General features: G+C 46.6%; 1 protein-coding gene across 1 annotated transcript; it reads left to right on the top strand.

The window, feature by feature from the left end:
* Nucleotides 1-38,208: 38,208 nt before the first annotated feature.
* Pabpc1 (poly(A) binding protein cytoplasmic 1) lies at nucleotides 38,209-50,893 on the top strand. The gene is made up of 15 exons (XM_052160261.1): nucleotides 38,209-38,870; nucleotides 41,244-41,437; nucleotides 41,622-41,737; nucleotides 43,704-43,843; nucleotides 45,213-45,307; nucleotides 45,571-45,708; nucleotides 45,891-45,986; nucleotides 46,920-47,192; nucleotides 47,357-47,447; nucleotides 48,028-48,138; nucleotides 48,215-48,369; nucleotides 49,171-49,255; nucleotides 49,468-49,598; nucleotides 49,915-50,007; nucleotides 50,455-50,893. The coding sequence occupies exons 1-14, from the start codon at nucleotides 38,678-38,680 to the stop codon at nucleotides 50,005-50,007; spliced, it is 1,911 nt and encodes a 636-aa protein (XP_052016221.1). The 5' UTR covers nucleotides 38,209-38,677; the 3' UTR covers nucleotides 50,455-50,893.
* The last annotated feature ends 20,930 nt before the right edge of the window (nucleotides 50,894-71,823 follow it).

Here is a 71,823-nt window from a genome sequence, read left to right as displayed (position 1 = left end):
GAACTAAAAACTTGGTCACCCTAGCTCATTCTCAGAGAGAAGACAACTATGTGGGTGCATTCATTCACTTACTGCATTTCACATTGATCCACAGTTGAGAGTGAAATACCAACAACAGCTGGAGAGAACAGGGGCTGTTATCTTTGAAACAGCAACAGGGAGAAGGCAGAGAGCAGCTGACAATGTTAAGACCTGAATCTGGGGCCCAGCACTCACCTAAGAAGGCGCTGCACTTCAATCCCTAGCCAGAGGCCACACAGGAAACTCCCTGGTGCTCCTGTTACAGTGAGAGACCTTGACTCAAAAATAATGATGATAATGATAATGATAATGATAATGATAATGATAATGATAATGATGATAATAATACGGCGGAGAATAACTGAGGGAGACAGCCTCGGTCCTCCACACACATGATCAGGGTTCATAGAGTTTCTGCCTGTGACTGACAGGGATGATTAGTTCTGGCCTTGCAGCATTAAAACCCTTGAGTTTCACAAGGCCTGAAGCGTGTGAAGTGTGGAGCTGCAGGCTGTGTGGAGAGGTGTGTGACAGAGAGGCCCATCCAGGCCTCACATGTGCAGAGCAAGCACTATAGAGTCAGGGTTGGAAGGCTTTAGTGGGGTGCAGGGCTCTGACACCAAGGCACACGCGCAGTAAGGAACTCTGGGTAGAGATTACAGCCTTTCAGAAAGTTACTTACTGTCGCCAAGACTCACTTTTTTTATTTGTAAAAATGTAAAAATGATCTTGCACAGGATCATGCAAAATCAAATCTGAGCAGCGCTGGTCCAAAGACTAAGGAAGTTTAACTCAAAATAATGTTTGTTCCCTCTACACTGACTATCGGGTTATTTAAACTTAAAAAGTAAAATTTATTGTGTGCTTCAGTAGGGGGTACCACAGGTAGCAGAGATTAGAGGACAACCTGAGGGGGTCCATTTTTTTTCTTCTACCATGTGAGTCCTGGGAATCAAAATCAAGTCGGGGTTTGGCAGCACACGCCCTTACCTGCTGGGCCACCTTGCTGGCCTACTGTAGTACTGAAAGTGGGATTTGATGGAGCTCGCTAAAGAAGCATTTGAAAACTAGAAGAGAGTACCTTGACCAAGGCTCAGGTTCTGGAAAAACAGGGAATTCAGAAAAAGAGACGGAACCTGGAGACAGAACCGGTCCAGAGCTCAAGAGCACGGAGTCTAAATCCCAGCTGGGCCAAGCTCAGCAACGAGGTGCTTAAAAATGCTCTTCGGTGTGGAGAGCCGCGGAGGGGAGCGGGGAGCAGGGAGCGGGGAGCAGGGCGCAGGGTGGGCGGAGGATGAGCCTTTGGGAGTGTGGCAATAACTAGGTGGAAAGATGGTGACCCAAACCAGACATGGCGGCTCGCTCTAATCCCAGCTCTCTTGGAGACCAAGAGCACTGCTATGGCGTGGGAGGGACGCTACCAAAAAGGGGCCAGCACGGTGCAGGTGGCTATAGTAAAAGACGACGACCACCAGCCTCTCTCTCTCTCTCTCTCTCTCTCTCTCTCTCTCTCTCTCTCTCTCTCTCTCTCTCTCTCTCCTTCCTCCCTTCCTCCTTCCTTCTTTCTTTCCTTTTTTTCCCTGCCCCCACACAGGGTCTTACACAGACCAGACTGGCCTGGAACTTGAACTGGCAGAGATCCACCTGCCTCTGCTTCTTGGATACTGAGATTAGAGGCGTGGGCTATTGAGCCCTAATCCGTAGCCTTGTCAAAGTAGGAACAGACAGGATATCGAGACGGACTGGATGAAGGTGTGAAAGGCAAGCGTGGGGTTTTGGCAAAGCCATTGGCAGTGGGCAGCCGCGGTTCCTGTGTGGGAAAGCAGGAGGAGGTCGGCTCCAGGCGTAGGTCCAGGCTCAGTGTGCGGCCGCCATTGGAGGAGCCCGAGCAGAAACCCAGGTAAAACCGCAAGCAGTGGACACAGGAGCTTGGTTCAGCAGAGGCACCAGCCATCCGTTTACGAGTCACCACAAAGAGGTGACCCTATGGGCGGAGTCTGGGCGAGTGTACCCAGAGTGAGGACCGACAGAGAAGACGGACGGGACGAGCCCAGGGCCCCTGCGCTGCGTGGTGGGGCGGTAAGGAGGAGGCTGAGGGGCGGATACCGAGGAGGGAGGGGCCGGAGAGGCGGGGCTTCATGAGCACTGAAGAAGGACCCGGAGGCGTGGCAGCCTGCAGGATGGTGATTACAGGACAGGAACTGCTTTTTGTGGGGTTAAGGTGATGGAAGTTTTTTTTTTTTTTTTTTTTTTTTTTTTGGTTTTTTGTTTGTTTGTTTTGTTTTTTGTTTTTTGGATTTGTTTTTTTCGAGACAGGGTTTCTCTGTGTAGCCCTGGCTGTCCTGGAACTCACTCTGTAGACCAGGCTGGCCTTGAACTCAGAAATCCGCCTGCCTCTGCCTCCCAAGTGCTGGGATTACAGGAGTGCACCACCCCCCACCCCCCCCCACCCCCCCCCCACCCCCGGCAAAAGGATGGATCAATTCAACTTTTTGTTTGTTTGTTTGTTTGTTTGTTTGTTTTCGAGACAGGGTTTCTCTGTATAGCCCTGGAACTCACTCTGTAGACCAGGCTGGCCTCGAACTCAGAAGTGCTGGGAGGTGATGGAAGCTTTACCGAGGGCAGCCTAAATGCTGTAGGGTAGTCTGGGTTGTATCACATGCAGAAGGGCACTACTCAAAACCCTGAAATCCAAATAAAATCTGGCATTAGTGAACAGTCTGGCTGTTATGTCTTGCTCTTGACAAATGTGCCATAGTAACAGAAATTGTTAATATTGGCGGAAGTTGGGAGGGATCTCTGAATTGCCTCCGAAAAATTTCTATAAATCCAAAACCAAGAGGAGAGAGAGAGAGAGAGAGAGAGAGAGAGAGAGAGAGAGAGAGAGAGAGAGAGAGAGGGCTCAGTTCTTTCAGGATAAAGTCATTTGACTGTGGATGAGCTGGGTCTCTGCTGAAAGTCTACCATTAAAAGTTTCAGCTCTGGAAATAGCCGGGCAGTAGTGACACATGCCTTTAATCCCAGCACTCAGGAGGCAGAGGCACAGAATCTCTGTGAGTTCAAGGCCAGCCTGGTTACAGAGTCTAGGACAGCCACGGTTCGGGAACACGGAACACGGAGAAAACAAACAAACAGGCTCCATTCCTGATGAAGGCAGCAGGGAGCTCTCCTGCAGAGCAGACTTCCTCCATGACAAGGTGTGAGGTGAAATGAGCCCTTTCGTCAGCACTTCCCCCCACCCGCCAAAAAACCATTATTTTCAACTCTTGGCCGGGTGGGTTCCGTGAGAGGTTTGCCTTTGACGGCCTGACAGAGTTCTGGCCTCTGGGGCCCATGTGGCTTAAAGGGCGAGATGTCTCCTAAGTTGTTCTGTACCCTTCACGCTGTGCTGTGGCTCGCAGGGGTAAAGGTGTACACACAAAACAAATCAATTAAATTGTCAACTCTTCCTCCTTCTATGAAGTAAAATCAAAAACTACGGCACAGCTTCAAATCCTGCACTTTTATACAATTACAAATTGTCGATTTACATTGAAAAAAAACAAAAACAAAAACAAAAACCTTTCAGATCTCTGGCCATGATTCCTTTTCAGTGCTTGGCAGTGTCTGGCCTGTGTTTGATAGTTCCTGAGTCCTGATTAGTCATGTAGACTTTAATGTGGGTGAGTTTATCACTGCTTCCTGACAGCAGGGCGGTGAGCGGGCAGTCAGGGCTTGCACACATCGTGAGCTAGTCTAAGCCTGGAGCGGTAAGTGAGGGACTTTATACATGATTAGCTTTTGTTCTGTTTTTCTTCCAATTGGTCCTTTCCCTCTTCCTCCTCTTCCTGCTTCTCCTCCTCTTCTTCCTTTTTTTCTTCTTTTCCTCCTCCTCGTCCTCGTCCTCTGAAGGTCTTCTCAAAAATTAGCAACATTGGAGCAGAAGTGTGCTCTCTTTCCTGGTGGGTTACGGGCACGTTCAGGATGTCTCTGTTTACAGCCACCCCACCGTTGGCCCTGCTCCAGTGAGATCCTCTCAGAGAGCATATCAGAGCCCCCAGATGGCCTCGCCCGCCAAGGGGGCTGATAGCTGTCCTGCTCCCTCCAAAACCTCACGTGCTGTCTTATCTCACTGCCCCAGAGCCTTTAACTTGAGTTTTCTCGCGCTGTTACTTAGACTGAGAGTGCTGAATTCCTAGGACTGAAGGAGGAACCCCTGAAATCTTACACCTCTTTTAAGTGGAAGGCCACATATATTTATAAACACTATTATGAATGTCTTATGAATGAAATCGGTGAACATATGTTGAATTAATCATGTATTAAGTAAAAGTTCGGAATGTGTCAAAATAGTAAAACCTTGACTCATCAAGAATTCACTTAGTCCCCCTGCTCCCCCTCTCCTCTCCACCCCCCACCCACAGGTGAGCTGGTTGGTGTAAGTCTCTGATTCCCAGCCGCTTTAGAGACTGAGTTTGGAAGATTCCAGTTTCAAAGTCAAAGTCTCTGCATTTTAGTGAGACCTATCTTAGGATGAAAGTAAAGGAAGGATGGGGGCGTGGCTCAGGGAGGGCCTCTTAGCCCCTCCTGGGGGAGTCCCTGATTTCAATACTACTTTCAGGTGGTGGCTGGTGGTGTGCCTGTAATCCCAGCACTCTGGGAGGCAGAGGCAGGCAGATTTCTGAGTTCGAGGCCAGCCTGGTCTACAGAGTGAGTTCCAGGACAGCCAGGGCTACACAGAGAAACCCTGTCTTGGAAAAAAAAAAATCCAAAAACAAAACAAAACAAAAAACAAACAAACAAACAAAAACAACAAAAATAACAAATACCACTACTTTCTACCAGCGGGGAAGGGGAGGAGGACTGGGGGAAGGATCATTTTAAAGTAATTTTGTAACTTCTCAAGAAAAATACATACTAGTCATTTACTAAGTATTCAGTCTTAACTAAATTTTAAAAAGAATTGAATTTATTAATACATCTGAAACCCAACGTCTATAAAATACAGTTGTTTTTGTTAGAAAAAGATGCAACTGTAGCGACCTTTTCAAATTTCTACCTACCTCTCTGACGGCTGTGCACCCACACTCTCCTCTGCGTAGGAAGTCTGTCACTGCCTTTAAGGCAAACTTATAGGAAAATGAGAACCTGTTTAAGACCTCATTAAAAAGAAACATGGAACCTTTTATGTTGATTAGATGTCCTGTCTGAGATCCAGGCACAAGCAGGGTCATCTGAGTAACCCTGCTTCATTTGTGATTTCAAATGCTTCTATTTTACCTGGAATTGGTAACTTTTCCTGAAAAGATATTTACAAAGGTCTAGTCACCCCTTACAGGGCACCGATAACTAAAGAAGTGATTCCAGTCAGGTCTGGTTTGGTGAACCAACAAACTTAGATTAATTTACAGGACAGGAACATTGGTGACTCAATGGCAGATAAATTATCTAAAAGTCTCACCTCAGCCTGGGTGAGAATTCAAGAACACTACATCCCTGGACCCTCTGAACCAAGTAGCAGACAATTCCCTCTCAGAGCAACTGTTTTCAGCTTTACCAATCTTTGGGGAGGAGCCTTGGGAATCTGATGCCTTTCTGAGCTTCCTGGACCTTGTGAATTCCTCTCCCTCCAAAACAGAATGCTTCACATCAGAGGAAATGTCTTTTGGAAAATAGGTATTAACTCTAACATGAGAGAAGGCTGTTTTGGCCTTGGTGGTTAAGAGGCAAATGGACCTCTACTTCAGCCAGAAACTTCAGCTTTGTGAGAATGTGACAAGTCCCTGTACTCAGAAGAGCCCTATTCTGTCACTCTCTGCCTCATGGTGTTTTGATCAAAAGGTTTTGAGACTCTTGTGACATTAGGTTTGGCAAAGTATACATCCAGTCTTGCCTGTGATACTTTGTGGAATGAATGTTTGTGGAGGGCATTACCACAAAGAAACCATCCATGCAAAGAGCCTTTGGTAGATATCCTAGGAAGGATGTTGGGATTGCGTGAAGGTGTGTCTCTGTATATTTAGTCATTAAATCTGTACTAGCGGAGAGCCAAACACTGGCAAGATCTCCAGAGTGTTATTTCTGTGGCCCATCGCCAGGTCTTAATTTTGTAAATATTCATCCTTCCTCACTAGCCTAGAGTCAATCTAGAATTGTATCTGATTGGCCGTTCTGAAGAGCCAATGGCCAGTAGCTATGTGGGAAGTGGAGGGTGCAACTTCCTGGTTGGTAAACAGGCGGACCAGACCTGAGCAGAGATAGAGCTAGCCTCATTGCAGGACACAGTGCCAGGATCTGCCAGGTTAAGCTAGATAGCTGTCTGGGAGACTGCCCTAGGTAATTGGCCTAAGCTTTAAACTGTATTTTTAAGAGCCTCTGTGTCATTATTTATACCTCTGGCGGGTCCAAGAAAGTTCTGCTATAGGAGAGGCAAGCGCCTCAGCTGCATGGTAGAAAAGGCTTTGTGTGTGTGAACAAGGTCGCTGTACTGTTTCTTCAGCCCACCTGCAGTTCCTACAGTCTACAACCTGCACGCTTGCACATGGAGGACCAGAAAGGACGGTGTGGATAGGAGACTGGAGTCAGGTGAGCCAGGCCATGTAGACTGCCGATGAATTAGCCGTTCACTCTACCCGGAGATAGCCGATGAATGTTGGAGATGAATACTAATGTGTTTGAGCACACAGATTATGACGCCATGTCTTCATCCACAAGGAGATATCACTAGCTTCAGTGACAGAATGAAAATGGGGAGACGTTGATAGTCGTTGATCGTCCAGCGCAGTGACTGGTGACTGGTCCACAATGGCACAATGACCGGATTTGGGTGGCAGCACAAGAAGTGAGATACGAAATGTCTCGGCCTGTATCTAAGAACCAGCTGACCCGGCTACTCATGCCTGGCTGCAGCACCCTCCACCTTTGTCCTACATCTTGAGTAATCACCGACCCTTAAGGTCACCCACCAGCTCTAGTGGAGGGACCCCCGGGTGACCCACCTGTTATGAGAGTATACACTCGCTTATTCAGATCAGACTGCAAACTCATACTCATAAAAGAAACAAACTTGACATTTTTGGTGATATTTATTTTTGGTTATCAAATGTCTCTCTCATAGCAATAGGAAATGAAGCTGTTAAAAAAAAAAAAGAAAGAAAGAAAAGTGCTCAAGACAAGAAGTGCTGTATCATAATGACTGCGTTCCCATAGTGATCTCACAAGCCATGCAAAATAACTGGGGCCACTTTGCAGTCAGCACACGGCTGTGGGTTGACAATAGGCCAGTCGGTAGATGTTGCCTGGAGCTGCAAATTGCTTCCAACAGGCAAAACACCACATGTGCCAGAAGCAGAGAGCTAAAAGCAGCTACCTTCAACACACCTATGTGTACAACTGTCCAAAATTTAGAAACAAACAAACAAACAGAAAAACCAACTAGGCATTTTAGAAATAAGCTAACTGCAAAATTAACCTCCCGGCAATGATCACAGTGGCTCTGGGCTGTCTTCACCAGCGTGAAGCTGTCTACAGTTTATGCAGAGGTGTGATTGGGAGTACCACAGACCCCAGCCTGAGTCGTGGTCCTTAGAACTGACCTGCTCTTTTCAGCACACCGTGGGCAGGAACAACACTGACTGCTTACATTACCCAGAAGAAACTGGGATTCCAGGCAAGACATGCCACGGGACAGAGGAAAGTGCGAGTGTGGGATGCTGGGAAGGAAAGTGAAACCCATAAACCAAGACAGTGTGTCACAGTCAGACTCGGGTGGGTCCACTCAAGAGAACTGGCAGAGGAAGAGGAGGAGGACAAGGAGGAAGAGGAGGAGGAGGACGAGGAAGAGGCTTAGGAGGAGGAGGAGGAGCAGGAGGAGGAGGCAGAGGAGGAGGAGGAGGCAGAGGAGGAGGAAGAGGAGCAGGAGGAGCAGGAGGAGGACAAGGACTAGGAGGAGGAGGAGGACAAGGATGAGGAAGAGGACTAGGAGGAGGATGAGGAAGAGGAGGAGGAGGACCAGGAGGAGGAGGAGGACAAGGACGAGGAGGAGGACTAGGAGGAGGAGGACGAGGAGGAGGACGAGGAAGAAGAGGAGGAGGACCAGGAGGAGGACAAGGAAGAGGAGGAGGAGGAGCAGGAGGAGGAGGAGGAGAATAGAACTGCAGCGATTTGGGAAACAAGTTCTCCAGGCAGACACAAACCTGAAAACCAGTTTTCATTTGGCAGCCTAAAGCAGGAAAGGGTGCCGGGGATCCTATGTAAGCTTCGAGACTTAGGAAGACAGGCTGGGTCCTGGCTCTGCCACGGGGCCACCTTAACCATCTCCCTTAGCTGTCTTGAACTTGGTTGTCATCATCTGTCACCAGGGACTTTCCCAGTGCTTGTCCGTGAGTCACCTTTGCAGCCTGTGATACCAAGTGGCCATGTTGCTTCTGTGCAGTCCTCTGGCCTCCTGTTCCCTGACACCCTCCCACAGCAGATACTTTTCGTCTCTTCACTGGCTTCTCCTTGTGTGGTCAGCTCCTCAGTGCCCTCCTTCCCAGATCTTCTTCCTCTTGTACCCCACACTCTGGGCAATCCTGTGGACGTCATTACTCCAGCGACCACACTGTTTCGCAAGCGTTGATCTCAGGCCTCTGAATCCTTCCAGTCTCACCGACTCACTGACCACAGGGCTATGGGCTTCGCTCCCTCCCTCCCCCCTTCTCTTTGATACATCACTATGTAGACCAAGCACACTTCAAACTTTCGATCCTCCTGACTCTGCCTCCCAAACGTGGTGCTGGGGTTATGGGCATGTGACGTCACGCCTGCCTGGCCATCTCTAGCTTCTTCTCACGCCTCACCAGGACCCACTGAGCCCGGACAGAGCCAGGGCCTTTCCTCTCCTCCCGCTCTAGCCTTTAGGCAGTTGTCACGCATGTACACTTGCCTGGGCACTCAGGACTTGTCCGCCGCCTTCTCTCACCATGAGAACAGAACGGTCATCAGGTCCGTGGCCTTCACCTCAGGATCTTGACTAAACATAAGAGCAGAGCTGTGGACAAGCGCTGGCTTCGACCCTCAGCCCACCTTTCACTTTTTATTTTAAGACCGAGTCTCACAGTGTGGCCCGGGATCGTCCTGCCACAGCAGACTGAGCTCAGAATCTACTTCTCAAGGGAATCCCCTCTTCCTCTGGCCTGTGCCCCTTCCTCTGGCATATACAACTTGACTGTAGCTCTCCTCAGCCCTGGCAGAGGCCGTTAGCTCTCTGTCAATGCATTGCCTTTAGTTTTCATTGGTATAGAATCCCACAGTTTAGCTGGAGTCAGAACCTCTCAGAGGAAGACTACATTTCCCAAGGTTTCTCACTGCTATGTAATAAACCTCTTGACCCCACAGCTGCAAAACTAGGTTCTTGCCAAAGTGAAGCTCCAACCTCAGGTGCTGTCTCTGGAAGAAACGGCATGCACTCCTCCTTCTCCTTTCTCCTTGCCACAGGCTGGTCCTAAGTCAGACCTGATAAGTGACGACAGACTCCTGGGCTCAGTGGTTCCCAAACAGAAAGGTGTCACCTGAAACCCAGTGTGATGGAGCCCAATGAGGCAGCACAAGCCGTGATCTCAGACTTAGGAAGCGTAGATAAAGATTGTGAAGGATTTAAGGCCAGCCTAGCTACCTGCTGAAGCCCAGTCTCAGAACTGCCAAAACAAAACAACAACAAAATTAAATGAAACACAAATTCGTGACTGGGCCCAAGTCATGGAGTTTCTGATTTGGTTTCAGAGTCAGTGGTATCTAAAAATTACATTTCTGGTGCATTTCCAGAAGGCATTGGTGCTGCCGGCACAGTGACTTTTTTTTTCCGAGACAGGGTTTCTCTGTGTAGCCCTGGCTGCCCTGGAACTCACTCTGTAAACCAGGCTGACCTTGAACTCAGAAATCTGCCTGCCTCTGCCTCCCAAGTGCTGGGATTAAAGGCGTGTGCCACTACCACCCGCTAGGCACTGTGACTTCTGACTAAGGATGGCTGCCTTAGAGGCCTGTAGAAAAACAACCCACGTCATCGGGACCTGAGCCTCACGGGGCTACGCCCCTCTGTGGCTCGCGATCACTCCCCTTTAAACGGATATGAGGAAGAAAGAAATCTGCTTGGGTCTTATCGAGTCTGATACAGACGTTTTATGACCAAATAAAGCTTCACATTTCCATTTAAATGATCTTTCCAAACCTCTGAGCTTCTGGTCTTATCACTTAGCACAGCTCAACTCAACCAGCACATCTGGATGAGAACTGGGCACCAGCATGGCAAACTGAGGAGCCTACGTGACCTTTTATGCCCCAGGCCCCAGACAAGCCTTTCCAGGCCCTCGTTGCCTCAGTGGGTTGTAAACTAAACAAAATCTGCAGGTCACCTGGCCCAGAGTTTCTTAAAACATCCCCTGCAGCCAGGCAGTGGTGGCGCACGCCTGTAATCCCAGCACTCTGGGAGGCAGAAGCAGGCAGATTTCTGAGTTCGAAGGCAGCCTGGTCTACAGAGTGAGTTCCAGACCAGCCAGGGCTACACAGAGAAACCCTGTCTCGAAAAAAACCAAATCCTGCACCCCCCCCCCAAAAAAACCCAACAACAACAAAAACATCACCTGCATAGAGAGGCTATGAGCGTCTTGTCAAGGTGCAGAGTCTGAATCAGCAGGTCTGAGGTGGAGCCTGGAACTCTGCATTTCTAACAGGTTCCCAGGTGGTATGGCTGCTGGAAACCTGTGGCCCATGCACCAGGGCCTTAGCCTAAGGGAAGCGCCCAGTGACATTTACACCTAACCCATCCCATCCCTCCTCCCATCCCTCCTCCGATCCTTCCTCCCATCCCTCCTCCCACCTCTCCTCCTTCCTCCTGGCTCCCACAGCATTTTAGCCACACCCAGGTATACAATGCTCATGACTTTGTGTTTCAGTTAGCCATTGTCTGTCTCCCCACTAGACAGGGTTACTGGGGCCCAGGAGAGGGCCAGGCTTACGAGGGCCAGGAGATTAACGTGTTCGTTGAACTAAGCTTTATAAAATGCAAATAAAAATGCCCACTCTTGTAGACAAGAATGGGAATGAGCAGATGTGATCATTTGAGACAGAACTGGGGACATGCATCTTGTGCTGCACAGGGGGACTGTCTGTCTGTCTGCTTCCCGCTCTGCAGTGTCTCTGCTTCTCTGTGGCTGCAGCTCAGACTCTGGTGATTATTAAAACAAAACAAAACAGAACAGAACAAACACAAAACCCAAAGCTAGACTCATCTCTAGTTTAAAACTAAAGCGCATCCTTTCCGGGACAGCAAGTGCAATTGACATCCACCTCAGATACACAGCAACCGAATGATCCCAGGGGAAAAGGTGTGTCTTTCCATCACATCAATAACCAATCAGTCATCAATCAATCGCAAGTAAGGTCCGAGCACCTGTCTCCAGGTGGCATTCTGTTTGCAAATGGCCTTTTCTCATTTACCGTCCCACAAATCTGAAGGGAGGATAACCTCATCATCTCCAGCCTGTTTGATGGATATGACATCCAGACAGGCCAGAGATGAGAAGGGAGAAATATCACGGAATGTAGACTGCAAAAAATCAGGACACTTTTCTTACCCATGTGTACTCTCTAGATCACGTGTTCTGGAAGTCTCAGATGCATAGGAGACTTGTGACCTGTGTGCTGGGGATATGAAATACTTGTTATTTGTTTATGGGATTTCTTTCTTTCTTTCTTTCTTTCTTTCTTTCTTTCTTTCTTTCTTTCTTTTCTTTTCTTTTCTTTTCTTCTTTTTCTTTTCTTTTCTTTTCTTTTTTTTTTTTTGAGACAGGGTCTCTCTATTATGTAGCTCTGACTATCCAGGCATTCACATAGACCAGGCTTTCCTAGAACTTCCAGAGATTTGCCTGCCTCTGCTTGGCTGAAACACTTCTTAAAAGAAATAAATAACTTCTTACTTTATCGCCCAGGCTGGCTTTGAACTGCCAGGCTCCAGTTCACCTTCCTGCCTCCGCCTCCCACATAGCTGGATCTACAGGGGCATACCCCGGTGCCCAGCACAGCAAAGAAAATTAACACTGAAGACTGGTGTGGGTTGAGACAGCCAAAGGAGGAGGACTGAGGGAAACCAGCTTGCCTAGTGACTAGTAACGTCACCACCCAAAGCCAAGGGCCGGGTGGAGGAGTCAGAGACAGGTTAAAAGCTGGAGCCAGGAGATCATGGCAAAGTGCTTACCTCAGAAGTTAAATCCCCAAAACCACATTTGCTTTTGTTCGTTTCTTTGTTTTTTAAAGAGTAGAGTTTAGTGCACACACTTACAACCTAGTGGTAGGCAACAGGGGCAGAGGAATCCCTAGGGATCACTGGCTAGCTAGCCTTGCCTAATTGGCAAATTCCTGACTGGTGAGAGATCTTGTCATGGAAAACAAGGTGGACAGCGAATGAGAAATAACACCCAAGGTTGTCATCTGGCCTACACACACACACACACACACACACACACACACACAGAGCTGGAACCATGGGAAAGGACTGCCTCACAAGAGTGGTGTCCAATAGGGTCACCATGGTCACCACAATCCCTAAGTGAAAGCCTCAAGGACAGGGGCCATTTTTTCCAGCCCCCTAAATGTAATTTTTAAAAAAGAAGAAAGAATCAGTGTTTGAGGGTGGAACCTGCCGCCCAGTCGGCTCGGAAGCACACTGGAGCGCTCGTCCCTGACTTTCCTAACCCTCATATCCATGCTTCCCTGGTCCCGGGTCCTTCCAACTCTTCCAGTCTACTTAAAAATTTCTCTGACCTGGAACAAACCCCTCCCCCCCCAGCTCTACAGTGTGAGGCACCGATGCCACGCCCACTAAAGCCACAGACCTTAGCGATGGACTCTGCTCTCAGCTGCGTCTGCCATTAGATGTAAATTGCGTGGAGTCCACCAAATTATGGGTTTCAGTAGACCAGGGCCAGCACTATGCAGCCAGACTACTTTTTGACTAGTTATGGAAAAGTGCGTATGTGCTAATGCTGAAATAAAGTAGCATTTTAGCAAGAAGCAGGGGACATTTCTCCTCCTCCTCCGCCTCCTTCTTTAAAGACCTAATTATTTATTATATGTAAGAACACTGTAGCTGTCCTCAGACACACCAGATCTTGTTACGGATGGCTGTGAGCCACCATGTGGTTGATGGGATTTGAACTCAGGACCTTCAGAAGAGCGGTCGATGTTCTTAACTGCTGAGCCATCTCTCCAGCCCCAAACACTTCTTTATAAGTCCATACTAGAGAGCTATAAGTTCCCAGGACCTACCATACCTGCCGGAGATCTGGTCTTCTCCACAGAGAGACTTTAGCACAGTCAGAGTAGTCACAAGCTAATTATTGGCTAAGGGACAAATAGGACAAATGCCAGAGGTGAAGCTTTCTTTTTAGGATCGTGTTTATTGTTGTCTTCATCCAAGGAGGAGTAACAAAAACCCGCCAAACAAAATGATGTTACAATGTCAGACCAGCAAAGTTTCAAGTATAAACTAGAGCCAGCGCAAAGATCACAGATGTCCTGTGGTAAACCAGGAAAAAAATGCATTCAGTGTGTGCAAAGGAGGCAGTGTCAGGGTTAAAGAGCAAGTCCCAGGTGGCCTGGGCTGGGGCATCCTCCGTTCAGGCAGCAGCACGCGGAGACTTCAAGCCCTGTAGACACCGGACTGCTGAGGCTGGGGGTCAGAGCCGGTATTGCTCTGTGAAGTGTTTCCCAGAACACCACAGCCAGATGCATAAAATCTACTAGGATAGTTTAAACTCAAGAAAGCATGGAGCACAGAAGCCACACTGCAGTAGGAGGGACTTGAGGCCACTTCTGCGTTCGCAAATGCCCACCTGCTGCTGCTGCTGCTGCTGCTGGGATGCCGGTGTCAGAACCCAGTCTCCCCTTGGTCCCCAGACTGGGGCATGGATGAGCGCACATCCAAGGAAGATGTTGGTCCGAAGAACCCAACCTTCTCTCTCTGTCTCTCTCTCTGTTTCTCTGTCTCTGTCTCTGTGTGTGCGCACGTGCGTGCATGCGTGTGTGTGTGTGTGTGTGTGTGTGTGTGTGTTATGGGGGGAAGCATGGATGCTATACATGCGTGTGGAAGCCAGAGGGCGCCATGAGAGAAGTCTGTTCTCTTTCCACCGAGTAGGTTCCTGGAATCCAAGGTGGGCTGCCCAGCCTGGTGAGAACAGCCCTTCCCTACTGAACCACCTCACTGTCTTACTTTTCTTACATAATAGAATGAGAGGGGCGGGCCCGCGAGAGCACAGCTCCGGAAGTTCAGGCGAGCTTGTTCACAGGTGTGACCACTCACAGGTGTGACCATTCATCTCGTTGGTGAGTAGTTCCTGTCAGGTGATCCAAGCAGCTTGTGCTTTGTCACTGCTGGTAAACAGACTTAGCTGAGGGGGAGGTCTGGGCCTTTAGTGCAGGCCCCAGCCTACCTCCTCAGCCACACATCCCAGCATCCACAGGCACCTTCTTGCATGCCTTGCGCCCCACGATCCTGGGCCCGCTTATATCGCACCTTTCTCCTTCCTTCTGCTTCCAACCTTTTGACCACTTCATTTCTGGTGTGGCCTGAGCCTAGAGACCTCTAGCAAGAATTTCTGGAAGGTTCAGGGTTAGGGAAAGAAAACAAAGGTTTTGGTTTGTGATGGCTTTCTGTGTCGGTCCACACGAGGGATGCTGGCACGGTGGGAGAGGGGTGTTTCGGTGGGCTGTGTTTGCATGCCAATTCAGCCTTTGCAGACTGGGCTGTAGGGCACAGACAACATGTAGAAACTGTGCTCTCGGATGCTGTAGGCAAACGTCTGCCTGTTGGTGGTGCCGCGTGAGCTTCATGTAACAAGCACGGTGATGGTGCGTAGAGCATCTCACTTGTTGTCTGTATACGGAAGCTGTCCACCGGGAGCCTGCCTGCAAGGCGGTCACTCAGCAGTGTGGCCGGCGCCATTCCACTCACGTCTTACCCACAGCTGCTGGTAAAGGATCTTTAAAATGACAGAAAGGATTCTGGAGGAACCCTTCCCACATTTTCAACAGTCACAACAATATTATGTAATATGAATAAAAGACAGAACAACCTGAAGATTGTTTACCAGTTTTAATGCAGATTTTAGCAGGCTGTTGCCGGAGTTGCTGAGCCTTGTTAAAGCAACTCTTTCTCAATGAGCCTTTTAGTGTGTGCTAAGGCAGGCGTCGAGGGCCACTGTGGGTGGGCGGGGGTGGAGGGAGCTCCGCACTGAGGTCTCACAGCGAAGAGAGCAAAGAGAGAACAGGGCTCCTGCTCAGAGCCGTGGGGGAGGGGAGCGGAGGGGAAATAGCCACTGTCAGGGATCGGACTGACCTGACAGAATTCTTACTGAAGACAGGCCAGGAAACCCAATATAACCCAGGGGTGTGGCTCCGGGTGAGGGTGATCAGATAGTGACCAGGAGTCGCATCTTGTTGAACTCACTCTGTTTCTCTGTTGAAACTGGATTTTTCAGGAAGGGCATAGATGCTTGAAGTTTGGACAAGCAAAGAATGTGAACCCTTGGTGGAGCTCAGCTGTTTAGTATTTAAACCCTCTCTGTCTCTCTCTTCTCCCCTCCCTCCCTCTCCCTCCTGGCCACCATGTACAGAGCTAGTTCGTAACAAGTGAGCATCCCTCCGTCTCCTCCAAGGTCTGTTTCTATGTTAAAGCTGCTGTCTTCTCTCTCAGATCTCTCCTTGTCCACAGCATTTTTCTTGCACGTTTGCTCAAGCCATTCATGCTTCCAGCGAGGGCAGAGCATCTCAGTAGCAGAGCACTGCCAAGCATGAGCCGGGTCCAGTCCTCACCAAGCAGCCTACCAGGGAATCACTGTCTTCGTCTGCCTTCTGTTTTATTGTCTATTTCTATTCTTGTCTCTTATTCTATTATTGTCTGTTCCTGTCCACTGACTCACACAACATACATAAAGATCCTATCGGTTTCTTTCCCAAAGATTTAACTTTTACTTGCACAAAAAGTGCATCTAAGACTTTGGCATGAACCAGGGCCCAGCAGGGAAGCTTGGGCGCTTCTTCAGATGCTCCTGTCTTCTCTTCTAACATTTTTTCTTTCATGTGAAGGCTTACTGTTAAGTAAACTTAAAGAAGAGCCTGTTTAAGCGGACTAGTCCATTTCTCTAGCCGGACAAAGCCTCTTCTGGGCCCAGACTCTGGGACTCTAGACTCTAGACGGAGCATGTAGGCCTCTCGTCCGCAAAGCGTACTTTCCTTTTGGCAGCAGACAGAGAGGCCTGTTGGATCCGACTGAGGCCTGGAGCTGGTAGAAGAAACTCGCTGTACACAGAGAGAAGGAGTTAATTCTTCCTCATTCTCCTCTGCTTTTGGGAGCCTGGGAGCTTGCAGACTAGAGACCAGCTTTACTTCAGAACAATGATACACACCATTTAAAGTGAATCTCGGCCTGGCCTGGGAGAAAAGGGCATCTTGGAGTGTCTCCTTTACCAGGTAGTTAGAGAATCTCACTAAACATAGCTGTGTCATATTTGGTCTGTTTTCTAGAAAGCCAATGGCCACTGAGCAAAAATAAACCTGGACCCCAGGAAGGAATGGGGACCCCCAACCACCACCACAAAAAGCTGCCTTAGAAACCACAGGGACCAGGCAGTGTATAAATACACCAGAACTGGGGACCACATTTGCTCTATATCCAAAACTGAAAGGGAAAGAGTGTAGATCCCAGGGCCCACAGAGTGAGTGCCTTCCTCTTCTTCCTAGCATGAGGGCATCGCTGAGAGACTGAGTCACTCCTCCCCTGGGGGGGGGGGGGAGGAATCTTCTTTGGAAGAGAGGCTGGTCCTTCATTCACTAGTGGGAGAAGATAAGAGGTGTCTAGAGAAAACGGGGTGATGTTGCGCAGAGGGCCTCTCATGACTGGTGTGCTAGCGTCAGCCCAGGGGCCTTCCTGCCAACTTTAAGGCTTTTTCCCCTGCAGCCCGTCTCCTAGACAAAGCAATGGCTGCCTCCACACCAGCACTTCAAGATGAAGTGCATCCTGGCAAGCTTTGTGCAAAAAATAATCCACATGAACCGCCTTCACCCTCCCCGGACTCTCCTTCAGGCCACTGCTGTCCACTGTGACCCAAGGCCACCATCAATGCCTTTGTTCAGAAGCTTCTAGGTTTGGAGCGGTTTGTGAGGTTCTGGAAACTCTCCTGCCCCGGCGCTTTTGCTCCTCTGTAGTCTGTTCTTTGCTCCTGTCTCACGGCTTGCCCCGAGCTTCCTCCTTGGCCTGTTGTTGCTCTCTTACTGATCTGGGCAGCCTCACACTTCCCTGAGTTCACTAACACTGTGAGGGTGACTTAGACAGGGATCTTCATGTCCAGCTGGGCTTTCCGTCTCAACCCGCAGCAGCTGACTGTGTGACCGAGTGCCGAGTATCCCCGGAAGCCCCGTGGACACGTAGACACTGACATTTTCAAAAACAATCTCATCACGCTCTTCTTTGTTAGTTAAGCTCCCACCTCACAGACACACAGACACACAGACAAGACCTGAGAGCCTCCGCATTCGTCTATGTATAGGTTCCTGGCACCAACATCCACAAAGACATCCAAACTGACCAAGGGTGTCGCCTAGGATGTCCCTGTTTTCCTCGTTTGGTTCCTGCAGTATGACAGTTCAGAACCCACCATCTCAGATCTATACCTCTCTCACCTATAACTGCTGCTGGACTGGCCCCTTAAACCTGTGCTCTGCCCTCAGCTGGGGAGATAAAGCCAAGTCTTTCCTCTTGTTCTCCTGCTTCAAAGACATAGAGGGCTCTCTTTCTCCTGAGACTTGAGGCTCCTCCATCCTCCAACTTCTCTTTTCTAAACCTCTCAGTGGCTTCTTCCTGCCCTGACTGTGCTGGGAAGACCCCGCCCACCCCTTACTCATCCCTTGCGATATAATTTGCATGTTGTCATCTCCATGAGTCTTCTGAACCCCCAGGATGAGCTGTAGGTACCAGCCAGCCAGCCCTGTGATTACGTGTCACAGGAAATCACTGGAGAGATGAGCAACCTGTCTTCTAAGATGTTCCCTTGGTGGGGGTGATCAGTCCAGGGTCTGGCAAGTGCAGAACCTGATTTCATTAGCATAGCAAACAGATCAGTTTCTTATGGACAGACTCAGGTTGAGTCAATTCTAGAAAAAAATATAGGACGTTGGTCTAGAGGCAGATTAATTTCAATGAAAGCTCATGATATGAATAGAAACCAGAGCAGAGGATATGAGCCGGATGATACAGCCCATGGGCTCAGACTTAAAAGTTGGATCCTCCATGTCCCCATCAGAAAGGGAACTTTCTTTCTGATGGACTCACGAGATTGGAAGACTTTGTGTGCGCCCTTTGTGTAGCAAACCCAGGCAGGCCTGCCAAGGCTCTCCTCTGAGATACGGGACTTTGCATGTCCCTGGCCAGCCAGACCTCCATCCCCTCCCCCTTTCTCAATGCCCAGTAATCCTCTGCTCGAGTTACTGCCAAAGCCTGTTAGCCAAGGCCAGCCTTTTGATTCCTGCTGTGAGTGAAGATTTCCTAGTTTAAGAAACTATTTTGGGGCGGATGTATATCAGTGCTAGAAAACTTGGGCTCAACACCTATCACAAGAAGAAGGATCAGGAAGGAAGTGAGAATCTCTGATCCTGAAACAGCCTTATTCTGTAGCCTAGGGAGGACGGAAACTATACAGAGACCAGGTTAGCTTCAAACTCAGTAGGATTCTCGCTCTGTCCCCAGCTGGGACTGTGGGCATAAGCCACCTTCCTCTCTGTATTTTCTACCACTGTTTTCTCCCCTGAGCACCCAGCATCTGAGGTCCTGACCCCCTTCCTCTGTGAACAACCCTTCCTACCTACTCCACTGAGCAGGCCCACTGCTGCCCCAGGGAATGTGCTCCCTTCCGGCCAGAGTCCAACCACCTTCCTTTTCCTCAGAGCTCAGAAGAGAGGTTCTTCTCCAGTCCCTTTGGTGGTCTCATTCCTCTCAGACTACATTACCAAACTCAAAATGTTTCCCACATGTGGCAAGCCCGTTGACTCATGACATACGCTTACTGCCCCACACGACTGCCTTTTGGACATCAAAATAGCCCAAGAAAGGACTTAGCTATGTCTGATGCCACGGCTGCAAGCAGGCTTTACTCGTCCTAGGAGGAGTCATGGCGGGAGAGTTTAATCTTAACAATATACTTTTATTAACTGTAACATTTTATTTAATCTTAATATTGGACAGGGAAAACTGAACCCCTGTCTTCCAGATGCCAGAGATGCCCAGGTGCCCCCTGATGTAGGAAACAGCCTGGCTGAGACGACGAACCCACACATTTCTCAGGAAGGTGTTCCCACCTGTGTGACACATGTTTGTGATATATTTGTGTGTGGAGGGTGGTGTGCTAGCCCATGCACTCAGTCTGGAGGTCACCTCGTGTCCTGTTCTGTCATTCTCTTATTTCCTGAGACAGGGTCTCCTTGAACTAAAGTTGGACTGGCAGCACCAATCCCTAGCAATCCTGCCCCCTCTCCTAAGTGCTGAGGCCTGTGCGTGGCGAGGCCTGGGTTTTTGGGTCCTGGGGATTTGAACCCGGGTCTCCATGCTTACATAGCAATCACACTCACCTGCTGTGCCATCTCTCCAGTCCTTTATTTTGTTTTGTTTCTTGAGCTCAGATCTCCTTATGGGGCCATAGCTGCTCCCTAATATTCAGTGGTTCCCTCATCTCGGTCTCCAGAGTGCTGGCATCACAGGTGTGTGCCGCCCTGTCTAGCTAATTTATTATCTTAATGAGAATTACTTAATAATTTAAGAAGGTTTGTTAATCAGAAAATCAGAATGTTTGAAAAAATAGTCAAATTATTAAATTAATAAATGCAGTTTTAAATGATTAAATGGATAAGCTATCAAGTTGTTAGGTTTATAAGTAGAATAATAAAGTAAATATGTTAATGTAAAAGCTTGAGATTTTTAAATTTAGAAGTAATAAATATTAATTTTTAAAATCCAAAACAACTTCTAAATAACTATTCCAGGCTAAAATGTATTTACTGATTTTTTAAGATTTCCTCTCCGCACCTTTTCTTACTACCATACAGAAAATTCACAAGGAAATATCTAAGTCTTTAAGTATGGACTCTGCAGTGAATTGCCAAGAAAGGACCATGGACAGAGGCCTGGGCAGCAAGGTGCAGAGCTAGGAGAGAGCGAGAGATTTATCAAACACACAACATGAACTCTGACCCTAGCCTCTCCAAACTTCCTTCCTTCCTGGTGTCCAGACTTGTAACTCCTCCTGCTGGCACCAGGCCTGTGACCCCATGGTGCTCACACCAGGCCTGTGACCCCATGGTGCTCACACCAGGCCTGTGACCCCACGGTGCTCACACCAGGCCTCTGACTCCACGATGCTCACAGCAGGCCTGTGACCTCACGTGCTAGCACCAGGCCTGTGACCCCACGTGCTCGCACCAGGCCTGTGACCCCACGTGCTGGCACCAGGCCTGTGACCCCACATGCTCGCACCAGGCCTGTGACCCCACAGTGCTCACACCAGGCCTGTGACCCCACAGTGCTCACACCAGGTCTGTCACCCCACGTGCTCACACCAGGCCTGTGACCTCACGTGCTCGCACCAGGCCTGTGACCCCACGTGCTGGCACCGACTTTGCATTTCACTATTTCCTTATCGCAGTCTTTCCGTTGCCACCCGAGCCAGAAGGCTTTCCCTCAGAAATAGCACCTGTAGTCTACGGGCCACCTAACCACAGGCTGGAAGCCCTGCCGGCACTGGCGCTCCGCTCTTCACCCTTCTCCTTTACTTAAAGCCAAGGTGTGGCCCTGATGGGCCCTTCTGTGTTAGACTTGCTTCCAGCTGTCATGTCATCTAGGACATGTGTACGTGCACAGCGCACGTGTGCACAGGTGTTCATAAATACATGTGCATGTATGTGTGGGTGGAGACCAGAGGTCAGTCCTGAGTGCTCCCTCAGTTACGAGCTACCTTATTTCTTGAAACCAGGAGCTCGTGGACGGTGAGGCTGCTTAGCCATGGAGCGCTGAGGCAGTGCCCCTCCCCACCTTACCTGGAGTCGCAGATCCGCTTGACTGCAAACGGCCTTTTATGCAGGTGTTTAGGATCCAAGTTTAGGTTGTTATGCCCGTGCAGCAAGTACTTCCTGATCGCAGCCGTCTCTCCAGACTGTGCAGTCGTCTTGCTGTCTGTCCAGCCGTACTCTAGATCAGACTGTGTTTACATGTCTATATTTTTATTTTTTGAGACAGGATCTTACTATTTAGCCCAGACTAGAATTGAACTCACGACCCTCCTGCCTCATTCCCCTGAGTGCAGGGATCATGGGTGTGCCCCATCTTTCCAGGTGTGTAATATTCTAATGATCTCTAACATTTCATTTGCATGAGTTTCTGTGGCTCCCAACATAGGTCAAACAGAATCTAAGAGCTCCTGATACTAACCAACTAGGACCTAAGCTGCCCTGACACTCACTCACTAGGAGTCCTCCCTGACACTCATTAACTGGAGTCCTCCATGACACTCATTAACTGGAGTCCTCCCTGATACTCACTGACTGGAGTTCTCCCTGACAATAACTAGGAGTCCTCCCTGACACTCACTAACTGAAGTCCTCCCTGACAATAACTAGGAGTCCTCCCTGATACTCACTAACTGGAGTCCTCCCTGACACTGACTGGAGTCCTCCTTGACACTCACTGCCTGGAGTCCTCCCTGACACTCACTGACTGGAGTCCTCCCTGACAATAACTAGGAGTCCTACCTGACACTCACTAACTGGAGTCCTCCCTGACACTGCCTGGAGTCCTCCCTGACACTCACTGACTGGAGTCCTCTCTGATAGACACTGACTGGAGTGCTCCCTGAAGTTCACTGACTGGAGTGCTCCCTGACACTCACTCACTGACTGGAGTGCTCCCTGAAGTTCACTGACTGGAGTGCTCCCTGAAGTTCACTGACTGGAGTGCTCCCTGACACTCACTCACTGGAGATCTCCTTCAGCTTCCTCCCTTGTTTCTTGCTGCCAAGCTAACTTACAGCCAACTCTCCTCGCATGGCACTGTGTGAGGACGGTGTCTTTGACTCTGACCCTTTTTGCCCTGGATTCTTACCCCACCCCTCAGATCCTGTGAAATCCCGACTCCTCCAGGCCTTGTCAGATTTGCTTTGGCCGCGCATGCGTGCGTGCGCGTGGCCTCGGCTGTCTGTACACACCGTGGCTTTCGCTTTGGCTTCTTTCTCAGGAACAGTATCTCTGCTCTTGCTTCTTCTCTCTTCTTAAAGACACGGTAGAAATGTTTTTAGGGAAGGTTTTTTCCCTGCTTTGCCAACCCCAGGATTGTTAAGAGGATCAAAGGAGACAGTTTGCATAAACGTGCTTTGTAAGGTTTTAATCAACCACAGCGTAAGAGGATCCTGGTGGCCGGAAAATGTTGAGGACTGGGACTTGGAAGATTGAGTTCATTTACTAGCTCTCTCCTCTCCCCTCCCCCTCCCCCTCACCCCCCTCCTCTCCCTCTCCCTCTCCCTTCTTTGGGGGTTTCTTGAGGGGCATATAGTCCAGGCTAGCCTCAGACTCCTTATGTAGCTGAAGCCAGCCTTGAACTCCTGCTCGCCCCTTTGTCTCCCAGGTTCTGGGCTAGCAGTCACGCACCGCCAGGCTGGCTATGGGCTGTCTCTTACCAGCCCAGCCGTGTTAAGTACAATGTAAGCCCCACTCAACCAGTTTCCCCAGGAGAATGGTCGTCAGGAGCTTTATAGAGCAGGGGGATGGGGAAGACCAGATGAAGGGACAGCAATAAAAGTCCTAACAAACTTTAAGGCGCTCATAAACGTATGTATTTCAGGAATGGCGAGGCAAGCCGTTGACTAATAACTGCTGGATGCAAATACCAACTCATGTTGGCTTCCTGACTCAGAGGAAGCCGCAGTCCACATTCCATGGCAGCGTAGGCGGCACCCCTTCCTTAAAGGCAAGTCACAGCCAAATGTGGAGCACGCGTGACTCCAACACGCCTCACCTACCAAAGATATGAGACTGTTGGTGGAAACAGAAGTCACTCAGTTATAAGGGACTCTTTTTTTTTTTTAATTATTTATTTTACGTATGTGAACACACTGTCACTGTCATCAGCCAAACCAGAAGAGGGCATCAGACCCCTTTCCAGATGGTTGTGAGCCACCATGTGGTTGCTGGGAATTGAACTTAGGATCTCTGGAAGAGCAGCCAGTGCTCTTAACCTCTGAGTCATCTCTCCAGTCTGGGACTCTTTATTAAATGTTTTATTTGTTTATTGCATTTGTGTCTGTGTCTGTGTGTGCAAGCATGGTCTGAGGGCAACTTGCAGACGTCAGTTCCTTCCCCTGCATCCCTGGGATCAAACTGAGGTTGTCACGCCCAGTGGCAAGTGCCTTCCCCAGAGCCGTGAGGGACTCTGGCTGCAAGGCACTGCATTTTCCTGCACCGCAACAAGTTCTAGGTCTTGTATTTGTAATACATTCAACATTTATTTGCTCATAAACAGCTTTTGTTACAGCAAATATTGTTTATACTCTGTATACTAAGTATACACATCTTGGGCCGTGGAGATACACCAGTGAATATCACACATCTCATACTCCAACGGCACGGACATAGCATGTAATACGCCTGATGCACTAGGAAGAAAGTGGCAGTGTGCAGGGGGATGGTAAGTGTGGCTCGGGGTGTCCAGGAAGACTTGACGGAAGAGGTGACACTTAATCTTAGAGTATAGGATGAACTAGACAGCTGTTAAAAGCTGCAGGAAGGAGCATGTCCAGTTGGAAGGCCAGGAAGAGCAGAGTCCCTGTGGCTGGGCTAAGATGCCCGCATGGCTGACGCACAGTGCGTACGTCCACAGCCACCCGGTTCCAGTGGATACATCTACAAAACCAGTCCACACCCACGCCTCAGGGAGCCTTCAGGAGACGGGGCCGAAGGATTGCCAAGAACCAGAGGATGGGCACATGAGAGACTCCGTCCATAAGTCTCGCCAACATGGCGATCCAGATGTGAGCTGAACAAGGACTCCAACCAACAGACTGGACGGGGAGTCCCAGGAGGCCTAGACTGACACAAAACCACAGGCAGCTGGGCAGAGCGGGGAGGGGGGACGTGCCCCCCATGACAGGCAGCTGGGCAGAGCGGGGAGGGGGGACGTGCCCCTCACCAGAGAAGAGAACACTCGGTTGTCCAGTGCCAAGCGCCGGCCTGAAAACACACACAAGTAACATTATGTGGTCACAACAGGTTACACTTAGGAATGTATGTGTACATGCAAATACATATATGCAAATGACTATTGATGAGAAAAGGCCAAGGATGTGAAGGTGAGGTGGGAAGGAAACAAAAAAACAACAGACAGAAAAAGTCCCCAGCCAGCCCATGGGAAACCTGGTAAGCACAGGTGAGGAGGAATCTGGGTTTATTCTGTATACAACTTAACAATGAATCAATGGGCTCATATATTATTGAAGTTAAAATTGTGCCTTTTTTCTAAAAAAAAAAAAATTCTATTTATCTGGGTGGAGAGATGGCTTGGTGGAGGAGAGCTGTTACTACTCCAGCGTGAGGACTGTGTTCACATCCCACATAAAAGACAGGGTGGCTCTGTACCTGCCACTCAAGGGCTCTGGGGGCAGAGACAGGAGGATCGCTAGTGCTTGCTGGCCACCAGCCTGGCTCCAGACTCACTGGAGGGAATGAGGCAGACCGTGATAGAGCAGGAGCACTAACGTCATCCTCTGGGCTTTCGTGCACACACATCACACATACATACGCCACAACAAGCCTGCACTCACACACATATCACATACATGCCATACACATGTCACACACACATATACACATGCCACACACACATGCCACATACACACATCACACACATATGCACATGCCATATATATGCCACACACACATCACACACATACACATATGCCACATACATACCACACACACATACCACACACACACATACCACAAACATCACACATACAATACACACATGCTACACACACATGTCACACACATGCCACACACACATGCCATACACACATATGCCACACACACATATGCCACACACACATCACACACACACATACACACCCTACAAGCCTATATTCACACACACACACACACACACACAATCATTTTCAGTGTTATAACAGTTTGTGTCACTTCACAAATCTTAGCCAGATTTTATTCACATATGTTTTAAAGAAGAGATTAAGCCTGAACTGTCTGGTTACAGGCTGCTGTGGGGTTAACCTGCTGCTGTCATTACTGGCTTATGAAACTAGGATTCCTAACATTCCAAGGGCAAGCTATCTTACTAATTGCCAAGATGGCAGACAAGCCACCTTTCAGCATCCTTTACAGAAAAGATTCTTCAGACTATACTCATAGAAAAGAGGAGGGCTGGTGAACTAACATGCTGGGGGAGTGTCCCCAAACATGTCTACAGAAAAACGAAGCCTCCAGCCCAGCCATGACAGCTCATGGCTATGGTAAAGACCCCCTAGGCAGCTGGTGAGCAGAAGTCTTGTGTATAACTCCTTGTCATTTTAATGTGTGTTCTTGTTACTTTGTTTTTAGTTTTCATCATTTGGGGTTTTCTTTGGAGGACAAGTTGCTGGAGTTGCTTCTCACCGTCCACCATGGGACCTGCACACTGAACTCAGTCCACCAGGCGTGGCAGCAGGCTAAGTCATCTTGCTGGCTCGGCCTGTTTTGAATTGTTTTCTTTTGAGACAGAGTCCAGCTCAGGTTGGCTCTGAATTTGCATCGATCTTCCTGCTGCAGCTACTGAGTGCTAAGACTCGAGGCGTGGGCCACTATGCCCGCCTCTTTCTTACTCTAGCTAGGCATAAATGTAATAAAAGATTTAGGTTCTATGTTACCACCCCACATTTCCAGGTCCATCTAGCCCCAGGTCCCTGTGATGAAAGCCTATTAGCGAAGGCTTAGGACATGTCCAGCATCGTATGACGTTTATTAGGTAACCTATTGTCTACTCAGTTAATTAATGCATAGAAACTCAGGAGTCAAGTCACTAATTTTCCTAAGATGAGTCACTAGAACAACTTTTTGAGAGGCAATACAAACAGCCAGGATTCAGTTTCTGAGCAGACAGGGCTATGTTGGATGGAGACCTACGCAAACAATTCTTTTCCTGATCAGTTTGCTCTAGCACAGTCATGGGCAGCTATGGCTTAGGAGACAGGGATGTTTTTTTCCTCAACATAAATTTCGATTAAGTACAACTAACACATTTGGTGTGCAGAGAACTGTGTGTTCTGAATTGATACAAAGCATGGCCATCAGCATTAGATCAGAGTGAACAAGTGATGGCTCCGGCGCTGCTCTGTGGAGCACTGTGTACCAACTTTTCTCATGTCTGATATCATTAGGGACTCAGTTTTCACAAACTAATGCTTTTGATTAACCATAGTCATCATTTTCATATTGGTGTTCAGACAGACAGGATCCGGACGGACAGAACTTTAAGGCATTCTCGCTTGTGCCCAACAGGGTATTCCAAGTTCCATATATATTCTCAAACCGGCAGACGGCCATTTTTCCAAGACGGCCATCTTTCCTAGGATCGGTCCCACGATGGTGGGAGATCCCTCCCCATGGCCGCTTCACTGAACAGAGTGAGGAGAGAAGGCTTGCTGATGGCTGCTACCATATGTGAGTCTTTCCAGCTGAGTCACACAAGTCCGCAATTTTCATTTTTCCAGGTTGTTATTGCCTTTCTTTATAATTCAGTGAAAATATTCATTTGTCATTCTAAGTAAAAAGATTCCTGAGATAACATGAATAATATTTCTTTTATCTGAAAATACAAAAAAAATCAAATATTAGTACAAATATTAAACTATCAGATAATATTCAAAGTTTTCCTTGCTATTCTCTTGGCTTGAAGCTCACTAGGGATGACCAGACCCATCATCTCCCATTTGTAATAAGTCTTCTACTTATGGAAGTATGGTCCAGGCTTCTGGTCTTAGCTCATATTTAAGGCCATTGTCACTTGAGCTATGGGGACTGACAGCTTCCAGCTTTTCACATTTGCTTCTTGAGAAGCTAGTAATTTTTTCTTTTTTTTTTTTTTTAAGTAAAATGTCTTCTTGAAAGATTGTATCTAGGCTGTCTTCGAATTATCTCTTAAAAATATATTTATACTTCTGGGTATGATGGCGCATACCCGTAGTCCCAGCACTTAGGGGGGTTGAATAGTAATGGCCCCCTTAAGTTCATGTGTTTGAATGCTCAGTCACCAGGGAGCGACACTATCTGGAAGGATTAGGAGCTGTGGCTGGTGGGGTGGCCCTGGGAGTGGGCTTTAAGGTTTGAAAAGCCAGGCCCAGAGTCAGTTCTAGCATGTTCCCCGCACACAAACATATGCATGCACTCACACACATACACACACACACACACACACTCACACTCACACGCACACACACACACGTACACACACACACACACTCACACGTACACACACACACACACATACACACACACAAGCATTGTGGACCAGGCTATAACTCCCTGCCCCTGCTGGAGCACCATGGACTTCTCCTGCCATTAGGTGAATGCACTGAAGCGTCTGGAACTGTAAGCAAGCTGCCGATTACAAGCTTTCTTTTTCTAAGAGTTGCCTTGGTCATGGTAATAGAACAGAGGCTAAACAAAAAGACGATTACGGTACGTTTAAGGCTAGCCTGGTCTACATATTAAGTTCCAGCCTAGCCAGGGTTATATAGTGAGACTCTGCCTCAAAAAAAAAATGTTTTATACAAAAAGAAATGAACACTATTTCTTTTGTTGTTGTTGTTGTTGTTGTTGTTGTGACCAGGAGATAGTATCACTAAATTATTAAGATTTTTTTGATTAAAGGGTTTAAAATCTAAACTATATAATAAGGAATGTTCTGGGCAGAGGTCTGCATATAACTGTCTCTATAATCGTTTTATACAAGCTCACGATGTCCACGCTGTTAGTCACCATTTACCAATCATTTTCTTGCTCAGTCTGTGAGCCAGCCCAAAGAAAGACTCCTAGACAGGGGTTGTTCTTATCTTTCTGGTTCCCTAGAATGAAAATACAAAATAGAATGTGCTTCAAGGTTGTCAGTAACAGACTGAGACCCAGTATCCTCTTCTCTGACGGGCAGGTCACTTCAGACTCACAGCTGCTGCTTGGAGCTCTGTGGGGTGGGGATGAGGGACAGGAGGGGGGGAGAGGAGGGGGAGGGACAAACCCAGAGGCGAGGCAACACTGTGGAGAGTGGCTGTATGGTCGCCGGTCTGCCAGAGCACTGTGCCTAACTTCACCACAGCCTGCCCTGAGCTGATGGTTCACACAGCTCTGCGAACTGTGGCAGCCGTAAGACACCCCGCCAATTTTCCCTTGTGCCCCTAGCCCCAAACACTTCTAAAGCTGATTTCAGTGTGTGTGTGTGTGTGTGTGTGTCCAAAGCTCTGCCTACCCTCCTACTTACTGTGACCCGATTCCTGAAAGAAGCTGCCTGCACAGGCTGATTGGCTGAGAAAAACTTGGATGGCTATGGAGACTTTGGGAAGTTGTTGTTCAGACAGCATGGAGACTTTCTTAGCTTCTTAAGGAGCCTTTGACTACCTGGCATCAGATCTGACATCCGGAATAAACAAATCAAAGCCCTCAGAATGTGTTAATTTAACAAAACCCTATTCTTCCTCAATGGAAAAGCTAAGAATGCCATTAGATAACATCTGAGGTCTATAGTAGATATCCTATACAGAGGGTCCTATAGTAGACATCCTATACAGAGGGTCCTATAGTAGACATCCTATACAGAGGGTCCTATAGTAGACATCCTATACAGAGGGTCCTATAGTAGACATCCTATACAGAGGGTCCTATAGGAGACATCCTATACAGAGGGTCCTATAGGAGACATCCTATACAGAGGGTCCTATAGGAGACATCCTATACAGAGGGTCCTATAGGAGACATCCTATACAGAGGGTCCTATAGGAGACATCCTATACAGAGGGTCCTATAGGAGACATCCTATACAGAGGGTCCTATAGGAGACATCCTATACAGAGGGTCCTATAGGAGACATCCTATACAGAGGGTCCTATAGGAGACATCCTATACAGAGGGTCCTATAGGAGACATCCTATACAGAGGGTCCTATAGGAGACATCCTATACAGAGGGTCCTATAGGAGACATCCTATACAGAGGGTCCTATAGGAGACATCCTATACAGAGGGTCCTATAGGAGACATCCTATACAGAGGGTCCTATAGGAGACATCCTATACAGAGGGTCCTATAGGAGACATCCTATACAGAGGGTCCTATAGGAGACATCCTATACAGAGGGTCCTATAGGAGACATCCTATACAGAGGGTCCTATAGGAGACATCCTATACAGAGGGTCCTATAGTAGAGATCTGTGCTGCGATGACCTCTGCTGTTCACAGCAGTATGTTTTTAAAGTGCCTTGATATATAACTTTATCTGTACTGCAACTATAGAAACTCTATGAAACTGCTTCTTCCTTGAAACATTAGGTTTGAGTAGATGAAGTATATATCCCCAGGTCATGGTCACGCATATTTTGTTCCAAAATAAACGATGACTTTTATTCCTTTGAGGTGAGAGCTGTTTCTTTGGATGGTACTTCCATTTACTGCATCTGTGTCCATCACGTCTGTCCATCCGTTAGTCTGTGACAGCCTTCATATAGTATTGCACCATCATAAGCATCTCTCGAAAGTATACATTTAGTGGGGAGATATAGATCCTCCTTGTACCAAATAAGCCTCTTAATGTTAGATGCAAGGACCTCACAAAACTAGTCACCTCTGATTTCTCTCCCCTAATGGAATCTGTGTCATGCTAGGGACATCCTAGAGGGCTGCAACTCAAAGAGTGTGTCTCTGAGGAAGTTTGGGTTATCAGATTTTCTAGAGAATTTTGGAAAGTGTTATTAAATTTTTTAAAATTCCATGTGGATGATGGCTTTATACCCATGATTTCAGACTTCAGGAGGCTGAGGAAGATCACTGTCAGGTAGGGGCTAGCCTGGGACACACCACACACACACACACACACACATACACACACATCTACATACACACATATGTGTATATATGTATGTGTGTATATATATATATATATATATATATATATATATATATATATATATATATATATACATACACACACACTATATTTATATCTATACCTATCCTACACCTATGTCTATCTTTCTATCTCTCTCTCTTTAGAGAGAGATACACAAATAAAATGAGTTCCAGCCTGGGCTGCAGAGTAAGACCTTGTCTCAAACAACCAGAAGGGGTGGGAAGGGTCAAGCCAGAGGCCTCGGCTATTTGTCAAGTTCCAGGCCAGTGAAAGACTAAAACCAAAAGGTGATTGATGCCCAGGGAACTCTATTTGAAGCTTCTACATACATGCACATGCATGTGTGACACACACACTCATGCACATACATGCACACATTCATGTATGCACACGCATGCATGCACACACTTGTGCACACACACACACACACCTGCATGTGCACATCCACATGTGCACACATAATTCATGTGGTTAAAAAAGAGAAAAGACAAGTGAGTTTTATAAAGCTGCTACATTTAACATAGGGATTCTCTTACCTATTTCTGCTCTGAGATGTTTGAAGGTATTTAACGATCTCTCATCAGTTTATACGGAGTGGGGAATACCTATGTAAGTGCATAGAAACACTGACTGTAGACTCCAGCAGAGATAGTTGTACTTTCGTCACCTTAACTGAACTTCAATTTGAAAGTGACTTTAATCCAGCCCAGAGGAAACCACCACTAACCAAGACACGGAGCCTCAAGGTTATACCACCTTCAGTCTCCACAGAGCTGGTATCTCAGCTGTCAGTCACAATAGAACATGCCTTTACTGAATCATAATCAGCCACTAATGAAAGCTGACTTAAGAGAAAAAAAAATCCATGTAATAGATTCCTTCATTTGAACACAGCAACAACAAAAATCACCATTTAAAACCACTGCTCGCCGGGCGGTGGTGGTGTATGCCTGTAATCCCAGCACTCTGGGAGGCAGAGGCAGGCAGATTTCTGAGTTCAAGGCCAGCCTGGTCTACAGAGTGAGTTCCAGGACAGCCAGGGCTATACAGAAAAACTCTGTCTTGAAAACACCAAATCCATAAATAAATAAATAAATAAATAAATAAATAAATAAATAAATAAACCACTGCTCAAAACTGCATATGGTAGTATGTGCCAATAACTCAACATTTGGGAAGCTGAGGCAGGAGGATTACCCTGCATTCCAGGTCAGCTTTGACTATAGTGTGAAACTTTGTCTCAGCACAATGAAACAAAAAATAAAAAGCAGAAGCAAGGTTGCTCTTGTCTGATTCTTTACAAAGTAAGTGTCCTGGAGACAAAGACGCTGTGGTTTTTATTATGTATAAGCAGTACCTTTGTTTCCCAAATGGTGGGTCAAAAGCTTCTTAATAAAGAGCTACACATTAGAGTCTTTAGTTTTACACCAGGTAAAAGAAGCTGCCTTCCTGGATAAGCCTAGGGTGTCCCGTCCCTCTTCACACACCCCTAACCAGGAAGGATTGTCTTCCTTCTTGCCTTCACTTCCTGGAACAGTGAAGTAACACCTTTCCAGGAATATTTTAATTGGCCTTCTTTTGTCTCTCGGTTCTCAAATCCAGTACTGGAACACTGCTACCAGAATAACCTATGGAAAAAAACTACCAGGACAAAAGATTACACCCTGGGCTCCCGCTTTTCCAACTGCAGTCTTCTTCCAAGCCTTGATCTGGCTGTCCTCATCTTGTGTGCTACTGGCCCTTCCTCACACAGTCTTGGAGCACCATGTCTCCACAATGGGACTTTGCCCTCCCTCAGCAACTCAAAGCTTATTTCTACCCCCAGGACACTCTAGACTTTATTTTCTCCCTCCAGGGCCTTCCTCGAGTTATTCTAAACACAAGTCTCCTCAGCTCCCACATCAAAGACCTCATCCTTTGAAACTTGGGCATCAAAGTTTTTCTACTTGTTAAGCCTCAGTTTATTTATTGGCAATTTCATTGTCATGTCATTTCCTGTCTGACAAAGAGCTGTACAGAGGCAATAAAAGCACCGGGTTCAATCCTGGATACCAGCCTTTAATAAAATGTACTCGTAGACTGAAGTGGAGCTGTTTGTCCCTTGGATTTACCCTGTGACCTTGGTATGGCTGTCACAGGGACCGCGTCTCCTCAGATATCCTCACACTGACCTCTGCACAGAACAGCAACGGGGTTTTTGTGTATTTGTTTGTGTGTTTATTTTACAGTTGCTGCTGATCCCTGTCTCAGGGAGGCCATAGCATGTCCTCTGTTAGCCACACTAGAACCACAAAGGCTGGGACACACTTTCTGTCCTGCAGGTAGCTCAGGGGCTAACAGTCGCTGTGCTGTATTTCAAGAGATGGAAGGCACTGAGTGAGGGGCTGCATTATAAACCACTGGCTCAGACAGTAACTCTGCATCGCGTTGACCAGCAGAACAGAACATCAACTTAACACTGCAAGGTCAAGGCACTCCTATGCCTTAGGAGGAGACGTCTTGGTAGTCCGAGATTCCTGTAAACTTATTCTCCTCTATAGCACACTCCACCATTCCTCTCTGCGTTACTGTGGGGTTCTGAGTCTGTGTGGAAGACCCTGAGTGAGTCTCTGTTTCAGGGTCTAGGTCTTCTGGCTTGTCAGTCACCTCCTAAGAACTAAGGTCAGATGATATTATAAAATATATGATATGATATATGATATATATCATATATATGATATCATATATGATATGATAAAAAGGCGTGTGTGTGTGTGAGAATGTGTGTGTGAGTGCGTCTGTGTGTGTGTCTGTGTGAGCGCTGGTGTCTATGTGCACATATACATATAAGTCTGTTCCTTTCTGCGTTCCTTTTTAAAAAGGATTTATTATTATATGTAGTACACTGTAGCTGTCTTCAGACACACCAGAAGAAGGTGTCGGATCTCATTACAGATGGTTGCGAGCCACCGTGTGGTTGCTGGGATTTGAACTCGGGACTTTCAGAAGAGCAGTCAGTGCTGAGCCATCTTTCCTGCCCCACCCTTTTTGCATTCTAACTTATACCATACATATTGTGGAAGGAAATAAAATCTAGATGGGATCTGAAGGGAATCCTAACCACGGACATGTCAGTTTATAAATCGGGAGTAAATGCTTATTCCTTATCGATCCCCAAACAGAAAAAAAATAACCAATTTTCTGAATTATTATGCAACATTTTTTTCTTTTTGTTTTGTTTGTTTTGTTTTGTTTGTTTGTTTCTTTTTCAAGACAGGGTTTCTCTGTATAGCCCTAGCTGTCCTGGAACTCACTATTTAGACCAGGCTGGCCTCGAACTCAGAAATCTGCCTGCCTTTGCCTCCCAAGTGCTGGGATGAGAGGCGTGTGCCACCACTGCCCGGCATATATAACATTTTTAAATTTAATATAGTATTTTTTTATTTCAAGGATCAACAAGACCTATGCTCCTTAAGTAGAGAGGGCTGCTATGTTCATTTATTGTCCATTCCAATATGTAACTCAGTATTACCTAAAGATTTTGTAAGGCCAGCTAACTCCTATTTGTGTTTTATGTCAAGAGACACTACAAATCAATGTGCATGTATTCTGAATATATTCTGGATAAACCTGAAAATCATTTCTACACTTCTAATGAAGTTCTAGTGAATAGGTTCTCTGGAGAGTCTTAGAATTTATTCATTAAATAAAAAAAAAAGTTAATGAATGGCGTTGGTGTCATTTGCCATCCTCAGGCTTTCACAGCGAGACAGTGCACAAATAAAGAAAGCACAGGAAAGCCAGATAAACATGGGCAGCATGGGAGAGCGAGAGAGCGAGAGAGAGAGAGAGAAAGAGAGAGCATGTGAGAGAAGGAGAGAGAGAGAAAGAGAGAGGGGGGGGAGAGAGAGTAGACAAGTGCGTTAAAAAGGCAGAAGGTGATGCACGCCTTTAGTCTTAGCACTTGGGAGGCACAGGTAGATCTCTGAGTTCCAGGACAGTCAAGTTTACACAGAGAAACCCTGTCTCCAAACAAAACAGTCTATTACTTTTGTGCCTGGAACCAAGAGCCCAGGCAGCATTTTAGGATGTGCCTCCTACAGCAGCTAGCTGCTAATGGTGGGGAGGGGCATATCTGGCTATTGCAAGGTAATTGTGGGGTGGAGCTTAGACAGAGTCCTAACAAGCTGCCTCCGGAAATACAATTCTAATATGCTCCAAAAGATGTCAGATGGGCGAGCCAGCTGGGGCCTCTGGTGTGCACAGTCCTAGGGTAACAACTTGGAGATCTCCCTAGAAACCTGTTTTGTATGATTAAATAAGACTTGGCTGGCCTTCTTGGGGTTAGGTAAAACAAAACACCAAATCCATAACTTTGGCTTTGCCAAGCTGCATGTTAGGATGTCGAGATAAAGATAAAGGTGGCACATACTTCTATCGCGATGGCTTAGCCTCAAAAGGTGCTTACCGTTAAGCCTCTCAGACCCACAAGGGGAAGGAGAGAACTGACTCATGCAAGGTGTCCTCTGATTTACACACGCGCCACACACACACACACACACACACACACACATTACTTTAAAACCTAAGAAGGTTGGCTATGAACAGAGAGTGAATGGACGATGGTTTTTGTTTTGTTTAGAACGATACTGAACTGTGTGGACAGAGCCGGTCAGAGGTGAGAGATAAGTGACCAGCGGCCTCAGCCTACCAACCAGTGGGATAAGCCACAGTTGCCAACATCCCTGATAAAAACAATGTTCTTGACTGAGGTCCAAAATCCTTCCTATTGTTAATGGGGTGGAGTCCAGTTCCCTCGTGTCTCTCCTAGCTCCCTTTCTTATGGAAGTCTCTGCTTCGGGATTACTTTACACAATCATCCCTCCTTAGAATAGGACACTGGCAGGCTGGAGAGATGGCTCAGCGGTTAAGAGCATTGACTGCTTTTCTGAAGGTCCTGAGTTCAAGTCCCAGAAGCCACATGGTGGCTCACAACTATCTGTAATAAGGTCTGGTGCCCTCTTTTGGGATGTCTGAAGACAGCTATGGTGTACTTACAAATAATAAATAATTTTTTTTTTTTTTTACAAAAAGAATCACACACTGGTGTCCGCTTCACGTCAATAGCTGCAGTGGCTTAGGGGTCCTAACTATTAGCTCTCTTTCCAAGGAACTAATGTCCAGCCAGGTGTGGTGGTATATGGCTTTAATTCTAGCACTCTGGAGTAGAGGCAGGCCGATGTCTTTGAGTTTGAAGCCAGTCTGGTCTACTTCACTAGTCCAGCACGGGCAGGGCTGTGTAGGTGCATCTTGCTATAAAAAATTATGTAGAAAGAATGGATATTTCCTGGATACTAGAATGCTTTTCTCTCCTGCACCCTGAGCATCCATTTCCCCAGCTAACCTCAGAGCTGAATTACTAATTGGACTTACCATTTGGAAGTCTATACAAAATGGCTCCACAGCAAAAACATGTTAACAGTTATTTCTGGAGGAAAATGAGGCTAAGACCTGGGAGCTATAGAACACTCAGCCCCAACTAAGTTAGTCCTTGCTAAATGCTTGCTCTCTGACAAAGCAGACAAATTTTTCCTACTTCTGCCATTTACAATCATGTCTTCGTAGGGTCTATTAGAAGACATATGCTAGAGAGATGGCTAAATGGTTAGGAGCACTTGATGTTCTCCCAAAGAACCTGACTTTGATCCCCAGGACCCACATTCGGCAGCTCACACCCGTCTCTAACTCCAGCTCCGGGAGATCTGATGCCCTCATCTGGCCTCTTGAGCACCATTCATGTGTGGCATACACTCACAAACACACACTGCTTTTTATTTTTAAAGGTAATATTTTCTTCCAAGAGGGTATGTTAAAAGTGATAGGTAAAGGCAATGATTATACCTGGTTTTAACTCTTGCTGCTAGCTTTGCAAGTTATTGGACATAAGTCTCCTTCATGCATTATTACAATAGTATTATGTTCATGCCCTTGGAATGTGTAGTCAGAGGAATACTTGCAGGAGTTGTTTCTTGCCTACCATCCTGCTGGGCCTGGGGAATACAACTCAGGCCAGGCAACAAGCACCTTCACCCACTGAGTTATACAGACAGCCTTCTCTAAGGCCCCTTCCATTTTTGTTTTGTTTTATATTGCTCTTTGCTTAGGAGCTTAAGTATTAAAATGATGTCATTTTCTTTTAAACAATAACAATGGAATTTTCACTGTCTTATTTTGAAGAAACATTTTAGAATAGATTTTTTAAAGATTTATTTATTATATGTAAGTACATTGTAGCTGTTTTCTAGAATAGATTCTAATGCTGGGATTGGATATTCACTGTACCTTCATTCAGCGTTTATATTTATGATGACCAGAAATGTCCTGAGGAGAGAGCTTGGCTTTGTCATCTTTACTTTAGGGTATCCAGAACATGATGGGCATTCAACGACTATACTAACGGATTTTTAGCTATGCTCCTAGTAGACTGAATGGTGGTTTTTGATGAACTAGATTTTTGAACTAGGTTTTTTACTTTAACTAGAGCCTTGAGTAAACAGGTTTATACTGCATAGTATAATGTGTCTTCCTAGAGGACAGGCTTAAATGACACTCATGTGTAAAGCATACAACATATTTTTCAAAACTATCATCTTCCATCAATATGGGTGGGGACAACATCTGTGTAAGATCTTCCGGACTTAACTAAATGAGAAGAATTTTAACTAACTTACACCAGGCAATAGGCTAAGTATGCACTAACGATCATTGAATTAAAGAGCTGAGCAGTCATTTAACTTCTGACACCGTTAACGGTAAAAATAGTACTATTTGCTTCACTTCCCACACATTACTGTCAAAGGATGTTTATATAGGACTTCAAAAACTGTAGAAACCTACTAAAGTGGAGTTTTTGTGTTGATGTAATGTCATTTCTACGAGTCGATATATTTGTGTCTATCAACCATTTCCATTAATCCCACAACCCAAGAGCTAGATGTGTAGATTAGGGTGGCCCAGAACTCAGAGATCTGCAAGCCCCTCCTGCCACGCCAAACCTGGGTTAAAGGCGTGGCCACCACGCCTGGTTAAGCAGGCTACCCAGGTTTGTTAGGTTAAGAGTGACAGAGTAATTGTGAGAAACGCATACTTTAAAGGGAAAAGAAAAACATTTTTCTCGAGTCCTTTTTACCACTGTTAAAAAATGTAGAAGCGGCTCAGTGATTCCAACAGAACATAAGCACCAGACTCCCAACAGCCGCATCCCCTCCCCTCCCCCTCGTCAAGGGCCGCGGACCCGTGCCGGGTCACGCCCGGGACGGTTGGGGTCCGGTTGAGGTCAGCCAGCCCCCGGCCGTTGAGAACTCCATCTCCCGGCAGGCACCGCTTCCGCGGCCCACGCGCGTGGCGGCGCTGCCCGCTGGGACTCGTAGTGCGGTCCGGGTAGGAGAACGGGGCAGCTACCCTGCCTCCTTCCGCGCACATCAGAAGCCAGGCCGGCAGAGGCTCACGCCCGCCCACCCGTGACCGGCTCCACTCGGGGCGGGGGGGGGGGCTAGCGGAGCAGAACCCCAGCCGCGGCGGCGGGAAGGAGCCGCCACTAGTCGCGCACGTGGGGGGCGGTTGGCGCCCAGAAACCCGGAAGCCCCGCGCGCCGCCCACCCGCTGCGCTGACGGGTTAACGCTCTTTCGGGCGGGGGCGGGGCGTGTGCGCGAGGGGCGTGACCAGCGGCCGCGCCGGGACCGCCCACTGGCTGCCCCGCCTTTTCCTGGCTCTGCGCAGCGGGACGTCGGCCCCTGGCTGTGGCGCGTGCGCACAAGTCCCGCCCCGCCTCAGCCCCCACCCCCACGCCCGCAGCAGCCGCGGCCGCCGCCACCTCTCCCTTCCTCTGCGCTTTCCTCCGCCTCCTCCGGCGCCGTCGCTCGCGTAGGGCCCTGGCGTCAGACGCGCGTGGGCGGGGCGAGTGCGGCGGGGGGTATAAGTAGAGGGTGCAGGAGGCGGTGCTTCCCCTTCTCCCCGGCGGTTAGTGCTGAGAGTGCGGAGTGTGTGCTCCGGGCTCGGAACACACATTTATTATTAAAAAATCCAAAAAAAATCTAAAAAATCCTTTGAAAAAACCCAAAAAAAAATTTACAAAAAATCCGCGTCTCCCCCGCCGGAGACTTTATTTTTTTTTCTTCCTCTTTTATAAAATAACCCGGTGAAGCAGCCGAGACCGACCCGCCCGCCCGCGGCCCCGCAGCTCCAAGCAGGAACCCAGAGACCGAGGCCTTCCTGCCGCCCGGACCCAGCACCGCCAGCCTCGCTCCCCCGGTTCCACGGCCGTTGAGTACGCGTCGATTCCGGTTGAATTTTGTCCCTCTGCGCTCGCCCCCGCTCCCCTCCCCCCGGCTCCGTCCCCCGGCCCCGCACTCGCTCTCCTCCTCTCACGGGAAAGGTCGCGGCCTGCGGCCCCGCGGGCAGCCGTGCCGAGATGAACCCCAGCGCCCCCAGCTACCCCATGGCCTCTCTGTACGTGGGGGACCTGCACCCCGACGTGACCGAGGCGATGCTCTACGAGAAGTTCAGCCCGGCCGGGCCCATCCTTTCCATCCGGGTCTGCAGGGACATGATCACCCGCCGCTCCTTGGGCTACGCGTACGTGAACTTCCAGCAGCCGGCGGACGGTGAGCGGCAGGCCGGAGGGAGGCGGGCGGGCGGCCATGCGGCCGGGGCGGCGGGCCTAGCGGGCTGGGCGAGGGGGCGGGAGGGCACGGCGCCGCAGCCCCTCGCGGGCCGGCACTTCCTCCCGCGACCATTTTCTCGCCATCGGTCGCTCTCAAACTTTAGGGCGATGACGCGCTGGGAGGGTGGGTGAGATAGCCTTCCCTGCGCTCCCGCCATAAGCTGTAGGGTTCGAGGGTTTCGAACCCCCTCCTGGAGCGGCGGGTGGAGGCGCCCCTACATCCCCTGCCCTGGCCCGGCACTCAGGCTGGGGAGGAAGTACGATTCGATGTTGGGAAATACCACGTGTTGAACCCTGTAACCTCACAGGCCCGAGGCCTGTTCCTGCCGGTGGCTCAATCGCTGGGAGGAGCCCAAGGCTTTAGAAGAAAGTTAATAGCGTGATGCTTGGTGGTGGACCTTAAGGGTCGTAAGCCCGTTCCTCATAGCACATCCCTGTCTGGTGGACGGGAAAGGCACCTTACACCATATACATTTGCCCGAGGTTTTTCTCTAGATGAAGTATTTTCTGTCTTTAACCATGCAGTGGAGGAGGGGATGTGGAAGACTCTAGGGCACCAGACACCTTGGCTCGTTTTCAAACAAATTAGTTATATCTCAAGTTTAATAGAAGTGGTTATTTAATGTATACATGCATAATTTTTTCTAAAATAGCACCTCTGGTTATGAATTTTAAACATGTTGACTAGTTTCGGTAGTAAATATTAGGGTAACCTGGATGGATTATACTGAATTAGTAGCATCCCAACTAATGAAAGCTTTGATTTTTCTTCTATAAAGTGACAATCTCCTGCAATAATTGGGAAGTAGTAGCCACATTGAGTCTATATTCTTAAGTTTGACAGTTCACAGAAATCTAAGAGTCAGATAAGGTCTATGGCCTGATATGTTGTTAGGTTTTTAAATCTGGATGACCCTAACCCTCAATTTTAGACTCAGCTCTGGGTTTTATTTTAATAAAGAAGACTGTAGTTACAGAGTGATCAGTTTTTCACTAGATTAAAGGCGAGATTTGGGGTAAGCAGCATCTTAAGTGACAGGAGCCAGAATTTGTAGAAGTGCCCTCCCTGCAGGTGGCCTGCCCTTTTGCTCTCTAAGGGGCACTGTCACTTCATTACAGCTCAACTTCATTACACCTACAGCAGGAAGTGACAGGATGTAAGGTAAAGGAAGGTAACTTGGTAACCAGAAGAATGTCTATGAAATGAAGACTTGAAGTTTAGTGGTTTTTTTCTTTCTTTTTTTTTTTTAATCCAGAAAAGCCCAGTTTTTGAAAGTTCTGGGATTTGAAAAGTTGAACTTCAAATTGCCATGGTTATATTAACTTTATACATTTATGTCTGGGCTAATATTCCAACTGCTCAGAATCTTGTCTCTTCGCTCTTCCATTTATTTTGTGGCTGTATGTTCAATATTCCATCTTCCCAATTTTTTTAAACCAGCTTTTTCCTTTTTACAATATTTTCTTACGGACTGCAGTGATGGACTGGGTTCTGCCAGCAACTCGTATTCAGTGTAGTAGGAAGATGTGACTCATTAAAAACCAAGCAAAGTCAGCATGACCAGGGTGCTTAGGAGGCGTGGCCAATTGATAATGAGCCGGCTGCTGATTATCGCTATATTCTAGGAACTAGAAATTTCATTTCTATAAAAGTGGCTGGGTGTGGTGGTTTCTGCACTTAATCCCAGCACATGTGTTTGTCTGACTTCTTGACTAGCTTGGGCTACATGAGTTCCAGGAAAGCCAAAGCTACACAGTGAGACCTTAATCTCAAAAAATGAAAAGGAAAGAAAGAAGGAAGGAAAAGAGGGAAAGCCGAAAGGCGGCTGAAAAACTTATTCTGTCAGTAACTACAATTATTAGTGAGATTTGAAATTTGCTTCAGGGATTCAAGTGGACTTTTTCACCCTTGAAGGTCTGGTCTCTTTACTTGGATAGTATTTTCCATTTAAGACATGCAATGTGTACATGCAGAGGTGGCTGGACTCCATAGAGACCCTGTATCCAAAGAAAACTTTCAACTTTACCATTTTTTCTACAAGTATACATAACCTTTTGGGGGGGGCAGAGCCTCGAAATTGTACGGTAGTTTTTTTTTTTTTTTTTATGTGAAGCATAACTGTCCAAAAATAATTGGAATAAATTGTTTATTACAGTGATTAAGATCAGTGTAGTGAGGTACAGACTTAAAAGAGGAAGGTGGGCCGAGGCCACATGTCTATCCTTTTACTCCCTGTCATTGGTAATTTTATACAAAGTGGCTAAAAGAAGAGGTGTTAGAAGTAATATTTACTTTGAAAATTATTTCTCCTAGCGGAACGTGCTTTGGACACCATGAATTTTGATGTTATAAAGGGCAAGCCAGTACGCATCATGTGGTCTCAGCGTGATCCATCACTTCGCAAAAGTGGAGTAGGCAACATATTCATTAAAAATTTGGACAAATCCATCGATAATAAAGCACTGTATGATACGTTTTCTGCGTTTGGTAACATCCTTTCCTGTAAGGTAAGCTGAGATTTGACAGGCTAGTATATTCAGTGTTGTGCTACTTTTAGATTTGGAAGTGATGTTTGTGCTGTCTGGTAATACTGTCATTATTTCTGAAGTTCCTGGGATTAGGTGGCTAACATTTCTACAAAGTAGAAAAGCTATAGCAATAATAAAAAGTGAGTATTCTGTTTCACCCTAGGTGGTTTGTGATGAAAATGGCTCCAAGGGCTATGGATTCGTACATTTTGAAACCCAGGAAGCCGCTGAAAGAGCTATTGAGAAAATGAATGGGATGCTTCTCAATGACCGGAAAGTGTGAGTATAGTGGCGGCGGCGGCAGCGACTGGTGGTCATCGGCCGGCTGCTGGTGGGCATCAGCCGGCTGTGTTGAATAGTTCTCCATCAGTTTAGAAACTAGTAAATATGTGCTCTTAAAATGCAGCCAGCTGGAGCTGGACTTGGTAGTAGGCAGATCTCTAAGATCTTTGAGGCCCACCTGGTCTGCATAGATTAGAATATCCAGGACTACATACTGAAAATGTCTAAAAGAAATGTAACTGAATTAGCATGTACCTGTTATTTCATCGTGTGTGTGTGTGTGTGTGTGTGTGTGTGTGTGTGTGTGTGTGTGTGTGTAAAAGGCAATGGCTCAAATTTTCTAGGTTTCATAATCATGATCAGTAATGTTAGTTGCTCATTATAGAAACCCAAAGTGGACCAGGTAAAGAGATATAATAAAACTTGGTGAAATGAGTGTATTGTTGCATCTATACAGTCTTACTAAGGAACTAGTTCATCAGTTCGTTTCATGTTTAGGGAAACCAGTTAAAGAAATGATGGATAGGTGTTATAAGAAGACAATAGTCTGAATTCAGAGCTCACGGGTGGTTTTCATCTCTTATCTGAAATAAACTTGTTTAACAAGAGCTAAAAACTTTGGCAAATGACATTGATATTACAGTCTGGGAGAGTTGAGTCCATATATTAAGTATATATATAATGTCATGTATTAAGTGATCTGAGAGTTCTTGATGTGTAAACTCTAGAAGCGGCATGATCATTGAGATGGTGCCATTTATTTTCATGCCTGTAATTTCTGTTCTTTAGAGGCTCAGGCAGAAAGATGATGGGTTGAAGTTACATAGATGTGGTTTCAAAAATGGAAAAGAAAAACCCTGCCCCAGGGTTTCTCTAGTTCTGGCTCTAGGCAAACTCTGGCCTCACCTCAGATCCACCTGCCTCTGCCTTCCGAGTGTTGGGATTAAAGACATGCACCACCTCCCGTCCCTGTTAGAATCTTCGTTTATAAAGTGAAGGAAATGTACATTTGGTTTCAAATGTAGAAATATGAACTCCAAAGCATCTTTGCGATCCTGCAATTTTAAAACTAGACAAGTAAGATTTTTGCATATTTGATTTTCCAGGTAGAGGTGCTTAGCTAATAAAGCCTACAAATACTGTGAAACCCAAGACTATGCCACAACTTGTAATCACAGTGGAAAGCTTGATAGCAGTGCTTTGGTAAAAATTAAAAGAGTGTCTATACCGTACTGGCAGGATCCAAGTAGACTGATTTGTTGCTAACTTAAGTATATAATGGGGCACCATACTGGAAAGCAGTTTAATTGCACATATAAACAATTTCTCTTCCTTCAAACCATGGTTGTGGTGACTATCCTAAGACATAGTAAGTTGTCAGAGCATTACTTAGATGAGCAGACAGTTGGTCTACAATGAAATCATCTCCAATTGAAGCCAAACTACATGGAGAAGCCCATGATTTTGAGGATTAAAAAAAAAAACCAAACCTCTTCATGTTTTTTGGTGCTGTTGAACAAGAAGCCTTGAAGTTTTTGATTTTTTTGTGGGTTTATAGGAGTTCATATTCCTCTTCGGTGTTTATTGTATGCCATGCATTTTTTTAACACTGTAGAAGAATTGAGTTTTAGAGTTAATGTTGATAAAACTATTAGATCAAGCTCTTGTATTAGAGAGAATTGAGAATTTGTGTTGAAGGAGATGGTACAGGAAGGAAAGCATGTATGCAGGGCTTGGGCACTGAACTGTCATTCATGTTGACAGGGTGAACCCTTAACCTTGGGCTAAGTAAATCAAATGTGCAGTGAGAGAAAACTCCTCCATTGTAATTAGAGATACGGTGTTGTATTTTAAAATGTATTCAGTGAAGACATTTTTATTTTGTGATTAGATTTTGTAAACCATCAGCCTTCATCTGAGCTTTCTGAAACAACCTGATATTAAAGAACTGACATTTTACTAGGTTTGTTGGACGATTTAAATCTCGGAAGGAACGAGAAGCAGAACTTGGAGCAAGGGCAAAGGAGTTCACCAATGTTTACATCAAGAACTTTGGAGAAGACATGGATGATGAGCGCCTTAAGGAACTCTTTGGCAAGTTTGGTAATGTGTCCAAGTTAATTCTTTATACTTAGTGGTTGTCTAAAGTTAATGACTAGTACTTGACTAGTAAGTTTTAACACTTGATTTGAATTAGGTGATAGTTCACTGTGCAAATGTAATGTGCAAGTGGAATGCTATACTGTGACTAACACAGGCATGGGTGGCTGAAGAGATTAAAAGGTTTTGCCACATTAAGATACTTTTAATATAGATGTTAGTGTAAGAGGTTGGTGGATGATCTCTCTGAGATGTTAGGACTAGAGTAAAAGATGAGGAAATCAGAATTTGTTGATTTGCTTCATTTTTGTTGAACCTACTAGGAATGGCTTTTTTTTTTTTTTTTTTTTTTTTTTTTTTTTTACCTGCTGTATTATCTCTAATACCATAATCTTTGGCAAAGATGGTCTCATTTATGCTCTGGCTGGCACGCGACTCCCAAGAGATGCCTCTGGTCCTGGAATTAAAGGCACAAAGCATGTACCACCACACATGGCTGAATCCTCTTTTAAGCAAGAGGAATTTTGGTTATGCATAAGTATTAATCATGTAAGATGACAGTCATGTTTTTGCACCTCATTCAAGTTTGTGTGTCATCTGTCTTGCATCTGGAAGTTTAAAGAAAAGCTTTTGTGGAAGGGGGTGGGTCTCTGTGGTCCTTGGACTTATTGTGTATGTACAAGGTTGGACTTGGAGAGATCTACCAGCTGTCTCCCAAGGGCTAAGATTTGAATTTTTTTCTTTAAACCTTACATCACCCCTTGTACAGCCTGGCTATAGACCACTGTCTGCGTTTATTGGGCTGAATCCATGACCTTCATGTCAGGGGACATGGGGTCTGGTAGGCGTGGCGGTGGAGCAGCAGCTAGAGCTTTCTTGTTAAGACAGTCACAAAGCAGTTAACTGGAGTGGTATTGGTCTTTTGAAACCTCAGAGCCCACCAATCAACTGGGGACCAAGTATTGAAATGTATGTGGGCAGTCCTGTTCAGACAAGCACTCCTAATTCATTGTGCCTGAGGTGTCCCCTGCGGATGATCTTCCACAGAAGGGGAAGGGAAGCTTGTATCCCTGCCTACAGATCTAGCCATTTACTCCCTGTACTTACTGTTGAAAAGCAGATGACCAAAGAAGGCTTTTTTTTTAAAGATTATTTTAAACAAGAAAAATCAAGTTAATGATGTAAAGGGGCAGCTACTGAACTAAGGATCTGCATAAGTATGTGCAGTGTCTTAGGAATCTAAGCGTTCTTAGAAGTGCATATGGGAGACCAATACAGCCTTAGAGCTAGGAGGGCTGGGACTTCTGTGTTAGATATATAAAATGTGTACAGTAAGTGGAATACTTTTGAATTATTCAAAAACTTTTTTTAGGACCTGCCTTAAGTGTGAAAGTAATGACGGATGAAAGTGGAAAATCCAAAGGGTTTGGATTTGTAAGCTTTGAAAGGCATGAAGATGCGCAGAAAGTAAGAGATTAAATCATTCTTTATTCTGTCAAAGGCATGTACAAAACTGTTGGTCTGGTATTGAAATTTATTTGTATACATTTATATGCCAACATTAATGGAAGCTTTACATATTGTAATCAGTTATTTGCATTTTATGTGTTAGAGTTGGGGATGGGCCTGTTAATGTTAGTGATTGGATAAATTTTCCTTGTTAATGAGATATATGTACTTTTACAAGTAACTGAGGTGTTTTTTGTTGTCCTTTTTTTGGCTTCTATAAGGCTGTGGACGAGATGAATGGAAAGGAGCTCAATGGAAAACAGATTTATGTTGGTCGAGCTCAGAAAAAAGTGGAGCGGCAGACGGAACTTAAGCGTAAATTTGAGCAGATGAAGCAAGACAGGATCACCAGATACCAGGTTCGTTGTACTCAACAAGCAAATAAGACAGGGATGAGGAAGGGCACTTAACATTCATTCAGTTACTTCTAGGGAACTGAGTGTGAGAGGGAAGAGGAGAAATGTGGGCTAACAGGTAATAGGTGTGCTTACAGGCCATGACGGTCTTCCTTCCTGCCTCTTGATGGTTTTCTTCTTTTCAGGGTGTGAACCTTTATGTGAAAAATCTGGATGATGGGATTGATGACGAGCGTCTCCGGAAGGAGTTCTCTCCATTCGGTACAATCACCAGTGCAAAAGTAAGGCTGTGATTTGAGATGGTGCGAAGTACTTTGTGAGCTAGGGAGTGGATCCTTAGGCTCTGCTCTGTCACTAACTGTTGCAGCAGTTCATTGATACCTGTTAGTTTACATAGTTCATTCTGGATAGTCAGCCTCCCCCAAAGATTGCAAAGCAATAGGATTCTTACCTAAATTCCAAGAGATAGTTTTAAGAACCTAAGTGTGGCTGGGTAGTGGTGACGCACGCCTTTAATCCCAGCACTCTGGGAGGCAGAGGCAGGTGGATTTCTGAGTTGAGGCCAGCCTGGTCTACAGAGTGAGTTCTAGGACAGAGAAACCCTTGTCTCGGGAAGGGTTTCTCTGTCCATGATTTGTTGTCTTCCTGCTCTTTTGCTGGCCTTTATTTCTTTTTCTCAGACGTGCCCACTGACTTAGATTATTGTTAGAAACAAAATATTTACAGGTATATTGGGTGAATGCATGTAAGAACTGTAGGCATGCTTGCCTTGTAAAACCAGGTTTGCCCAGCAGCACAAAGGGATGACTAAATGGTAAAAGTTCCTTTGTACTGGTCACAAAATGAGCTAGTTATGGTCTAAGCGTTTTCCTGCACTGGACTGGAATTGCTGCTGTGTTCTCAGATGGAGACAAATCTGGGCATCTCCTGGTCTTAACGTGTCAGTAGACTAAGAGATAGTCTGCATGCAGTTTAAATCATTTACTGATGCTCCTGTGTGGGTGTCTTGATTGTGCAACTCTTTTCAGTGTTACCACAGATATGTCTAATATTACATGTCTGCACCTTGAATTTCGTTGTATTGTAAGGAACTTAATTCAGTTTAATACAGGATGGTTGTAGCGTTAACAAGATTACTTGGTTCAGTGACTGACTATAAGTGACAGTTCTTGGTTATTCTGTCACTTTTCTGACTTTCTTTTTTTTCTTTATAGGTAATGATGGAGGGTGGGCGCAGCAAAGGGTTTGGTTTTGTATGTTTCTCATCTCCTGAAGAAGCCACTAAAGCAGTTACAGAGATGAATGGTAGAATTGTGGCCACAAAGCCACTGTATGTAGCTTTAGCTCAGCGCAAAGAAGAGCGTCAGGCTCACCTCACTAACCAGTATATGCAGAGGATGGCAAGTGTGCGAGCTGTGCCCAACCCCGTGATCAACCCCTACCAGCCAGCGCCTCCTTCAGGTTACTTCATGGCAGCTATCCCACAGGTGAGTGTGAAGAGGAAACAGTCCCGGCCGCCTCAGCTCTCCGCCACACAGCAGGTAGACTTGGAGAAGCAATGGCAGAGCTGTTTGGAGAGCATGCAGTACTGATAGGTGTGTTTTGTGGAGGGATTACCCCTAAAGCTGATGGATTTACTTTTTTTACACAGACTCAGAACCGTGCTGCATACTATCCTCCTAGCCAAATTGCTCAACTAAGACCAAGTCCTCGCTGGACTGCTCAGGGTGCCAGACCTCATCGTAAGCCTCCTTTGTGTCTGGGAATTGCGGGGTTTTTTGCAACAATTAAGTTCCCATGTGCTAGGCTGTGGGTTCAACTCCCCAGTGCTATCAGATAAGGCAAATTTGTCCTATTGCAGTGGTAAATTGCTCCTAATAATTTATGCTTGGTAGATTTGGCTTTTTTGTTTTGGAGATGTGTAGCTTAGGCTGGCCCTGATCTTTTTAAGTGCTAAGATGGGTATGGACTGTGTGTCCAGCTCTCAAATTTCAAAACAAAAACAATGCCATTATCAGTGGGTGTTTGCTTCAGTTCTTCATTTGCTGTGTTAGCTCTAACTTTTATAAGGAGCTTTACGATTGTGGCATTTTGGTCCTTGCCCATGGCATAGGAAGCTGGCTTTCAAGAGCGCTTGGAGTTTTTTAATCTTGGTGGGTGTGTATGTGTGTGTGTGTGTGGGGGGTGTGTATGTGTGTTAGATATTAAATTGAAACTCACTTTCTGCAAGGGTCCCTTACAGCTTTTCATACAACCTTTAGCCCTGGAAAGCTTTGACTCAGTGAGGCTCCGGTTCATACTGGTTCTTTCCTTTGACTGCAGCATTCCAGAATATGCCCGGTGCTATCCGCCCAGCTGCTCCTAGACCACCATTTAGTACGATGAGACCAGCTTCCTCCCAGGTTCCACGAGTCATGTCAACACAGCGTGTTGGTGAGTCTTAAACCTCTGTAAAGATTGATCCCCAATTTAAAATGGGACAACTAAAGGTATTTTTTTTTCTCTTTAGCTAATACATCAACACAGACAATGGGTCCACGTCCTGCAGCTGCAGCTGCTGCAGCCACTCCTGCTGTCCGCACCGTTCCCCAGTATAAATACGCTGCGGGAGTCCGCAATCCCCAGCAACATCTTAATGCACAGCCACAAGTTACCATGCAACAGGTATAGTTGAATCATTTATTTGTAAGGGTCATAGTGCTTAGCTGAAATCAAAGGTCTGGTGTTAACTGCACAAGCTATGAGCGTAAACTATCTGGACCATTTTTTTAAAAAGATGTTATTTATTATATCCTAGTACACTGTAGCTATCTTCAGAAGCACCAGAAGAGGGTGTCAGATCCCATTCCAGAGTTGTGAGCCACCATGTGGTTGCTGGGATTTGAACTCAGGCTCTTCGGAAGAGCAGTTGTTGCTCTTAACCACTAAGCCATCTCTCTACTCCCATATCTGGACCATCTTACTGGTTACACGTGAAGGAAGTTGACAGGCAACCAGCAATCTCCCTATGTGATGTTTTTTGTTTGGGATGGTTGTGAGGAGCATGTTAAGGGAAAATTCATTGGTATTAGACTCAAATCTTTTTCCTAGTCCTGGAACTAAAAAGTATAAAGAAGATGAAAGTGCAGTTATGAATCTCAGGGCGCAGCCTTTAATCCCAGCACTTGAGAGGCAGGGGCAGGAGGATTTCGGAGTTCCAGGCCAGCCTGTTCTACAGGATCCAGGACATCCAGGGCTACACAGAGAAATCTTGTCTGAAAAACAAAACAAACCAAAAAAAAGAATCTCAAGTGTAGATCTGTATCAGGTGTGATTATCTGTACTTGATGATCTTTGGTTGGTTATTTCTTTCAGCTTCTCTTGGTCAAATTTAGGTAGCACTCTGACCTATGACTGTCCACTGAGGGCTGGTTGGTTTATGTCTGTTACTTAGGTATTAAAAGGGGTTTCTTTTTTTATATGTAGCCTGCTGTTCATGTGCAAGGTCAAGAACCTTTAACTGCTTCCATGTTGGCATCTGCGCCCCCACAAGAGCAAAAGCAAATGTTGGGTAAGTAACTTTGTCTTGGCCTGTCAGTCAGAGTTGATAGAAATAACAAGGATCACTTACACACTTTGCACCTAAAATGAGGTGGCTTAGGGTGGTATGTGAAGGAATACTGGGAAACTGAAGTCCCACAAATGGTACCTGTTAAATAAGGTGCCTAAGCCGCACGTTGAGAGTGGCCATTACTGCTTTCATAGGGTATTGTTTGTTCCTAGGTGAACGGCTGTTTCCTCTTATTCAAGCCATGCACCCTTCTCTTGCTGGCAAAATCACTGGCATGCTGTTGGAGATTGATAACTCAGAGTTACTTCACATGCTTGAGTCTCCAGAGTCTCTCCGCTCAAAGGTACTTTGTGCTTTCAGCCTGTGTTCCTAACAGGGGATTTAGTCTACAGAACATGTAAAGGGAGCCTGATACAAAGGAGTATACATTTAGTTTTATATAAATACTGACTACAAACCATTGATAACCTGTAGCACTTGTTTTCTCTATTTGGGATAATTTGCTCAAAGCTCACACTGCTAGTAGATTGCAAAGTTTGTTCAGCTCCTGCAGCCGGATTCATGAATGCTGCTGCGCTAATTCCACAGTCATTTTCAGGTGTGTTTTAGACTTACTGTTGCTGTGCTTTCTCCTGAGCCATATGTTCACTGTTTTCCAGGTTGATGAAGCTGTAGCTGTACTACAAGCCCACCAAGCGAAAGAGGCTGCCCAGAAAGCAGTGAACAGTGCCACTGGTGTTCCAACTGTCTAAGTGAGTCCCTCCCTCACAGACATAACGACATTAGTACAGCTTTCTAGAGGGGTATATACATAGCAGAATCTTTCTAAGACTGACCAGCAGTTTTAAGTCAATACTTGGAAACTTTTGCATATTAATTTGTATGCAATGTCCTGTAATAGACATTGGCTTTCATAATTAATACTTTTTTTTTTAATTTGGTGATGGCATTATGTAGCTTCTTGGGCCTCTGTCCCGCTAGCAGGAAACTGTTAGTGCTTTGTTGAGTGTATATAGTAAGGTCAACAGTAAAAAAAAATTACTAGAACCCTGGTTTTTGTGGGCCATATTGTATATGATGTAATAGCTGTGAATATTAAAGGCAGTGGGTATGGCTGTGTGCCAGTATAAATAGGTAGCCGACTGACTCACTGAATTCAGGCAAGGGCTTTAATTATGTCTTTTTTTTAACATTTACAGATTGATCAGGGACCACGAACAGAAACTCGTGCTTCACCGAAGAAAAATATCTTAAACATCGAAAAATTTAAATATTATGAAAAAAAACATTGCAAAATATAAAATAAATAAAAAAAGGAAAGGAAACTTTGAACCTTATGTACCGAGCAAATGCCAGGTCTAGCCAACAGTGCTAGGCCTAGATTACATGATTTAAAACAACAAAAAATACAAAAAAATAGCAAAATATAAAAACAAATTAATGTTTTATAGACCCTGGGAAAAGAATTTTCAGCAAAGTACAAAAATTTAAAGCATTCCTTTCTTTAATTTTGTAATTCTTTACTGTGGAATAGCTTGGGATGTCAGTTCTGTTTTAAGGAACAGAACTGATGACTGAGCAAGGAAACGTAATTTGGATTATAAAATTCTTGCTTTAATAAAAATTCCTTAAACAGTAGGTGGCTATGCTTTTATTTACTTTGGTTCTCTTGGCAATTGGCGGGTGTAGCAGCAGGTTCATATGTATGGCTGTTCATATGTTAAGTCGGTATTGTCTGTCATGCCCTGCCACCCAGACCACTAGGGAAGATGGACAGGTTGGGTCCATGGCAAGGACTGGTTTATGGCCTTGACATTAGCTTATACCCAAGTAGCTTGTATATCTGAAATACAGCTTTATTTTTTGAGGTATGGTCTAAATATGTTGCCCTGGCTAGCCTAGAATTGAGATTGCCTCGCCTCAGCTTCCCAAGTGGTAGGATTAAAGTCTCTGCCAGTAAGGATGGAGATTTAGCTAGCCTATTGCCATGTAAATCAGGCTGGCTTCACATTTGGTAGTTGAGCTGAATTGAATGCTGGGCTTACACTATCATAAGCCAGATCCAGGTTTACTACCTGCGTATCATTTTAGGACCATGCTAAAATTTGGGCTCAAATATGTGTATATAAAATGTGTGGTACCTCATCTCATGGCTTCTGCCTGGCATCACTGGCTTTTGAAACCTGCCTGGCTAGACTGGGAATCCTGGTTTGCTAAGTTTTTGTGTGAAGTTTAAAAAATTGAGGGAGATGGGGTAAGCCTAGACTGGCTTTGTTGGGTGGTTGAATTTTTCATAGAATAGGAAATGGTGGGCAGAAGCAGGATTTGTTTAGGGCCATCAGTACGTGCCATTTTAAAAGACGTATTTAAGGTATATGAGTACGCTGTAGCTGTCTTCAGATACCAGCAGAGGGCTTCAGACTCCATTACAGATGGTTGTGAGCCACCATGTGGTTGGTGGGAGTTGACCTCTGGAAGAGCAGTCAGTGCTCTTAACCCCTGAGCCATCTCTCTAACCTCCATGTTTTGAGCACCAGTTAGAGTACAGGCATGTTTGTTCGCTTTCATTTTATGTGCATGAGGTTAGCCCATGTGTATGTATACCATCTGTGCCTGATGCCCAGGGAGCCGAGAAGAGGGTCTCAGATCAACTGACAGTTGGAGCCACCATGAGTAATGGGCGGCCTCTGCAAGAGCAGTGAGTGTTCTTAGCCCCCAAGCCCCTTGTCCCGTCCCCAGGACAAGTCATTTAACAAGGACTTGTTGATGCATTGAAGATGTCTTAACCAGTTGTCACATACTTCCCTTGGAGATAACTACCAAAGGGTGTTGACAGTATATCCAGAAGCTACCATGTTTTTTCTTTTTATTATGACTTATTTTAAACTTTCATAGCGTCATGATAGAATTGGAGCTGGATAGCAGTGAGGGCATCTACTGATAGGCTGCCATGGTGCTGTGCTGCTGAGGCCAACCGGAAACACTCAGCTTCCCATTTTTGCATGTATACTCCACAGGTAAAGTGCAGGCCATGTGCTTTGCTCCCAGGATGCAACCTGCTTTTACTCCTTTCCCGCCAGCTCAGATTAACCTCCTTTGAGATACTATGCATTTTAAATTTCTTACTCTTGAGATAAAGTGAGGGCCCAGACTATGCACTTAAAGTGAGCCTCAATTTAGAACAGGTTAATGAGCATGTTCCAGCGCTGATGGAAGCCAAGGTTGTCCAGTGCACCGGCTCATTGTGCCAGGCTGTGCTGTTGTGATGCACACCTAAAGGTGGGCTAGACCAGGCAGTGGAGTAAGCCTGCACAGTCAAACCAAGCCTGTGATGCCAACACGTCACTGAATCTGACTTCCCCCTTATGTTTACTCTGCTGTGTGTAAATGAGTCTGCATTTAAGCAGCCTCCCGGGCATGGAAACTGCTGCCTTCTCACTCCAGATGCTGCTGTGACTGCCTGGTTCCAAGTGCTGTGTTGTTCATGTGGTGTTACCTACTGTAGGTTGTGTATTCACATTTGGGCAAGTTTGTATCTTCTACCAGGGTAGGAAAACATGCAAGCTACTTAGTTACAATACCCTGGGAAAACTTTTGGTAGCATGGAATATTAACCTCAAATTAGCATTCCTTCTGTAGTCAAGGGATTTGTATTTTCAAAGAGCTTACACAAAAAACATGTCCATTGATAAAACATGCATTAATAGATGAATGTATGGTTTTTGATGGAATTCTAAGTAACACGTGTATGGTACATGGATATTTGTGTGTGTGTGTGTGTGTGTGTGTGTATGGTTTTTGATGGAATTCTAAGTAACACGTGTATGGTACATGGATTTGTGTGTGTGTGTGTGTGTGTGTGTGTGTGTGTGTGCTGATTGCAGATCAGCTGTAGGTGTTCTTAGACCTACATTCACAGAGTTCTTTACCAGCCCACAAATAATTGCTGTTTCTCACCTGTAGGAGATGGAAATATTAGATGGCACGCTAAGCATGCATCCTTTGGAGTTTTGAGCTAATTTTAATAGATACAATTTTGTATTAATAAATAAATTCTGGTGGTTCTTTAAATTATGATATACCATAATTAGGACCAACAACAATCATGACATGAGAGGACAGATGTCTGCACTGAGGTGACAGCAGTTGAGGCTGTAGAGAAGGAGGGTGGCAGCTGAAAGATCTTGAGTCAACTTTTCTGTTTTGTTTTTTGAGACAGGCTTTCTCTGTAACAGCCTTGGCTGTCCTGGACTTTGTAGACCAGGCTGCCAACCTCTGCCTCCCCAGTGAGAGCGTGAGCCACCATACCAGTATCAGTCAACTTCAGTGACTTGTAACTGGTAGTTCTAAAACAGTTAAAATTTCTAGAGGGAACTCATGTTGAGGTGCACAGTAGGTATATACCACAGAGCTGCCCCACTGGCTTCACAGAACTTAGTTTTTAAGACAGGTTCTCCTCAGCTATCCTAAAACTGTGTAGACCAGGCTGGCCTCAGATCTGCCTGCCTCTGCCTCTCCCAGTGCTGGGATTAAAGGTGTGTGCCGCCACACTCTGCCCCTTTAGTTCTCAACGGTGGCCTTTGGGGCTGGTTCTGTAATCATTATGTATGGAGGCATTAGGGAATAACTTGCCCAGTGTAACTGGTAATAGAGTTGGGTGCTACACGAAGCATCACACCAGCATCCCAGGAACGTAGCCTGCCTTTGCCCTGGAGAAGGGGACTAGGAGGCAAATCACATGCAAGTTCCAAATCCCGCTTTTGATGAACGTTTTGGGGTAGTCGAGAAATGAACAAGTCCTTCCAAACAGTTAATGAGTCTCCATTCAGGCCTAGCAAGACTCTGGGTATATTTCCTACTTTTCTTTGGCCCTATTGGAAAGTATCTCATTCCTTTGACCCATTTTTTTTTAACCTGTGAAATTACGATGCTCATCCTGAGAGCTTCTGTAACAATTAGGATTACAAACTCTTCTGAACAGGTTTTCCAGAATATGTGATAAAATGTTAATTGTTGTCCATGAAGAAATCGACCACAAATGGAAACTGAAATAATGAACATTTAGAATTTGTTGGGTCAGGATTCCCAGCTCTTCCTTGACACACACCTGTGGACACACACCTGGGAAGGTGACAGTCAACCATGTCACCACAGCCAGAGGTCATGCAGCCACAGCACACAAACTGCAGTGCAGTATTTGTATCTACTGAGATCTTGGATGTGTATCAATTTAGGAACATCACCCATTCCTTAGTTTTATTTTCAGAGTTTTTACTACCTAGATTTAATTTTACATAATTTCCTAATCTGTGTACTGTTGAGTATAAAAACAGCATTCATATGTATGTATGTGTGAGACAGTCTCAGTGTAGCCCTGGCCATAGATAGACTAAGCTGGCCTCTGACTCAGGAGCCCGCTTGTTTCAATTTCCATAGGATTACATGTATGTCCACACACGGGTATCTGGTTTTTGGCCAGTGTTTATAACCAATGTAATCACTGTAAAAACAAAGACACTATTTTAGTCTTCAATTTTCCCTTGTGCCTCCCCTCGGTTTATTATCCCACACACCCCAAAAGGAAACTAGCTCTCCTGTCACTCATTTATGTACGCATGGTAGTTCTTAAACTTTAAATGAGCTTATAAATCCTGGGCTTGGCTTTGGCGGGCTGGTGTGATGCCTGCTTATCTGCATCACAGAGCAGCACTGTTGGCTACATTGAGTCTAACTGTGAGTGTATGAGAGTTTATCCAGTGCCTTGTGTGGTAAACTTTCAGTTTTAGCTCTTGGCTGTAAAGACAGCAAGCTTGTGTGTAGGCGGGAGTCAGTAGGGGTGTTAGGCTGCCCCTTGACGATGGCTCTGTGGGGGTGTTAGGCCGCAGTGGTCACTGCTGCGACTTGACGATTGCTCTAGAACAAGGCCCAGTCCTCCTGGGACTTGGGACAGTGGAACAGATCACTGTAGGACAGTTAGTGTTTCCATATTGATTTCCAAAGACAGAAGTCATTTCAGGATGTCCGAAAAATCAGGCTTAAAATGTAGGTTCTTAATAGATTATCAAGGTCAATGTCGTAAAGTCTGTCCTATTTGTAAATTTAAACTTACACTTAAATTTTTCCTTCGAAAATTAGCTTTCTATTTTAGCTTTTTGTGGATGCTTTACCTACGTGCATATGTGCACCACTTCTTTCTTGGTACCTCTCTGGACGCCGGAAGTATCGGAGTCCTAGGAAGTGGAGTTACAGATGGTCATACCTACCCTGTGGGTGCTGGGATCAAACAGCTGCTCTGGAAAAACAGCCAGGGCTCTTAACTGCCGAGCCATCTCCAGCCCTAAATTTTAGTTGCTAGATTTTTAAATAATATTTTTGGTTCCTTGAAAATCTCATATTGATGCATATGTCAGGCATATCCCTTCACTATCCCCAATAACTTTCTTTGCTTCTCATTTCCTGTCATAGGTTAGGAGATTTGCCATTTCAGGAAGAGGCCTATAGTGACAGCAGGGACGAGCCAGGGCTGTGCAATGGGATCTGGCCTGAGTGCTCACGTTCTCGTTGAGGGAGACTTCAGCCTCGTGCAGAAGGCAGACACAGGCAGAGTCAGCCAGCAGGTCCCAGGCGGAGGAGTGCAGCTGCACCTCAGCAAATGCTTCAAGTAGCCAATGCCGTTCATTGTAGGCAGCGCTCTGCTTAGCTGTAGAGAACGCCGGAGGACTAGTGTTTTCAGACTCAGAGGCTGAGCCCTTCGCTGCTTGTGCATTTCCATCCATCTTCTCTTTATGGAGCTGAGATTGAACCTAGGGCCACCATGCTGTCTGTCTGTCTGTCAACAGTCTGGCCGAGTTGGGCAGGTTAGCCTCGGTCTCATGAACAGCTGGGATTACAGATACCACTAACTCAGTCTGATTTATACTGCTTCCTGTTACCCACTCATATCTGTTTCCTTGGCGGAAGGAGAGTTCTCCGTGTGTTATCTTACACAGGCAGGACAGTTTGGGGAGCCGTGCGGGCTAACACCCCGCTTGTCAGTCACTCCGTGTCCTTGCACCTTCTTCTCTGCCAGTACAGGACTACTTAAGTTGTCTCTCTTACTGGCTCTGAGGTTTTTATTTGTTGTTGTTGCTTGCTTTTGTGTAATTGAGATTATTTTATAAAAGTTCTTCAACTTGGGTTTGTTGTCATGTCCTTAACATTAGCTTCAGGCAAAGGGCTCTCGGTCTACACACTGGCTGCACCCTCACCCCACCTCAGCAATCATTTACTAAATTAACTCTTTCCCCTAACCATCAGTTTGTAGGAAATCTCAAAAAAAAAAGTACAAAATTATCAAACTCCCCATCCTTCCAAGCGTTTTCTACCTAACAAAAGCCTAGCACTTGCCTTTTGGCCAACTGTGATTTCCCGTAGCTCTCTCTTCCCGTGGGCTGCTCCACAGCTGCTGCTTGGTCACCAGGGCAAACCCACTATTTCTACGTTTAAACTCAGCTTACACTCTGTTATGACTTTATCGTAGAGCCTCTCATTTTCTCAGACCTGTTCTGTAGGCGCCCTTGTGTCCTGTGATTCTCCACTCGGGAGTTTAACGTCAAGGTTTTAATTTATACTTAAGTTAATCCTAGCCCTAGAACCAGACATTCTATCTTGTACATATTTTAAACATTGTTTGTGCGTGTGGGATACATGTGTCTATGTCTGTGTGGGTGGTGTCAGGATAAGTGTACACATCTATTTATCAGGACAACTTTGATGGGTTGAGCATGCAGGTGGCTTTGGCGGCAAGCACCCTTCCTTCCCTTTAAACCATTGGACCGCCTCCCACCCCCCTTAACTGTGAAGACTTCTCTTTTGAGACAGGGTCTCACAGTGTAGCCTAGCTAGTCTGGCCTTGAATTCACTGTGGAGCCCAGGTCAGCCTCAGAAGTTGTTGCCTCAGCTTCCCGAGTGCTTGGATTATAGCAAGGGTCTCTCTCAGCCTGTGCAGCATGGCCCCTCGGGGTAGAGTTACCCTTTCTCTGGGGTCACAGATATTTATTTACATTATGATTTGTAGCAGCAGCAAAATTACAGTTATCACATAGCAAACTAATCATTGAATGGTAGGGTCATGGCAATATAGAGAGGGGTGCTAAAAAGTGAGCTCACATTATCGTTGAGGGAGACTTTAGCCTCGTGCAGAAGGCAGACACAGGCAGAGCCAGCCAGCAGGTCTCAGGCGGAGGAGTGCATCTGCACCTCAGCAAATGCTTCAAGTAGCCAATGACTGCCGTTCATTGTAGGCAGCGCTCTGCTTAGCTGTAGAGAACTTTGAAGGCCCAGCAGTGATTTTTCAACCTGTGGGTTGTGACCCCTCTGGAGGTCAAATGACCCTTTTGCATCAGATATCCTGCATATCAGATAGTTACATTTCACAACAATAGCAAAATTACAGTTATGAAGCAGCAACAAAAATAACTTTCCAGTTGGGGGTCACCATGACCTGAGGAACTGTATTAAAGGGTTGCAGGATTTGGAAGGTTGGTACTTTGGGGTTTCCAGTGTCGTGAAGAGACATCATAACAACTTTTTTTTTTTTTTTTTTTTTTTGAGACAGAGTTTCTCTGTGTAGCCCTGGATGTCCTAGAACATACTCTGTAGACCAGGCTGGCCTCAAACTCAGAAATCCGTCTGCCTCCCAAGTGCTGGGATTAAAGGCCTGGCAGCAACTCTTGTGAAGGACGTTTAATTGGGTCTGGCTTATTGGTTCAGAGCTTCAGTCCATTATCATGGTGGGAAGCATGCAGTGTCCAGGCAGGCCTGGCTCTGGAGGAGCTGAGAGTTCCTCCTACCTTCTGTTCCAAAGACAAACAAGAGTACCGTCTTCCAGGAAGCCAGGTCTCCAAGCCCCCCTCTACAGTGGCACACCTACTACAGCAAGACCACACCTCCTAAGAGTGCCACTCCCTGGGCCAAGCACATTCAAACCACCCCAGTTGGGAATCGCTGCTCTGGAGTTTTAGCAGTCCTACCTCGTGGTGTTCATCCTGAGATAGGTTCAGTCTTCTGACTCACTGGCGTGCTCTGTGTAACTGTGTGCAATCCCTCCTGTGTAGTGATAAATCATAGGAATACGAACATGCTGAGAAGGCCTCTCATGTCTCGACACTGAGTGAGATGCTCTCTGCTGAGAGGAGATAGATAGTTCCGTACAGGCACACACACTTCATATATGATGTGTGCATATATAATCACGCTAAAGAAAATAAGTATTGTGTGGATATGCGTGCACATACATATCTACTATGAATTGTATTCTTTAATTCATTTGAATTTTTATGAGCCAATTAAAAAATAGATCTTTTACAGGCAAGTGAGGTCCATTCATCCACGTGTACTGATGCAGCCCTGGATGGATTCTCATCTCACTTGTCACTAACTGTGGAATGTCACAGGGCATCCCCTGGTGGCTTTCAATGTGGCACATCTCATTACTGTTTTTTTCTATTTGAAGAAGCATATGATTGTTTTTTGCTTTTTTTAAAAAAATTATGCATGTGATTGTTCTATCTGCACATGTAGCTGCAGGCTGGAAGAGGGCATCAGATGGGTGTGGGCCACCGTGTGGGTGCCGGGATTTGAACTCAGGACCTCTGGAAGAGCAGACAGTGCTCTTACTGCTAAGCCGTCTCTCCAGCCCTCATATTGTTATTCTTTATGTTATTTTTCTCTCTTTTTAAAAAATGTTTTATTTATTTTTATTTTATGTGCATTGGTGTTTGGCCTGCGTGTGTCCATGTGAGGGTGTCAGAGCCCCTGGAACCAGAGCTACAGACAGCTGTGAGCTGCTGTGTGGGTGCTGGGTCCTCTGGGAGATCAGCCAGTGTTCTTTAACCACTGAGCCATATCCCCAGCCCCTATGCTGCTTTTCCTGTTGAAATTTTTCCCTCTTGTCTGCCAATTTTCATATTTTGGCTGTTTGTTGGCTGTCTAGTCCAAGACTTGGACTCATCTGTATCCCCCATCTTGAACTCACAGTCTACCTACCCAGACTTTCCGGAGCTTGGAGTACAGTCCTACACCAATACGCCTGACTTGGTCTGTCCATTTTAAATAACATCTTTTGTTTGTTTTGTAGGTCTCATGTAGCCTAAGCGGACCTCACGTCGGCTGTGGGGCAGAGGCTGGGGCAGAGGCTGTAGGCAGAGGCTGTGGGGCAGAGGCTGTAGGCAGAGGCTGTGGGGCAGAGGCTGGGGCAGAGGCTGTGGGGCAGAGGCTGGGGCAGAGGCTGTGGGGCAGAGGCTGTAGGCAGAGGCTGGGGCAGAGGCTGTAGGCAGAGGCTGGGGCAGAGGCTGGGGCAGAGGCTGTGGGGCAGAGGCTGTAGGCAGAGGCTGTGGCAGAGGCTGTAGGCAGAGGCTGGGGCAGAGGCTGGGGCAGAGGCTGGGGCAGAGGCTGTGGGGCAGAGGCTGGGGCAGAGGCTGGGGCAGAAGCTGGTCTTGGACTCCTGCCTTGCTCTCTGTTCCCAGCATTAGGTTGCTGCCATGCACGCCACCGCTGCCACCATCTCTACCCAATGCAGGATGTTGTTATTAATATATGAGTCTTGACATACATTTTATTTTGAAAAGTATAATAACCCAATTAATCTAAATCCATATTTTTCTTTTTAGGCACTTCAATTAAAATATGTTAATTATCCATAATTATGGGCCTTATCATGACATTTTCATACATGTGCATGTGCATTTTATCAGTCACCCCTGCTACCCTCTAGTGTACCCCACCACCACCTCCCTCCTCCCCAGAAATTACCCTCCCTTTGACTTTTAAGTCTTGATTTTTTTTTTTTTGGTTTTTTTTTTTTTTTTTTTTTTGGTTTTTTAGATTTGTTTTTTTTTGAGACAGGGTTTCTCTGTATAGCCCTGGCTGTCCTGGAGCTCACTCTGTAGACCAGGCTGGCCTCAAACTCAGAAATCCACCTGCCTCTGCCTCCCAGAGTTCTGGGATTACAGGCGTGCGCCACCACCGCCAGGCTTGATTTGATTTTTAACTCCCCCATGAGTTTCCCTAGGGTTTCTCCTAGGAGCACTTGTGCTCAGGACCGAGGACGCCATTCCCACGCGTCCAGAATCCACGGTGCCTTCAGAAGTCTAAAGGAGCCGGCAGCCCTTCCTCTCCCCCTAACTCCCCTCCCCTGTGCAAATGCAAGTGAGAGAGAGAGAGAGAGAGAGGGAGTGTGTGTGTATGTGTGTGTGTTTCCTGCATGCATTTCTGTACACCACATGCATGCAGTGCAGGAGGCTTACAGGCACCAGATCCTCTGAAACTGGAGTGACGGAGTTCTGAGCTACGTTGTGGTGCTGGGAATCGAACCCTGGTCCTCTGGAAAGCAGCAGTGTTCTAACTGCTGAGTCATCTCTGCAACTGCTCCATTCTCGTCTCAGCTTTCGTTTTCATCGCTTCTTCCTTTTTTGATATTTGCAGAGACATAAAAGCTAGGTAAGCTCCGCAGTGCTTTCACACGCTCCGTCAGGTCAGCCGCTCCAACCGCCCAGCCGCACTGATGGCCTCTCGCGCCTACACCTACAGCCTGCGCGTGCCGGGATGACGGGAAAGCAGCTTCAGACACTGTGTCTCTAACAAAATACAAACTCTTCAGAGGGAGAGGCAGTCCAGCTTCTGTGAGTTTGAGGCCAGCCTGGTCTACAGAGTGAGTTCCAAAAACCAGAACTACACAGAGAAACTCTGAAACCAAAGTGGGGGGAAATGATTCTATTTCTTTTGGCTTGATGCTAGTTTTGTGAGATGGAGTCTCACCATGTAGCCCAGGCTGGCCTTGAACTTGTGCAAATCCTCCCAGCTCAGCCTCCCAAGAGTTGGGATGACAGGCCTGTGCCCCATGCCTAGCTAGCCACGGATTCTCTAATATGAACCTATTTAATCAGACCCGGATTTCCTCAGTTATTGTGTAAGCTGTTGTGAAGTGTGTTTGTCTAAGACTTGCCTTTGTTTTCCTTTAAAATGGACATCTTATTTACATTTCATATGTTATCCCGTTTTCCTGTTTCCCTCTGCAAGCCACCTATCCCCTCCCCCTCCTCCTGCCTCTATGAGGGTGCTCCCCCCTCCCACCTCACTGCCTTAGCATTCCCCAACACTGGGGGGGAGCATCAAGCCTTTACAGGACCAAGGGCCTCCCCTCCCACTGATGCCATGAGACCATCCTTTGCTCCACATACCTGTGCAGCTGGAGCCATGTGTACTCTTTGGTCCCTGGGAGTTCTGGGAGGTCTGTCTGGTTGATATTGCTGTTCTTCCTGTGGGGTTGCAAACCCCTTCAGCTCCTTCAGTCCTTCCCCTAACTTCTCCATTGGAGTTCCCATGCTCAGTCTAATGGTTGGCTGCAAGCATCTGCATCTGAATTTGTCAGGCTCTGGCAGAGCCTCTCAGGAGACAGCTGTATCAGGCTCCTGTCAGCAAGTACTTCTTGGCATCAACAATACTGTCTGGGTTTGGTGACAGCATATGGGGTGGATCCCCAGGTGGGGCAGACTCTGGATGGCCTTTCCTTCAGTCTCTGCTCCACTCTTTGTCCCTGTATTTCCTTTAGACAGGAGCAATTCTGGGTTAAAATTTTGGAGATAAGTGGGTGGCCCCACCCCTCAACTGGGGGTGGGGAGGCAGGGAATGCCTAACCTCTGGATATGGTCTCTACAGGCTCTCCCTCCTCTTTGTTGGGTATTTCAGCCAATGCCATTCCCTATGGGGTCCTGGGAGCCTCTTGCTTTCCTGGCATCAGGGACTTTCTGGTGGCTACCCCAGTGCCACCCCCCCGCCCATTGCTACACACCTCTGTTCAATTTCCTGACCCTCTGTGCATCTCCCCTGTCTCCTCCCACACCTGATCCTGCCCCCCCCACACCTTTTTCCCCTCCCCCTTCTCTCTTCCTCCCAAATTCCTCCCACCCTCCTTTTTTTTTTTTAAATACTGGGCTTGAACCCAGGGCCTTGGCCATGTGAATCGAGTGTCCCACCAGTGAGTTACATCTACAGCTCTTTTAAAATTTGTACTTAAAGGGTCTAGTGATGATGTCACACGCCTTTAATCCCAGCGCGGGAGGGGCAGAGGCTGGCAGATCTCTGAGTTTGAGGCCAACAAAGTCTACAGAGCAAGTTCCAGGACAGCCAGAGCTACACAGAGAAACCCTGTCTCAAAAAACAAAGTTACTTCAAGAAAGAGTCCTCTTGTCATTCAAGCAGTTGAGATTAAATATGTATGCCATCATAGCAGGCTCCAACTTTTAAAACTTGTGTTGACTGTTTATTGTTGAGATGCGTGTCCTGGATCCAAGCCCTAGGTCACGTGAGTACTGTGTTTTCTTCTATTTCATGTGTCCATTCTCCAAACCATGACCTCTTGACCTGTGGGTCATGACCCCATATGGGGTAACTGATCATGGACACCATGAAAATGTGACAAAAGTGAAAGGTTTATAACGTTTAGCAATCAGACAGTAATTCAAAGATCCAACCCACAGTGAGCCTGGGATCCTTCTGGCATTGTATGCCCAAACTGCACATGGTGGCTACAACCTTGGTTCTGAGCTCACAACATGCACACGTCAGACTCCACATGCTGTCCCACCCTACCCACAGTCTCTGCCAGAGACGGCTCAGCTCAGGTTTGAGACTCCCATGTGTTATGAATAGCAGCATTTTACTGCACACACAACAGTTTCTGCTTGTATAGAAACATGATTCAATTACGGCAAACATGGGCGTTGAATATTTTCCTCCTGCCACTCCGAAGCTTTTAAGTATCAAGTAAGTATGTTTAGACTATATTGTATCTGAATGCTTAGTATTTATTTCCTTGTTTATTTTCAGCCCTTTGAGACAGGTTCTTATTATGTAGCTCTGGCTTTCCTGGGACTTACTATGTAGATCAGGCTGGCCCTGAAGTTAGAGTTCTGCTTGTCTCTCTGTCCTGAGTGCTGGCTTTAAAGGCATGAACCACCATGCATGGTTTATGATTAGTTTTTAAAACTGCCATTTGAAGCTGGGTGGTGGTGGCACACGCCTTTAATCCCAGCACTCGGGAGGCAGAGGCAGGGGGAGCTCTGTGAGTTCAAGGCCAAAGGTCAAGTTCCAGGACAGCAAAGATTACACAAAGAAACCCTGTCTCAAACAAACAAACAAAACAAAACAACCAAACAACAACAACAACAAAAAACTGTCATTTGAGTTGTCTACTTGAACTTCAGTAGAAAAACAAAGACTGGAAAATTGTCAAGTGAGTTTTGGGCTGAAGTTAGAATTTGCAGCACTTTCTGCTGTACACACAACAGCACTTGTGTGTACAGGTGTCTGCAACTGCCTGACACGTCCTGCCACCTTGCAGTACATGCTTATGCGAAGTGGCTTCTCAGCGCTAAAGATCTTAAGACAACACGATCAGCTCCGTAAACAGTGGAGACGCTCTAGATCCAATGAAAAGATAAACTAGCATATATATCTCATTTTAAATAAATATGCTGAACTTATGTGTAACACATGGTTGTTTTAGGATACATTTATGATTTACCATGATCTATTTCTCAGTAAATGCTAGTTTGTGCAGTTGTTTTATACAGTTTCCCCAGGACCACACAGCTGTTCCTCAGGTGGAAAACTCTCTCTCATGAGAGAAGCAAGCCTTCGGAAGCGCTGCTCTAAATGGCGCCTTTTAATGAGCAAAAGACTTGCACTTTAATAAAATTCAGTGTATTGATTTTTGTACATGACTCCTGGTATATTCTGTCAGGACTCAGCAAGGGAGAAGAGTTCCACTTCACACGAACGTGTAGACGGAGGTTGGCGCCAAGCACACAGCCATGGGGCTAGCCTAGTCTCAGCTATAAAGTTTCCATGCTTTGTCCTTCTCCACCAGTACAAGCTCGGAAGAGTCATCTCGGCCAAGTAGGAAGTCTCTTGTGAGAGTTGGAGCCTGAGAGCAGGGAGTTAGAAAGAAAGTAAAATCCAAACATACCTGGTATCCTAAAGAGCAATTTTAACATTACATTTTTACTGATTTAGAAAAATTAAAAATATTATGTGGCCCGGTGGTGGCACACGCCTGTAATCCCAGCACTCTGGGAGGCAGAGGCAGGCGGATTTCTGAGTTCAAGGCCAGCCTGGTCTACAGAGTGAGTTCAAGGACAGCCAGGGCTATACAGAGAAACCCTGTCTTGAAAAAAACACAAAACAAACAAACAAAAATTTATTGTGTGTGAGTGTTTTGCCTGCATATAGTATGTGCATCACATGTGTGTGTGGTACAGAGCCCTTGGAACTGGGGTCACAGGTGGTTGTGAGCCAGCTTGTATGTGCTGGGAACTCGACTTGCAAGCAAGCTGCTACTAGATGTTAACAGCACCCGCTCCACCCGCTCCAGTTTCTTCATTACATGCATGTGTCTGTGTGGGGCACAGCACAGTGTGTGTGTTCCAGTGCAGCGCCTGTGGAGTCCAGCAGGGGGCGTCAGATCCCGAGTCTAGAGCCACACCTGCTGTGAGCTGCTGCCCAGTAGGGATGCTGAAAACTGAACCTGGGTACAAAATCAGTGTATGCTCTTGACCTCCGAGCCGTCTCTCCAGCCCTCTGACTTTTTAAAGGAGAGTTTTGACACAGTCAGATCCAAACAGTCACGGTCACATCCTCAAAACCCCTGTGACAGAATCAGAAAATGTTCTGCTCTAGTGCCGAGTGGTGCGTTAAGTGTTTTAGTTGAAACTATCACAAAAGGTATAAAAGAAATTTAGAAATATAGTATAAAGAATTTAGTTTTTAAACCATTTGAGAGTGAGTCACCAGCCTGATGCCGCATGCCCACTGAGGAAAAGCAGTCTCCGATGTGACTGCAACCTCTCTGCCCTCAGACCCCTTAATGTCCCTGGCTGTCCTGGTAATGTCCTATATGGTCAGAGACTTAGTTCAGAACTGACAGGAATTCATTACTGTGACTTTTTGTCTCATTTAATTTGCAAGCGTTCTCTAGTTTCCCCTTGATCCTTTTGAACATTCAGGAGATGTCATTCTGTGGAGTCGCCCCCACTTCCGGCTGGCCTGGGGCTTGCTTACTGCTGCACTGCGTCGTGCATGGTTCAGTGGGTGACATCACACATTTTATGCTGAATTCTCCTCGTTGGTCGTCAGTGGTCTTATGTTGTTTTACTGCTGAGGACACACGTTTTGTGAGGACTGGCGCTGCCACCTGCCAAGGCAAAACTGTGGCCTTTCTCTGCGATCAGTGGATGCTTCTAAGGAAGTAATTTGAAGCAAAGCACACACATGGTTCACATAACCTTTGTATTCGTCAGCGTGTCTGTGAGGATTCACGCCTCCCTGGTTTACTTTATATTTTTTTCTCAATGAGTTATTGTCTGTTACTTCTATTAAAAAATTCCAAGAATTTTTTTTTTCGGTGCCTAGTGTAATTTAGAGTCTCAGGCCTGACTAATCCATATGCTTGTGCCACGGGGCCTGCACCTAGCCTCGCCAGAGAGCAGAGAAGTGTGTCCAGAGCTGCCTGAACCAGTCTGCAGTTCTGACCTGTGTCCAGGCGCGACACGGACTCTTCGAGGCCTGGGAAGCCCCGCTCCCTCAGCATCCAAACAGCTATGGGGGAGTCCCGGCCTGTGCGCTGATTGCAGGTACTGAAGAGGAAGATGGGAGCCGAGGGTTAGCCTCCTTCCTCAGGTCTATGAACAGTTCTTCCAGTCTCTCATTGCTTAGACTTTAGTCACATGATAATTAATGCAGGGAGGGCAGGGAATCTAGCTAGGTCTGCTCTGATAGTGGAGGGGTTTGAGAAGAGTTTCACTCTGTAGCCCAGGCTAGCCTAGAACTCACTAAATAGCTAGGCTAGCTTTGAACTTCTAGTGATCTTCCTGCCTCTGCCAAATTCTGGGATAGCAGGCCTGAGTGCTTGGTGGCAATCTGATTTCTTAGTGGGGCTCCTTGCCCTGTGGTATGTCTCTATGGACAACACGGGTGACAGCTACTGATGCTTTACATGTGTCTCTGTCCCCTGGCTTTATGTGGTGACATCCCGCGCATCTTCTCGGCCCACTGGCAAATTGCTGGTAGCAGCAGCCAGCTCTGGGTAAGGGGACCATCAGAGTCAAGGAGAAAATCCCTGCTATGCGGCCACGCCTTCGGTTATATGGTGGGGTGGCCGGAAGTTCTGTGACCTCCCATGGTGTCGCCAAGACATAATGGAAATGAGCTATTATCCCAAACTTGACAGTCCTGTTGAACAACAACTCCTCAGTAGAGCAGGGCCCCTCAAGCAGGGGCAGACCCTCCCCCAGGAACTGATGGCCAGATCTATGCTGGGCTTGGGCCAGGGACCTGTTCTGCAGGAACTGTGACAACAGCTCTAAGTGCCACCAGCTTAACACTCTAAGCCTGATGTTTGCCCAGCTTAGCAAAGCACGCAGCATCTGTTTCCCGCGGCGCACCTCCGCGGGCGCTCCCAAGGCTCTCCTGACCCACCGTGGTTTTTTTGTGGATGCATCTTTCCCGTGCCTGACATTGCCTTTGCTTCTTGACTATTTGAATTCTTATTTTTATTTTTAGAACAGTAAAACAAACCAACCCGACCCAAAAGTCCTGGTGGCAAGCAAACTGCCCCATTGTTTAAGGCGTTCACCCTCGTTCACACGCGCCCTGAGGTACAAGCCTGCAGCCGGCACGGCCCCTGGTAAGTCCACAGGAATTGGCCACACAGAACACAACATTGTGTTGTCTCAGACAAACATCCGGGGTAATTTGGCTACTTTTACTGGTTTGAACACAGCCAGTTGCCGGCTTACCTCGGGGATCTTGAAAGACCGGTTCTCGCAGTGTTCATTTCCTCTTTCACTCAGCACTGAACTTTAGAACTCCTAACATGTTTGCCAAAGGCGTCTCGAAATATCTAAGATACACGAAGAATTCTTCTTCAGATCCAGGACTCTATGATAGCAGGGTGAAGCGCTTAAAGAATGCCAAGAGCTGTGCATGTTTGTGTCTTTGTGTTTTTTCAAAATAGAAACGACACACTCCCTGCTGGCCCACGTGAGCACCTCCGCCTCTTGCCAGCTTGGCTGGCTCCGTTGGCACCGATCTCCCTACCGTTCTAATTCTGTTTAGCTGAGGCCAAGATGTGACCTTCTAGGCCGTCTTGGAGCCTGGGCTGAGGGTCCCGATCGTGCCCGCGCGCCTGTGCGCCCGCAGCGCCTGTGCGCCCGCAGCGCCTGTGCGCCCGCGCACCTGTGTGCCCGCAGCGCCTGTGTGCCCACGCACCTGTGTGCCCGCAGCACCTGTGTGCCTGCAGCAGTGACCTGGCACCTCACTCAGGGCATCCAGATCTTGGCATCTTACCTTATGGCACTTGGGTTTGTGATAAATGAGGTCTTGCTGGTTTCCTTAGAGGCCAAAGGCTACCTAAGTAGGACAGGGAGTGCTCAGAAACTCCTAGTGCTAAAGTCAGAAAGGCTAGGCAGGGGTCGAGGCGTCGAGAGAACAAAGAGGTGCAGAGATCTGAGTGTGAGCCCTGGCTCACTGCCCCCCTCCCTCTCAGCCCTTCTCTGTTCTCCACTGCAAAGCGGTGATACCAACTCCTGTGGGTTATCGGGAAGATTCGTGCAGTAAGATACGTAAGCCGTCCAGGGGACGGCAGTCAACAGTTGAACTAAATGTTGTTATATGCCCTGTGAGGCTCATATGAGGGCTCATATGAGGGAGATCTTTTGCCTAAAATCATACCATCTCGCCTCCTGGGAAGTTGCTGTACTTGAATAACCAACATCAGAAATTGGTTTTAGGATTTATGTTCTGATTTCTAGACGGCCCGTGCGAAAGGGCAAACTACAGCAAGCCTTTATCAAGAGCTAGTCCAATCAGAATGGGCCTGGTGGCACATGCCTGCTACTCAGAAGACAGATATATATATATATCGATCTCAGATGTAACGTGTTCACTGTACATACATGAGGACCTGAGTTTGGATGGCAGTACTAATGTGAAAGTGTGAGTGTGCTGTGTGTGTGTAATCCCCTCCCTGGGAGAGCTGAAATGGAGGGAGCCCTGGGGACTTCCTGGATAGCTATTCCAGCATTCCGTGAGCCCCACACTCAGTAAAAGACCCTCTTCTCTGTAGAAGAATGTACCTGATGTCGAGCTTGGTCCTACACACACACACACACACACACACACCCCACATATACATGGATACACACACACACCCCACATATACATGGATACACACACACATACACCACATATACACGGATACACATACACATATACACTACATATACATGAATACACATGCAAACACACACATACACGTACACCACATATACATGGATACACATGAAAACACACACATACACATGCACCACATATACATGAATACACATGAAAACACACATACACCACATATACATGGATACACATACAAACATACACATATACATACACCACATATACATGGATATACATATACACACACACATACACCACATATACATGGATACACACACACACACACACACAGAGAGCCTAGAGATATTCTCAGTGGCACAGCATTTGCCTAGGCTCTGGATTCAATCCCCAACACTGAAAGAAAAGCATCCGTTTAATTGATCACAAAGATGGAACTTGGAGAGCAGGACACTGCTGCAGCTGCGGGAAGTACTTTGTGTGCCCACCTGACCATGGACGACCTGAGCTCTCGTGGCTCCCCTGGCTGTAGCTTTCCCTTGGAAGTGTTTGGGCAATTAGCAAAGCCATTGCACACAAAGGGCAACCGCCTGGGCAGGAGGGAGTCAGAGCTGAGGAGGCTTGTCTGTCTGTCTGTCTGTCTGTCTGTCTGTCTGTCTGTCTGTCGGCCAGGGCCCATCCTCAGGAGGAGGCGTTCTTTCCCTCAGGAGCGCGCTTGCTGCAGAGCCTGACACCAGCGTGAGCGCTGCGCTGAGCCTTCCGCAGTAGTCCACAGGGGGGCGCCGTGTGCCAATCTATGATCGGTAAGATGTGGCTGCCTGTCAGGAGGCAGAAGTTCACAAGCAGTTGCTGCAGAGTCCAGTGCTGGTGCGACTGCTTGCTGCAGAGGAAGCCCAGGCTGCTCTCTCCTGATCTGAAAGGAGGATCAGCCATCCAGTCTGAGCTGAAGAGCCAAGGGCTGCACAGCCCAGCGCCGTCAGGAGCTCCCAGGAAGCGATAGCATCTGCCTATTCCTCAGGCCGTGCCCCTTGGAGGGCGGTCAGAAGGCCTGGAGTAGGACAGGACACGGGTGGGCAGCTGTGGGTCTGATGGCTTGTGTTTTTCTTCTTCTGGTGACAGTTTTATTGGGCTGTTATTTACATATGTTGTAACTGACCCATTTAAAGTGTAAGGTTCAGGGGCTGGAGAGATGGCTCAGTGGTTAAGAGCACTGACTGCTCTTCCAGAGGTCCTGAGTTCAAATCCCAGCAGTCACATGGTGGCTCACAATCATCTGTAATGGGAACTGATGCCCCTTCTGGGCTCACAATCTGATGTCCTCTTCTGGTGTACCTGAAGACAGCTACAGTGTACTTACATATAATAAACAAACAAGCAAACAAATAATGCATACATAGATAAATCTTTTAAAAGCATAAAGTAGCTGGGTGGTGGTGGCGCACGCCTGTAATCCCAGCACTCTGGGAGGCAGACGCAGGTGGACATCTGAGTTTGAGGCCAGCCTGGTCTACAGAGTGAGCTCCAGGACATCCAGGGCTATACAGAGAAACCCTGTCTCAAAAAAACCAAATCCTAAAACAACCAAAAAAAAAAAAAAGCATAAAGTTATGGGTCAACGAGTTTGCTAAACATATGCATGTTTATATAAACATAAAGTACCACCCCAACCAATTTCAGAACACTTTAGCACCCCTCAAAACCCTCTGTGCCTGTGACCTCACTTCCCCAAACCCCACTCCCAGGCAGCACAGCTTTTACTTCTGAGTCTATAGAGTCACCTACTCTGGAGATTCATATAAATAATGAATTTAGTGCCTTTGCTTCTGGCCTGCCGCCCTGTTTTCAAGCTTTACCCCTGTGGCACACATAACAATGCTTACTGCAGTGTTTTAAGCAGGAGAATTCCAGTTCACTGTGTGGTCTTCCGTGTTCTGTTTGTTGGGTCATTGTTTGATGGGTTTTTCTGTGTCCTAACTCACTATGAAGGGTGTTGCTAGGACTATTCTTTTGAGCATAGTCATTTATTCTTAGTATTTATTTTCTTTTATTTATTCTTATATGTGGGTGTGGAGGTCAGGGAACAGCTCTGCAGAGATGTCCTTTCCTTCCACCTTTCTGGGGATTCCAGGGATGGAGCTCTCGTCACCAGACTTGTACAAGTCCCGATGCTCACTGAATGATCTCAACAACCCTTTATACACATGTTCTCGTAGGGACAAGAGTTATTTATTTATTGTGTGTGTGTGTGTGTGTATGTGTGCCTATGTGTGTGCACACGTATGTGTGGAATATATAATTGTTAGTGTGGATATATGCCAATCGGCATGCAAGTGTGTGTATGTGCAGGTGTGCATGTGTGTGTATAAACCAAAGGTTGCGGCCCAATATCTTTCCCTGATCATCTTTATTTTTTGAGACAGTCTCTCAGAGAACCTAATGCTCCCTGCTTCTGCTATGCTGGCTGGGGTGAGCTTTAGAGATTGCCTCTCTCTGCACCCACAGTGCCAGGGGTGACAGGAATGTGTTTCCATGCCCTGCTTTCACGTGGGCTCCAGGGACCAGAGCCCAGAGCCTCGGGTCTGCAAGGCAGACACAGACTGAGCGGTCGCCCCTGTGCAGTGAGATTTTACCGTAAAGTGTTCTCCCGAATGACTTCTTTTTTTCCTCTAATAGACATTTGGCAATGTAGGGACACTTTCCTGTTGTCCCTTCTGGAGGACAACAGCTGCTGGTGGTAATCAGGTTGACTTTGGGGAAGCCACCTGTGAAGCAGCTAGCACCCCAAGGGGGGTGCTTACCCTTCAGGGAGCAGGTGTTCCTCCGAGAGGGTCGGGAGGCCCCACAGCTTCATTCCCTCTTCCTGGAACTGTATCCCTGGGCTGTGAGATATAGCAGGGAGTAGAGGCTTCTGCTGGCAAGTCTGATGATGTAAGTTTGAGTCTCAGGGCCCCACATGGTGGGAGGAGAGAACTGATTCATGAAATTTAACCTCTGATTCCCTTAGATGTGTACCCCAAACAAAAAGAAAAGCTGCACCAGGCGTGGTGGCGCACGCCTTTAATCCCAGCACTTGGGAGGCAGAGGCAGGCAGATTTTTGAGTTTGAGGCCAGCCTACAAAGTGAGTTCCAGGACAGTCAGGGCTACACAGAGAAACCCTGTCTCAAAACAAACAAACAAACAAACAAACAAACAAACAAACAAACCTGCCCTTACTTTTGAAAACTTCTTCAAAGAAGTCAGAGCCATTCACATCTCATAGAACTCTGCAGTCTGAAGCTGATGCAGGGCCAAGAGCTGTGGGGGACGTAGAGACCACTCGGCACGCCTTCGCAATCGCAAG

This window comes from Apodemus sylvaticus, chromosome 17 (genome assembly GCF_947179515.1).
Source record: "Apodemus sylvaticus chromosome 17, mApoSyl1.1, whole genome shotgun sequence".
Lineage (NCBI taxonomy): Eukaryota > Metazoa > Chordata > Mammalia > Rodentia > Muridae > Apodemus > Apodemus sylvaticus.
This window is presented reverse-complemented; position numbering and strand designations above follow the sequence as displayed.

Coding starts and splice junctions, on each gene's coding strand:
- Pabpc1 (XM_052160261.1), top strand. CDS start 38,678: ATGAACCCCAGCGCCCCCAGCTACCCCATGGCCTCTCTGTACGTGGGG. Junction 41,738..43,703: donor CTTCTCAATGACCGGAAAGT/GTGAGTATAGTG, acceptor ACATTTTACTAG/GTTTGTTGGACGATTTAAAT. Junction 49,256..49,467: donor AGAGCAAAAGCAAATGTTGG/GTAAGTAACTTT, acceptor GTTTGTTCCTAG/GTGAACGGCTGTTTCCTCTT.